Source organism: Populus alba, chromosome 19, assembly GCF_005239225.2.
Source record: "Populus alba chromosome 19, ASM523922v2, whole genome shotgun sequence".
Lineage (NCBI taxonomy): Eukaryota > Viridiplantae > Streptophyta > Magnoliopsida > Malpighiales > Salicaceae > Populus > Populus alba.
The window spans coordinates 16,170,960-16,242,491 of NC_133302.1; the positions used below are offsets into that span (position 1 = coordinate 16,170,960).

Genomic DNA, 71,532 nt, shown 5'->3' on the forward strand with positions numbered 1-71,532 from the left:
CCGATGGAATCCACATCGGCCGATCTACTGGGGTCTACATTATCGATTCAAAAATTGGCACAGGCGATGATTGTATCTCCGTGGGGGATGGCACCCGAGGAACTACACATCACAGGAAGTAACAATGTGGACCTGGCCATGGCATCAGTGTTGGAAGTTTAGGGAAATACCCCCAAATGAGAAACCTGTTTCTGGAATATTTGTCAAGAACTGCACCATCTCAGATACTACAAATGGCGTTAGAATAAAATCTTGGCCAGCTTTATACGGTGGTGCCGCATCTAACATGCATTTTGAGGATATTGTCATGAACAAATGTCAAAAACCCTGTCATCATAGATCAAGTGTATTGCCCATGGAACCAATGCAGTCTAAAGGTATTGCTTTTTTCTGTTACCATAAGGATATTTTCACAGTACTAATAAATTACTGTGACAATATTTTACCAATTCGTGGCTCAAAACACTCCACAATTTATCAAAATCTTTTCTTACATCTTATGAAAAAAAAATGTTTCAACGCAATTCGCAATTCATAGTATTGACTGTGAAAGCAACATGCTGTGCACTGCGTTCCATAATTGGTTGCATCAGGCTAGATCCATAATGCAATTCTGAAGAACGCCTACCCAAGCATACTAATTTTTTTATGTTCATCAGTTCTAGGGAGATTACTAAAAGTCTATTGGGGTCTTAATGTTCTTTCTTGTTTTCTTTTGCAGGCTCCATCAAAAGTGAAGATCAGTGATGTTAGTTTTTAAGAATATAAGGGGAAACTTCCGCAACTCCGGTTGTTGTTCAGATTGCTTGCAGCAGTGGCATCCCATGTGACAAGGTGCAGCTTGCTGACATTAAACTTGCATATAGCGGACCAGACGGCCCTGCAAAATCCCAATGTTCTAACGTTAAGCCCATAATTTCTGGGATAATGAAGCGCATCCGGATGTTGAAGATAGGGACTTCCATCTGAAATTCTTTTGGTTTCGTCATTCGTAGGCTCGTTTTTAGATGGAGAAGTCCATCTTGTAATTTTGATTAAACAGATGAATAAAATTTTAATTATTTTAATTTTAAATACTAGATCGCTTGGTTTCTTTTACAATTTAAATTTCAATAAATCTTCAATCTTATGTATAAAAAAAAGATGCAAAAACAGTGTAAATCATATAGCAACCCTAAAAGATTTTTCCTTTATTTTTTTTAATTTATTACTTACGGTCCATGCCCTTTTTTGGTACAAATTCCTTTTACTCTTATTTTTTTTTAGTTTGAATATTACATTTTTGTTTAATGATTTTTTTAAAAAAATATTAATTAACTTTGTCAAATATGACCTGAAACGAATATTTCTTAACTTTGAATAATTGATTGTTGTTTAATTGAATTTGTTACTCTACACACATTTCTGAACTTTGAAAATTGAAGGCACTCAATTAATAAATCCTTGTAGATATTTAAATAGAAAAACTAAAACTACAATAGTATGCATTTTAAAAAGTATTTTATAAAAAATAGAAAAATAAATTCATATCAAGAGGGCAAAACTTGAAGTAGAATAGAAAATTAACAATTTCACAAGCCAAATATATAATATCTCAAAAAATAAATGATCCTAGTTGAATTAAGTTATGAAACTTATTGTTTTAAGAATGATATTATTTTTTAAAAAATTATATAAACGTCATATTACATAAAATTAATCCTTACAATGTTTTTTGAAATAAGGTTAAATACTAAAAATTAATTAACAGTAGTGATTACCAAATTACAAGTACAAAAAAAAAAATATCTTCTTTGAATTAATAGTAGTGATTTCTTCTTCTTTTTTTTTGTCATTTAGTATTTTATGTTTTGTTCCTTCAATTTCTTTTTTAAAAAAAAAAATCGGTTCTTTGACATTGCAATACTATAGGTTTGGGCTTGGTGCATTGTCTTGTTTACTTATAAAAAATGATGTTGAGAAAAATTTAAATTTATTGATTTACAACAATTAAAGGTTTGTGGACTAACTTTTAAGATTTGAAAAAAATTAAGCCTCGTTAGGGACTTGGTTGCAGGGGCTACCAATCTAGTATGACACTAATAGCCTTGACATAGTAATCTATTCTTATTTACCTTTTCATTTGACATATAGTAAGATATTTTTATACAAGGGTAAAAAAACAAATCACAGTTTCTTTTCTCAAATTAAAAATTCCTTTCAAAATTTTCAATCTTATTACATAAAAAAATTGAATATGAGAATTTGCATCCAATAGTAAAAAACAAAGCATGTTATCGTCAAGGTTTGAAGGAGTGATAAGATTTTTTTTATTATTATTTTATCCTTTTAGATTTGGTATTTTTAGGAATTGGCTTAATAGTTTATTTTGATTGCTTAAATATAGAGACCTTGTAATATCCAAGAAAAGTTTTGGAGATTGGTTTGTCAGAATAAAACTAAGTTCTACTAATTTGAAGTAATTAGGGGTTGAAGAAACAGATTTTACGCTAAATCAAATACAGAGGACTAAAGTTAATATTCGTGTAAAGATTGGTTGGCGCGTGCAATGCATATGTAATAAGTGAAGCAGGTTGCAGTGCTTTGGTGGTGCTTGTAGCTTCCTCTGATTACTAAACATTGCATTCCTCGATTGGTGATATTTTATTCTTCTCTCTCTATTTTATCTCTCATCTCCTTCGGATTAGCGTTGATCTATCAAAGTTGTTGTTGTGCCCTCCTCGTGGGGGCGTGATGTTGCGGCGGCACTTTTCGGGCGGTGTTCTGGAATGCTCTTTGGTTGGTTTAGGGAGACGCAACCTAGAATTATGGTACTAGGAACCCTATCTCGTCTTTTAGATATTCTTATATTAAAGTGAATAATATAAAATTATTATCCCTAATAATATTTTTTATATTAACTCCTTTTATGTTTTTATCCTTATATTAAAAGTGAATAATATATTCTTCTTGCCAAAAATAAATTTTTAATATTTTTAAAAATACAGGCCAAAATCATTTGGGATTTTACAAACTTGCTGTTAAATCCATGAAATATATTCTCTTTTTTTTTTATCTATTTAACACCAAATAAAAAAAGGTAATAGAAATAAAATGCAATACACACATGTCCTTCTTTTTTATTATAGTTTTTACTCACACATCCTACAATTACATGTTTATAGATCATGAAAATTAAAAATAATTTAAACACACAAACATTAAACATTTAGAATCTACAAAATAGGCCTCCCAAAATTCACAAATTAATCTAGAGAATCTGTTGCAAACCTAAGAACAGTGCTAGGAAGCTTCTGGGAGTAGAGGAACAATGCCAACGCGTTGGTCTCACTCTCCATGCCACTAGCAGTGCGTGAACCCACGTGTTTTCGCCCATGAAGCGAGAAAAATGGTGGTTCTCGAACTTTTTTACTCTTCTTATCCTTGTGCTGGCGATGAGTGTCACCACTACCTACAAAAGAACAAAATCACACAAGGTAGTTCATTTTATTTTTTTTCTTTTGTTCCCAAATGATTTCCTTTTATACTAGTTTTCACCTTCACCTGTCATTTCAATGAAAGAAGTAGGTTGTTGGTATTGTGTTCTAATCGTGGATATTATCATGTCATTTTAGGGTCAAATTGGAGCTGGATTGTGTAGGACTCAACATAAATGGAGATGGGTTTTGAGAGAGAGAGAGAGTGATGTCGGGTGGAAAGCTAAAGCGATAGTGAAAAAGCTATCATAAATGACTGGAACATGGACTTCTTTAACTTAGTGGACATGGTGCTAGCTACCATTGGTTTTGGTTTTATAGGGAGTTGGTGGTGGTACTGGAGGTGGAGGCTTCTGGTGTTGATATTGATAGTAGAGAGGTCAAGGAGGCAATTCTAGTGGTGGAAGATTCAACGCCTGTCATTGGATTAAGAAAATTGATTGTGGACCATTTGATTAAAAGTTGGGTTACTGGTGAGAGGGTTTCCTATTTTAAAGTTAGTCTTCTCCATTCCAAAATTACAATTAAATCACTAAAATATAAATGCATTTTTTATTTTTTTTCTTGATTTATTTTTGTGTTTTGACTTGTGAAAAAAAGGCAACATTAATATTGACGCAATGAGCGCATTAAAAACTAAATGCATGGATAGTTTTTTTTTTTTTAATTATTTGGAAAGACGTTGAAAATGATGCAATTATTTCAATATTTTTGAAAAATTGGTCAAAATTGGATAGTAATAGAAGCCCCCTCTTTACAATATTTACACGGTAAAAAACTTATCAAGTGCTTTTCATTGTAAGTTTGTAAAAATAATCAGATTGTTCTTCAAAACTTAATCTTCTCAAAGTTTTAGTTCAGTTGACTTGAAACTCTATCTTCACAACAATCCTCTTTAACCAAAACTATAATTCAAATATTTTTGTCAAGAAATGCATCTCGATAACTTTTGCTCTCAGCTCAGTTGACTTGAAATCTTGCATCTCAGTGATATCCTTTAACTAGAACTTTGGTTTCACAGATCGATTAACTTGAAATTCTAATTTGGTGATTCCATTTAACCATAACCTAAAATCATTGTCTTCTGTTCAACTAACCTAAGATCTCAATTTATCAATCCCTTTTAACTACAACGGAAATCTTTGTTTATAGCTCGGTTAATCTAAAATCTCAATATAGCAATTCTCTTTAACTAGAACTAAATTCTTTGTATAAACCCCAAGATAAATAATAATAATAATAATAATAATAATAAATAAATAATAAAATCATTGTAATTATAGTTTAATGGTATGAAAAAAAATGAAAAGAATAAATCGAGAAACAAAGTGATAAGAAAATGGAAAAAGAAAAAGGTTTTTTTGGCTAAAATATCAAATTTACCAATAGCTAAAATGGTCCAATTATTTTGAAAAACAACAAGACCGATTTGCTGAACCTGTCAGACCCTTTCGCAAAATAGTCAGACCATTTTGATTATTGGCTTTATAAAACTGACAAGAAGTTGTTGCGGGAAAGGAGACACTTTTTATTTTTCTTTTATTCTTGCACCTTTAAAGGCTAAAGAGTGTTTTAAGAGATAAAAACACATCTACTCTTGGAATTGAAAAAAACCAATGAGAGAAAAGATTGAGTTAGAGACAGAATGTTAAGACAAGAGGAAAATAGGGGGAAAACATGGAAGATTTTGACAAGTTAGGATTCGAAGACTCAATTATCTTCGGTTAGGAGTTCTAAACCTAACCTAGCAATTTTATATAAAAAAGATAACAACTAAGGTTGAAATCATGAGATTGATGCTAGGGTTTACAATGAAATTTTAGAGAAATGTAAATTGACTATATATATTATCAATCACCCAGTCCATAGTAGCCTTAATTTCATGGAAAGATTTGTTTAATTTTATAAAAATTCCTCTATTTTTGAAGATTTTGTTATTGGAGATGTTGATTCCATTTTATTTTATTTTCGCCCTTGATATAGTATATAATAAAACTTTAAATAACATTAGACTTTCTAAATTATCTCTCTCTCTCTCTCTCTCTCTCTATATATATATATATATATATATATATATATATATATATATATATATATATAGCTAATAATAGTAATGAAAATGAATGGTAAAGCTACGACCTTACACAAAAATGGACAAAATTCATGAACTTCACCTTTTGTTTTTTTATTAAAAAAAAAAAACAATTCCATGAAAATTTGTGTTATAATTTATTTAAACTACGTTTCCAAAATTCTGAAGCATGAAAGTAGAGAAATAAAATATAGACAATAACTCAAAAACCCCTATCATAGATCAAGCGTGTTGTCCATTTGAATTAGAGTACTAAAAAGGCATTGCAATTTCCTCTCAAAAGAATATTTCACTGTATTAAATTGTGATGTTACTCTATCTTTGGGGCTCAATAGTTTATCCAAAATCATTTTTATAACTTAAAAAAATTGTCTTTTTGAAGTTTTTTTCTTCCTTCTTTCCGTAGGTTCCATCCAAAGTGAAGATTAGCTATGCTTTGTATCAACATATAGAAGCAACTTCTTCAACTCTGATAGTTGTTCGGCTTCTGGTTATCAAACTTAAATCTATATATATATATATATATAGAGAGAGAGAGAGAGAGAGATTTTTCTGATAATATTTTGATATGCTATATTGCAAGAGAAGCTCATAATAGTAATGGAATTGAATGGCAAAGCTACAACCTTGCACAAACATGGACAAAATTCATCAACTGCTTGATAAATTTACGAGTGGTGTTGAAGTCCTCCCTTGCCCTATAAAGGATCAACATGGAAGGTTAAGAAATTTGTCCGTTTACCTAGAGCAGTGAAGAAAGAAAGCAACATGGCTAACAAAAAGATGGGCTTGGAAGTTGTGTCATATGCAATAATATCATTCTCAGTAGTCTTATTGTTAGCATCAACTACTCAAGCCCAGTCAAATGGTGTCTTCGATGTGACTAAATATGGTGCCGGTAAAGATATCACGGAGGTATCTTATATATTTTCTCGCATGCATGCATATGACTTTTAAATAGCAGAATATATAATATTCGAGTCAAAACTTATTTATGTTTCCTTAGATTTTCAGCGTAACACCTGAATTTGATAACTATTGATCCTCTCTAAATATTGCCCTTTTCTTTCCCTTTCTAGGCTTTAACCAATGCTTGGAAATCTGCTTGTGCTTCAACAAAGGCCAGTAAAGTTCTTATTCCAAGTGGAACATACTGGTTACGGAGAGTAACACTAGCAGGTCCTTGCAAGGCTGCGATCAAGCTCCAAGTTGATGGTATATTGCAGGCACCGGTTGACCCAGATAAGCTGTCAGGAGGTCATTGGGTTAATTTCAGATACATAGATCAATTTACATTGTCGGGAAGAGGTACTTTTGATGGGCAGGGAAAGGTTGCATGGAGCAAAAGTACATGTCAGAAATATAAAGATTGTGACAGCCTCCCAATGGTAATCTACTCGCCATTATGAAGCCTAATTTCCTCCTCTTGGGTCACAAATTTAGTGAGTTTTTTATTAATTATATGTTATGGCACTAACAAAGTTTCTTTAATCATTTGCTTTTAATATGGATCAGAATATAAGGTTCGATTTCATCACCAATGCATTAGTCCGAGATATAACTAGTCGAGATAGCAAGAACTTTCATGTTAACGTCTTGGGGTGCAGAAACCTCACCTTCCAGCATTTTACCGTGAGAGCACCTGGTGAGAGTGTAAACACCGATGGAATCCACATCGGCCGATCTACTGGGATCTACATTATCGATTCAAAAATTGGCACAGGCGATGATTGTATCTCCGTGGGGGATGGCACCGAGGAACTACACATCACAGGAGTAACATGTGGACCTGGCCATGGCATCAGTGTTGGAAGTTTAGGGAAATATCCCAATGAGAAACCTGTGTCTGGAATATTTGTCAAGAACTGCACCATCTCGGATACTACAAATGGTGTTAGAATAAAATCTTGGCCAAATTTATACGGTGGTGTCGCATCTAACATGCATTTTGAGGATATTGTCATGAACAATGTCCAAAACCCTGTCATCATAGATCAAGTGTATTGCCCATGGAACCAATGCAGTCTAAAGGTATTGCTTTTTTCTGTTACCATAAGAATATGTTCACAATATTAAATTACTATGACAAATATTTTACCCAATTCGTGGCTCAAACACTCCACAATTTATCGAAATCTTTTTTACATTATGGTAGATCAATAATGCTGCTATTCTGAAGATTGCATGCACATGCATATTAATTTTTTTATGTTCCTTCTAGCCAGGGAGATTACTAGAAGTCTTTTGGGGTCTTAATGTTTTTTTTTTTTTTTTTCTTTTGCAGGCTCCATCAAAAGTGAAGATCAGTGATGTTAGTTTTAAGAGCATAAGGGGAACTTCTGCAACTCCGGTTGCTGTTCGGATTGCTTGCAGTAGTGGCTTCCCATGTCAGAATGTGAAGCTTGCTAACATTAACCTTGCATATAGAGGACCAGGAGGCCCTGCGAAATCCCAATGCTCTAACGTTAAGCCCATAATTTCTGGGATAATGAGCGCATCTGGATGTTGAAGATGAGGACTTCCATCTGAACTTCTTCTGGTTTCTTCATTCATAGACTTGTTTTTAGATGGAGGAGTCCCATCTTGTAATTTTGTTTAAAAAGACAAGGGCGGAGCTAGGAATTTTTCCTGCCCTGGGCCATTAAATAAATATTTAAATGTTTTTTAAGATAAATTATTAACTAATGTACATGAATTTTTAAAGTTAACAGTAAAGTTTTAATTCAAATACACTACCCAAAACATAAAAAAATAAATTTGAAAGTATATAAAATTAAAGTGAAAGTAAAAATAAACTCACTATTAAAGTCACATCCTTCGATGTTTTGTGAAATATAATTCATCTATAATTAAATCTGAATCGATTTTGTAACAACCCCTCAACCGGGATAAAATTACAATCTCATGTCAACTGAAAAACATGGTAATTAAATTTTTTCCCTCTCTCAATTCCTCCTTCCTTCACTTGATTATTTCTTAGATTAGTATTTTATAAGTTGAACTTTGTAAGTTTAAAAGGTTATTCTCTCACTTTCTTTTCTTTTTTTCCTTGGATTTTGTTTATGTTTTTCCCTTACTTTTCTCTTTTACTCTCTCACCTTTTTTTTTTCTATTCTGTTTCTGCCCAGTTGGCAACATATAAAAGGAAGGAAGAACTAGTTTGTTTTTTTTTTTTTTGGCAAATAACCATTTTACCCTTAATAAGTCGTTTTGCGTTTATTTGACTCTTTTTTTTGTTACCACTTCCAAACTCTTTTCATCCTAAAATTTTAACCAGATTTCATTCAATATATTTTAAGATCCCTCGTAAAATTTCAACTCAATCTGATGGTCGGATTGAAAATTACATCGAATAATATAAAACTGGTCAAATTATGATTTTGTATAAAATTTCTGAATTTCTTCAAAAATTCTGAAATTTTAAACCAAGCTAAAATATCATATTAGAAGGCTCAATGTAAATTTTAAGTATTTTTTGATACTTTAATTGAGAATTAAAATTTTTCATTACATAAAACTAGTAAAAAAATATTAATAAAATCTTGACCTCGACTAGAGCCCACTAGAGCCCATACATGCCTCTGCCCTTGTAAACAGATGAATAAAATTTTATTAATTTAATTTTATATACAAGATCACTGGATCACTCTTACAATTTAATTTTATATATGTACTTATTTCTCAATAAATGTTCAATCTTATGTATCAAAAAAAGCAAAAAAAGTATAAATCATCTAGCAACCCTGCAAGTTTTTTCCTTTATTTTTTTTTTAATTTATTACTTTGGGTTCATACGTTTGTTTTTTTTGTACAAATTTCCTTTTGCTCTTATTTTTTAAATTTTAATAATTAATTTTTTTAAATGATTTTTAATAAATATTATTTAACTTGGCCAAATATGACGTGAAACAAACATTTCTTAACTTTGAAAAATTAAATTGTTGTTTAATTGAATATACTTACGCTATGGACAATTCTTAACTTTGAAAATTAGAAGCACTCAACTAATAAATCCTTGTAGATATTTAAATAGAAAAACTAAAACTATATACACTAAAATAAATTTAAAAAATAACTATTAAACCCACTCCATGTCATTATACATGCTGCTAAAGCTTAGTTCTATGATGTTTGGTTAAATTTTGTATGTGAGCTTAAAATTATTTGGTAACCCTATATTGTTTAACGAACATCGAGTTATTTCTGCAATCAAAATACTTTTAATTTTTCATGATTGATTAATCTAAATTTTACATGTTAGAGTTTGATCAAAATATTTTCTTTTATTTTGCCAATATACCTTTTGAAAGACATGTCTCTTTATTTCAAGACAATTGTGAGACAAATAACAAAGCACAATTCATTAAAAGTATGGGATGCAGTCCCCATACACATGAAAAACATGTTGAAGCAAAATACAATGCTTATTCATCTATACCTTCTTAGCATTTTGCAAGCTGCTGGTCAAGGTGATGATGGTTGAGTGACTACGTGGTAGATACCATCATTCTTGCAATTTTCAATCAAATAGCTTAGGACTCCATTATGATATTCACATCTCTCATATGGATTAAACAAAAAATTGCTTTGAACTCAGTTAATCTGAAATCTCAATCTAGCGATTTTTTTAATTTAATTATTTTTTAGTTTTATTTTTCAAGATTAGGTTTATATTATAATTGAGCTTCATGATGTTCTCCACTTTGCCTTCTATTAGCTTCATAATTAATTTTTTTTAGTTCAGCCGATATCTTAGCTGGGGCTACAAATCTAGTATGACACTAATAACCTTGACATAGTAATCTAATCTTATATACCTTTTCATTTGACATAATAAGATATTTTTATACAAGGGTAAAAAAAAATCATATATTTCTTTTCTCAAATTAAAAATCCTTCCATAATTTTCAATCTTATTACATAAAAAAAAAATTTAAGTATGAGAATTTGCATCCAATAGTAAAAAACAAAGCATGTTATCGTCAAGGCTTTAAAGAGTGATAAGAATTTTATCTTTAAAAAATCTATCTTTGTGCTTGTTAGCTTGATATTAATATATATTCTCCTTCATTTGAAATTTTACGAAAGAAAATAAAGAATTTTGTTTGTAAAAAAACCTAAAATTATCCTTCATAAAACAAATCAATAAAAAATTATTATACAAAACACTAGTTCTGTCTTTAATACTCCTATCAATGTTCTTGTATTTTTTTTTCTACAATGCTAATTTCATTAAATATCATACATGTCTATGTCTTTCTTTTTTTCTCCTTGCTCGTGGCTTAATACCTTGATATGGTTCAACGAATTACAAATTGAGGATTATTATAGAATGTACCTATATAGGAATTATTGTAGTCATACTCTTGTGTGGTAACCTCATCATTACTATTGTATGTTGGCCTACACACATATATGGAAAGGGTTACCTAACCAATAGATTAAGCCTCCTAATTATTTTCAACTTGGTATCAGAGCCTTCTACCATCAGAACTCTTTTCTCCTTCTTCCCCTTTGCAGCTAGCCTTCTCTCTGCTTTTTTCCTAAATGGATTCTACCGCTGCCACCTTCTCCCTCACCACTAGTGGTGCAGCACAAACAGCCAGCCATCTACAACCTGTTACCGATGGTGTCTTTCCTCCACAACAACAACCTCCACTTGCAGAGCATGTCTTTGATTCCTTCTCACGAGTCTTTGTCGTTCCTCTGCACCTTATGGGAACACACACTCCAGCTGTCGTTCCTTTATCAAACACTCACCAAGTTGTTTCATTGAAACTTAGGAACACAAATTATCTCTATTGGCGAATGAAAATTGTCGCACATGTGCGGTGTCGCGGCGAAAATATCCACTCTTAAATCCTAGGTGTTGGTATCATGAGAAAAATGAGGAAAAATGGGGAGACAAGGAATTCTTGTCTTTTATCTGTGGAAAAAATATAATTGGAGTCACCACCTAGTATTTTGGTCACTAGGAACCCTAACTGGTCTCAGAGATCGGGTACGGAGATTGGTTGCGTAAAGGGAAGGTATTAGCACCCCAAATACGCCCTACCTAAGGTAAGCTGCATTGTTTTATTGTCTGATAAAATCTAAGGTCTTGTCGTGTTTTCTAGTTGTTGGTCCGTCTATGGTTTAAGAAAAGTTCTCCTCGGTAAAGAGGTCCTTGTCTTATCGAGTAAAACCTAACCGTTATAACGTCAATAAAAAAATTTAATATCCGAAATACATCTTACGTATAAGGTCGTAACCCCAGATATTAATAGAAACAAAATACATTTTTAAATTTTTTTGAAATATTGGCCAGTTCTCGTAACTTTAATAAACTGGTTATTAAAGTCAAACTGCATGTTAAAACCTTTTTTTTAATGAAAGATACAATATGATTTTTTTTAAAGAGACTTGGTCGTATGCATGAAAATAAAACATTTTATTTATTTATTTGTAATGTTTTGACAAAAACTAGGTATTTCAATACCAGATTTATATCTTTACAGTATAAAAATACAAGCCAATATTGATCGAAAATGCAGTAAAATATTTTCGAAAAAGAACCGAATTTTTTGAAATGATTTTTAAAGAATTTGTTTTTAGGCTGGGCTGGACTTAGCAGGCCTGGCCAGGTCATTGGCCCAAACCAGTGACCCGGCTGGATTCATTCCCCGCCAGCGTGCGTGAAAAAGTCACGCACGCTCACCGTGTAATTAAATTCTAAGTGCACAGTGTTTTGTGCATTATCTTGCAAAACTTGGAGTTACTGGAAGCAAGACTCAAGCAGCAGCATGTTTTGGACCTGTATCTTCCCCTTTTCGTTTGCTTTTCCTCCGGATCCTCTGGTTCATCCTTTTCTTTTGTTTTTCCTTGCTGCTGGTATTCGTTTTTTTTTTTTTTCATTTCCTCTGAGCTTGATCACGAATACTGCGGTTTTGAAAAAGGTTCAACAGTCCCACTCCTTTGCAGTTGCAGACGAAGGTGACAGTGTGGAAGGGCTGTTCCAACTCTGCTTCCTCTCCTCGGTATTTTTGTATTCTCTGCCTCCTTCCTTTCTTCACTCTGCCTCCCCGTTTTTATTTCTGCCTCTCTGTTTCTCCCCCGTTCTCCTCTGTTTTCTTCCTCCCTCTGTTGGTGCTGGAGAAGGAGAAGCCGATGGTGATGCTGAGTTTCGTCTGCTGGTTTCTTGTTTCCTTGACCTTCTCTTCGTCTCTTTTCTTGTTACCGATCCCTTGTTCTGTTGCCTCTGGTTCTTACGGATGGTGTTGTAGAAAGGTGAAGCCGATGGTGGTGTTTTTTTTCTCTGTTGGGTGGGCGTTCTCACGCCGGGTTCTTCTTGATTGGTCTGGTTCCTGTGTGATTTTCCAGACTTTATTCCCTCCTGGTTGCCTCAGTCACTGTCTCTGTTTTTCCCACCGCTGTCTCGTTCCTCCCTTCTTCTTCACTGTCTTTCTTTGGCTTTTATAGGCCAAGGAAAGCCCTGCGGGGGTAACGGTCGCCTTGTAATTTTCTGCAAAACTTAATTTGGAGCAATTTGCTGCAAAACGTATCTTCTTTAGTGCTGAAAACAGCTTTTTTTTCAAGGAGACAATGAATAGTGCTCTTAAGGAAACGGCGCCGTTTCAAAATTCAAAAAAATATTTTCGATTCAGTCCTTGGATGTTTTTACAATTTTGTAATCAAGCCCCCCGAATGAATTGTAATTGAATCCCTTGATTTTAGCACCTTTTCCAGTTTGGTCCTTGGTTTCGGATTGTTTCAATCAAGTCCCTAATTGGCTATCAAACTTCAGTAATTATGCAATTAAGCTTCTAATTTGACCAAATCAACTCTTCAAAATTATAATTGGACCCCAGAACTTTAATTTCTTGCGATTTCTTTTTCTTGTGAATATATAAACCTTTTTTTTATTTTATCATTTTTGTGTGGAAACCAAAACATGGGTAAAAACACAAATGAAGCCCTATCTCATTAGTCAAGGTGTTTTTCACTTCGTTGACGGCTTAGTGCCATGTCCTCCATCTTATGTTTCTGATAGTTCTGCTGTTTCTTCCTCCACAATCAACCCTTCTTTTCTTCATTGGAAGCAACAAGATCAACTTATTTTGAGTGCGTTACTCTCCTCTCTCTCCGTGGATGTGTTGTATCTCGTGGTAGATTGTTCCACTACCAGAAAATCAATAAATACAAACGAAAATACCGTGAGAATATTTCCGTCGGTAAATTGGCATATTACCGTGGGAAAAAAAATTAAAACAAAGCAAAAAAAAAATGACGACGTGTCATTTTTTACCAATGGAATTACCGATGGAATTAATCCGTCGGTAAGTCAGGAAATCCGTTGGTAAACTGTGAACACTGTTCATCATGTCAATTACCGAAAGAGAGCTCCAGAACTGTTCATCTTCCACTTGCACTGTTAATTGTTTTACTTTACGGACAAAATCACCGACGGATTGAAAATACGTCGGTTTCAATTGATTTAAAATTTTCATTTAAAAATTACAGACGGAATCACCGACGGATTGAAAAATCATCGATAATTTTTGGCGGTTTCTGAAAACTTTTTACGAAATTGAAAATTTAAATTAAATATTACCGACGGAATTACCGACAGAATAATTAAAAAATATTAATATTCAATTATTCGTCGGTAAATCCGTCGGTAACGCTCAATAAAAAGTCTGAATCCGCTTATTTCACAAGAGACAGACTCATTATTTCTTTTTCTTCTTCTACTACTTTTACTTCTTCTTCTACTCTTCTTCTTCTACTTCTACTTCTTCTTCTTCTTCTTCACTATATGTAAAAAACATCAATATCTATTTCTTTCTCTTCTTTTTCTCTCCTCATCTCCTTGCTCGGTATGTCTTCTTCTCTTTTATCCTCTTAGCTTTACGAATTTTTTTTTCCTTAGCTTCACTTACAAGTATATTAGGGTAAGATTTTTCTTTTTTCTTATTTTTTCATGATTTTTTTCACTATATTTGTTTTTTATTTGATTTTAATTGATTTTGTTCATAATAATTGTATAAATGTTGTTGTGAGATTTTTTTTCATATGAGATCAATTTTTAGTCAATTGCGAATTTTTTCTTTTGTAGCCTCGTGGTGAAGTTCAAAGACTTGGTAACGAGTCTCATAACCAAGGCAGAATCGTTGTCACATGCTGATCTTCATCTTCTTACCCATGAATTTATACACAAGAACTCCTTTCATTCAATGGAAATCGCTCCCTCTCTGCTGTCTTCTTCTCTGTTGCAACAGCTACCACTACTGCCAACACCACAGCCTTCTACTCATCTTGCTATGTCTCATCACAGCTCAAACTTCAGACGCAACAGGGGTCGCTCTCGAGGTAATTGGCATCCCAACATCAACCGCCACACTCACTAGAACAGGGGCCAATCTCCTGCAGACTAGAGGCCAAGCAATTGGCAGCAAACCAGGTGCAACTCAGGGGCTAGTCAGTGGTCTGGACACCAACATGTCCACTGCCAATTATGCTCCATTTTTAGTCACACAACTCCCCATTGTTCCTAGTTTTGCAGTAATACCCAGCAGCCATCTGCTCACCTTGTTGTTGGAAATGTTTATGCTGTGGCATGGTTCCCCGACACCGGCGCAAATCAACATGTCACACCTGATCTTGCAACTCTAACCGATTCTGCACCCTATCATAGTAATGATTATTTGCATGTTGGTGACGGTAAAGGTCTTGGCATATCCCATATCATACTACATGTTGGTGACAGTAAACAAAGAAATATGGACCATTAAATTAAGAAAATGGATTGTAGACCATTTGATTAAAAGTTGGGTTGCTTAGTGAGAGGGTTTCAAATTTTAAAATTGGTCCTCTCGCTTCCACAATAACAATTAGATCACTAAAATATAAATGTATTTTTTTTTTGTTTTGTGTTTTGACTTTTGAAAAAAAGGCAACATCAATGTTGACTTAATAAGAGCATTAAAAACTTAACGCATCGAAAGTAGTTTTTTGTTTTTTGAAAAAATGCTAAAAATGATGCAAATACATCAATAACAAATTTTTTAGGTTTTTATGTTTTTTGGGTTTCGTTTGAAATTTTTTGAAAAATAGGGTAAAAACTAGGTAGCAACCAATGCCTTCTCTTTACAATACTTATAAAGCAAAGACTTATCAAGTGCTTTGCGTAATAAGATTTTAAAGACAAACATATTGTTCTTCAAAACATAATCTTTTAAAATTTTTAGTTCTGTTGACTACAAACTCTGTCTTCACAACAATCCCCTTCTACTAGAACTATGATGCAATTGTTTCTGTTGACAATTGTCATCTTGACACCTTTTTGCTCTCAGCTCAGTTTACTTAAAATCCTACTTCTCAGTGATTCACTTCAAGTTGAACTTTTGTTTCACAACTCGGTTAACCTGAATTCCCAATTTAGCCAGAACTAAAATCTTTGTCTTATAGCACATGGCGATTAAAACTTGGAGTATGATTGACATTCCAATATGATGATCTATTTTAAACAGTTTATAACTTGGTTAACTTGAAATCCTAATTTGACCATTTAACCATAACAAAAAATTTGTCTTCAGCTACTAGGAGAATCGGCACTGGGATGTTCACGGTTTCATTACCACACACACTGGCAGCTCTGTTCCATTTATTTCGCATCCAAAACGGATGGTAATATTTTTTTTTATTACCTCAATTTTTTTTATTTGATATTTTTTATAAGTATATTTAACTAAGATTTTTATCTTGCAAGCAACGTTTCTTAGATGCGAGCCAAGCTCGATAGAGGTTTTTGTTAAAATGCACGTGTGCAGTGATAACCACCAGAAAGAGGGGCAGCAACTTGTAGATAGCTAAGCTCAGCATTTTGTGGTATGCTGGTTTTCAACCATATTTTTTTATTAAGTTATAATTTCCTTCAATTTGATTAATTTAATTTTTCTTTCGAGGATAAATGTAACAACCGTTTGAAAGAGAGATATAGGGATGATCCTTCGACGCATTCAGATATCGATCCAAATTTGTGGTTGGAGGTGCGATCATCTAATGGGCCCAATAGAAATCAGGTGTATGGATTTTCTAACACTACAGTCGAAAACTTGCAGACGACCAGTTATGTTTCGATCGTTGAATGCTCGCAATCAGTTTTGAGCGCTCAAACTCCAGAGTTTGCGGCAATGCTAGACCAACGAGTTCAAGATTAGATGACTCATTTTAATTAACAATATGAACGACTGACTAAGGATTGAGGGAGAGATAAGGGGACGATCCTTCGACCCACCTGGATTTCGAGCCAGATTTGTTGATGGAGGCAGGATCATCTGATGGACCCGATAAAAATCCGGTGTATGGATTCTCCAACACTACGGTCGAGAACATGCGGATGGCCCATAGTGGCTTAACCATTGGGAGCTCGTGATCGATATGGAGCACCCAGTCTTGGGAGTTTGTGGCCTTGCATAAACATACGGCCAATCTCACTGAAAAATATCAACTCTTTGTGAATTATAAAAAACCCTGCCAAATGATCTTCGATATGAGATCACAGATGGGTGACACATGTGTGCCTATTTTTTGGCTATATGGTCCCGGGAACGACCAGCCTCATCCTCCTACGCCACCATTATTTTAGCTTAAATTTATTTGAACACCCAAATTTGTAATGAATATTCGGCTTGTATATTAAGATAATTTATTTTTAGATAATTGAATTTTATACATTTTTTTATTATTATTCTATACAATTTTATATTAATTATTTTATACAATTTTATTTTTTAAAAATACATATTTTTTAATTGTCACGGACGGAGTTACTAACCACATCACTCTGTCAATATATTTTAGAGAGGTGGAAAAACATTACTGCATATGCCTCTATCACCGACGAAATCATTTTGTCGGTGTGTTACCGATGGGAATAAAGATGGACTTAATCCGCCGGTATATTCCAGAGAGTTGGAAAAGCTTTACTACATATGCCACTATCACCGATGAAATTATGCCGATGAAATAATTTCGTCGGCATAATTCGAGCGAGTAACTTTTTTTTGGGCGCGCATTTTTCATCTGTAAAGTCATCAGCTTTTTTTTTTTCTTATTGATAGAATTGGCGACATAAATGGAATTACCGATGTAATATGGATGAATTCCGTCGGTGAATTAGTCGGTAAAATTTCACCGATGAAATGGTAATGTCACGCAGATAGAAAATTCCGTCGGTAAAACTAGTAAATGTAGTAGTGAAATAAATACATATAATGCTTCCGTAATAAAATATTTTGATAGAATTTGTACTTTTTTTTAGCTGTTAAGGCATGAATAATAGTTTTATGAATCTTTTATTATTATAATTTTATGTATCCTTAGTCTCAAGTTTCATTTTTTTTTCATTCTCTTTATATTTATTAATTGACTTATTTTTAAGGATTTAGAATCTTGTTAATGTTTTTTTTTTCATAGATTGATGTTATTTAAAGTTTTATTACATACTATTTCAAGGGCAAAAATAAAACAAAATGGAATCAACATCTTCAATAACAGAATCTTCAAAAATAGAAGCATTTTTATTACATTAAACAAATCTTTACATGAAATTAGAATTGTATGGACAGTGTGATCGATATATATAGATTTTTCTTAGAACATTTTGATATGCTATATTGCAAGAGAAGCTAATAATAGCAATGACATTGAAGGGCAAAGCTACAACCTTGCACAAACATGGACAAAATTCATCAACTGCATGATAAATTTACGAGTGGTGTTGAATTCCCCTCTCGCCCTATAAAGGATCGCAATGGAAGATTAAGAAATTCATTCCTTTTCCTAGAGTATTGAAGAAAGAAAGCAACATAGCTGACAAAAAGATGGGCCTGAAAGTTGTATCCTCAGCAATAATATCATTCTCAGTATTTTTATTGTTAGCATCAGCAGCTAAAGCCCAATCAAAAGGTGTCTTCGATGTGACTAAATATGGTGCCGATAAAGATATCACAGAGGTATCTTATATATTTTCTCGCACGCATGCGTTTGATTTTTAAATAGCTGAATATGTAGTATTCGCGTCAGAACTTATTTACGTTTCCTTAGAATTTGAGACCTGCTGATCCTCTCTAAACATTTCCCTTCTCTTTCCATTTTTAGGCATTAACCAATGCTTGGAAAGATGCTTGTGCTTCAACAAACCCCAGCAAAGTTCTTATTCCAAGTGGGACATACTCGTTACGGAAATTGACTCTAGCAGGTCCTTGCAAGGCTGCGATTGAGCTCCAAGTTGATGGCATATTGAAGGCACCGGTTGACCCAAATCAGTTCTCAGGAGGTCATTGGGTTAATTTCGGATACGTAGATAAATTTACATTGTCGGGAAGCGGCACTTTTGATGGGCAGGGAAAGGCTGCATGGAGCAAAAGTACATGTCAGAAAGATAAAGATTGTGACAGCCTCCCAATGGTAATCTACTCACCATTATGAAGCCTAATTATATGTTATGGCACTACCAAGGTTTCTTTAATCATTTGCCTTTTGTTTGCTTCTAACATGGATCAGAATATAAGGTTCGATTTCATCACCAATGCATTAGTCCGAGATATAACTAGTCGAGATAGCAAGAACTTTCATGTTAACGTCTTGGGGTGCAGAAACCTCACCTTCCAGCATTTTACCGTGAGTGCACCTGGTGAGAGTGTAAACACCGATGGAATCCACATCGGCCGATCTACTGGGATCTACATTATCGATTCAAAAATTGGCACAGGCGATGATTGTATCTCCGTGGGGGATGGCACCGAGGAACTACACATCACAGGAGTAACATGTGGACCTGGCCATGGCATCAGTGTTGGAAGTTTAGGGAAATACCCCAATGAGAAACCTGTTTCTGGAATATTTGTCAAGAACTGCACCATCTCAGATACTACAAATGGCGTTAGAATAAAATCTTGGCCAGCTTTATACGGTGGTGCCGCATCTAACATGCATTTTGAGGATATTGTCATGAACAATGTCCAAAACCCTGTCATCATAGATCAAGTGTATTGCCCATGGAACCAATGCAGTCTAAAGGTATTGCTTTTTTCTGTTACCATAAGGATATTTTCACAGTACTAATAAATTACTGTGACAATATTTTACCCAATTCGTGGCTCAAACACTCCACAATTTATCAAAATCTTTCTTACATCTTATGAAAAAAAAATGTTTCAACGCAATTCGCAATTCATAGTATTGACTGTGAAGCAAACATGCTGTGCACTGCATTCCATAATTGGTTGCATCAGGCTAGATCCATAATGCAATTCTGAAGAACGCCTACACAAGCATACTAATTTTTTTATGTTCATTAGTTCTAGGGAGATTACTAAAAGTCTATTGGGGTCTTAATGTTCTTTCTTGTTTTCTTTTGCAGGCTCCATCAAAAGTGAAGATCAGTGATGTTAGTTTTAAGAATATAAGGGGAACTTCCGCAACTCCGGTTGTTGTTCAGATTGCTTGCAGCAGTGGCATCCCATGTGACAAGGTGCAGCTTGCTGACATTAAACTTGCATATAGCGGACCAGACGGCCCTGCAAAATCCCAATGTTCTAACGTTAAGCCCATAATTTCTGGGATAATGAGCGCATCCGGATGTTGAAGATAGGGACTTCCATCTGAAATTCTTTTGGTTTCGTCATTCGTAGGCTCGTTTTTAGATGGAGAAGTCCATCTTGTAATTTTGATTAAACAGATGAATAAAATTTAATTATTTTAATTTTAAATACAAGATCGCTTGGTTTCTTTTACAATTTAATTTCAATAAATCTTCAATCTTATGTATAAAAAAAAAGATGCAAAAACAGTGTAAATCATATAGCAACCCTAAAAGATTTTTCCTTTATTTTTTTTAATTTATTACTTACGGTCCATGCCCTTTTTTGGTACAAATTCCTTTTACTCTTATTTTTTTTTAGTTTGAATATTACATTTTTGTTTAATGATTTTTTTAAAAAAATATTAATTAACTTTGTCAAATATGACCTGAAACGAATATTTCTTAACTTTGAATAATTGATTGTTGTTTAATTGAATTTGTTACTCTACACACATTTCTGAACTTTGAAAATTGAAGGCACTCAATTAATAAATCCTTGTAGATATTTAAATAGAAAAACTAAAACTACAATAGTATGCATTTTAAAAAGTATTTTATAAAAAATAGAAAAATAAATTCATATCAAGAGGGCAAAACTTGAAGTAGAATAGAAAATTAACAATTTCACAAGCCAAATATATAATATCTCCAAAAATAAATGATCCAAGTTGAATTAAGTTATGAAACTTATTTTTTTAAGAATGATATTATTTTTTTAAAAAAATTATATAAACGTCATATTACATAAAATTAATCCTTACAATGTTTTTTGAAATAAGGTTAAATACTAAAAATTAATTAACAGTAGTGATTACCAAATTACAAGTACAAAAAAACTTAAATTTCTTCTTTGAATTAATAGTAGTGATTTCTTCTTCTTTTTTTTGTCATTTAGTATTTTATGTTTTGTTCCTTCAATTTCTTTTTTTTAAAAAAAAAATCGGTTCTTTGACATTGCAATACTATAGGTTTGGGCTTGGTGCATTGTCTTGTTTACTTATAAAAAATGATGTTGAGAAAAATTTAATTTTATTGATTTACAACAATTAAAGGTTTGTGGACTAACTTTTAAGATTTGAAAAAAATTAAGCCTCGTTAGGGACTTGGTTGCAGGGGCTACCAATCTAGTATGACACTAATAGCCTTGACATAGTAATCTATTTTTATTTACCTTTTCATTTGACATACAGTAAGATATTTTTATACAAGGGTAAAAAAACAAATCACATGTTTCTTTTCTCAAATTAAAAATTCCTTTCAAAATTTTCAATCTTATTACATAAAAAAATTGAATATGAGAATTTGCATCCAATAGTAAAAAACAAAGCATGTTATCGTCAAGGTTTGAAGGAGTGATAAGATTTTTTTTATTATTATTTTATCCTTTTAGATTTGGTATTTTTAGGAATTGGCTTAATAGTTTATTTTGATTGCCTAAATATAGAGACCTTGTAATATCCAAGAAAAGTTTTGGAGATTGGTTTGTCAGAATAAAACTAAGTTCTACTAATTTGAAGTAATTAGGGGTTGAAGAAACAGATTTTACGCTAAATCAAATACAGAGGACTAAAGTTAATATTCGTGTAAAGATTGGTTGGCGCGTGCAATGCATATGTAATAAGTGAAGCAGGTTGCAGTGCTTTGGTGGTGCTTGTAACTTCCTCTGATTACTAAACATTGCATTCCTCGATTGGTGATATTTTATTCTTCTCTCTCTATTTTATCTCTCATCTCCTTCGGATTAGCGTTGATCTATCAAAGTTGTTGTTGTGCCCTCCTCGTGGGGGCGTGATGTTGCGGCGGCACTTTTCGGGCGGCGTTCTGGAATGCTCTTTGGTTGGTTTAGGGAGACGCAACCTAGAATTATGGTACTAGGAACCCTATCTCGTCTTTTAGATATTCTTATATTAAAGTGAATAATATAAAATTATTATCCCTAATAATATTTTTTATATTAACTCCTTTTATGTTTTTTATCCTTATATTAAAAGTGAATAATATATTCTTCTTGCCAAAAATAAATTTTTAATATTTTTAAAAATACAGGCCAAAATCATTTGGGATTTTACAAACTTGCTGTTAAATCCATGAAATATATTCTTCTTTTTTTTTTTATCTATTTAACACCAAATAAAAAAAGGTAATAGAAATAAAATGCAATACACACATGTCCTTCTTTTTTATTATAGTTTTTACTCACACATCCTACAATTACATGTTTATAGATCATGAAAATTAAAAATAATTTAAACACACAAACATTAAACATTTAGAATCTACAAAATAGGCCTCCCAAAATTCACAAATTAATCTAGAGAATCTGTTGCAAACCTAAGAACAGTGCTAGGAAGCTTCTGGGAGTAGAGGAACAATGCCAACGCGTTGGTCTCACTCTCCATGCCACTAGCAGTGCGTGAACCCACGTGTTTTCGCCCATGAAGCGAGAAAAATGGTGGTTCTCGAACTTTTTTACTCTTCTTATCCTTGTGCTGGCGATGAGTGTCACCACTACCTACAAAAGAACAAAATCACACAAGGTAGTTCATTTTATTTTTTTTCTTTTGTTCCCAAATGATTTCCTTTTATACTAGTTTTCACCTTCACCTGTCATTTCAATGAAAGAAGTAGGTTGTTGGTATTGTGTTCTAATCGTGGATATTATCATGTTGTCATTTTGGGGTCAAATTGGAGCTGGATTGTGTAGGACTCAACATAAATGGAGATGGGTTTTGAGAGAGAGAGAGAGAGTGATGTCGGGTGGAAAGCTAAAGCGATAGTGAAAAAGCTATCATAAATGACTGGAACATGGACTTCTTTAACTTAGTGGACATGGTGCTAGCTACCATTGGTTTTGGTTTTATAGGGAGTTGGTGGTGGTACTGGAGGTGGAGGCTTCTGGTGTTGATATTGATAGTAGAGAGGTCAAGGAGGCAATTCTAGTGGTGGAAGATTCAACGCCTGTCATTGGATTAAGAAAATTGATTGCGGACCATTTGATTAAAAGTTGGGTTACTGGTGAGAGGGTTTCCTATTTTAAAGTTAGTCTTCTCCATTCCAAAATTACAATTAAATCACTAAAATATAAATGCATTTTTTTATTTTTTTTCTTTGATTTGTTTTTGTGTTTTGACTTGTGAAAAAAAGGCAACATTAATATTGACGCAATGAGCGCATTAAAAACTAAATGCATGGATAGTTTTTTTTTTTTTAATTATTTGGAAAGACGTTGAAAATGATGCAATTATTTCAATATTTTGAAAAATTGGTCAAAATTGGATAGTAATAGAAGCCCCCTCTTTACAATATTTACACGGTAAAAACTTATCAAGTGCTTTTCATTGTAAGTTTGTAAAAATAATCAGATTGTTCTTCAAAACTTAATCTTCTCAAAGTTTTAGTTCAGTTGACTTGAAACTCTATCTTCACAACAATCCTCTTTAACCAAAAACTATAATTCAAATATTTTTGTCAAGAAATGTCATCTCGATAACTTTTGCTCTCAGCTCAGTTGACTTGAAATCTTGCATCTCAGTGATATCCTTTAACTAGAACTTTGGTTTCACAGATCGATTAACTTGAAATTCTAATTTGGTGATTCCATTTAACCATAACCTAAAATCATTGTCTTCTGTTCAACTAACCTAAGATCTCAATTTATCAATCCCTTTTAACTACAACGGAAATCTTTGTTTATAGCTCGGTTAATCTAAAATCTCAATATAGCAATTCTCTTTAACTAGAACTAAATTCTTTGTATAAACCCCAAGATAAATAATAATAATAATAATAATAATAATAATAAATAAATAATAAAATCATTGTAATTATAGTTTAATGGTATGAAAAAAAATGAAAAGAATAAATCGAGAAACAAAGTGATAAGAAAATGGAAAAAGAAAAAGGTTTTTTTGGCTAAAATATCAAATTTACCAATAGCTAAAATGGTCCAATTATTTTGAAAAACAACAAGACCGATTTGCTGAACCTGTCAGACCCTTTCGCAAAATAGTTAGACCATTTTGATTATTGGCTTTATAAAACTGACAAGAAGTTGTTGCGGGAAAGGAGACCACTTTTTATTTTTCTTTTATTCTTGCACCTTTAAAGGCTAAAGAGTGTTTTAAGAGATAAAAACACATCTACTCTTGGAATTGAAAAAAACAAATGAGAGAAAAGATTGAGTTAGAGACAGAATGTTAAGACAAGAGGAAAATAGGGGGAAAACATGGAAGATCTTGACAAGTTAGGATTCGAAGACTCAATTATCTTCGGTTAGGAGTTCTAAACCTAACCTAGCAATTTTATATAAAAAGATAACAACTAAGGTTGAAATCATGAGATTGATGCTAGGGTTTACAATGAAATTTTAGAGAAATGTAAATTGACTATATATATATCAATCACCCAGTCCATAGTAGCCTTAATTTCATGGAAAGATTTGTTTAATTTTATAAAAATTCCTCTATTTTTGAAGATTTTGTTATTGGAGATGTTGATTCCATTTTATTTTATTTTCGCCCTTGATATAGTATATAATAAAACTTTAAATAACATTAGACTTTCTAAATTATCTCTCTCTCTCTCTCTCTCTATATATATATATATATATAGCTAATAATAGTAATGAAAATGAATGGTAAAGCTACGACCTTACACAAAAATGGACAAAATTCATGAACTTCACCTTTTGTTTTTTTATTAAAAAAAAAAAACAATTCCATGAAAATTTGTGTTATAATTTATTTAAACTACGTTTCCAAAATTCTGAAGCATGAAAGTAGAGAAATAAAATATAGACAATAACTCAAAAACCCCTATCATAGATCAAGCGTGTTGTCCATTTGAATTAGAGTACTAAAAAGGCATTGCAATTTCCTCTCAAAAGAATATTTCACTGTATTAAAATTGTGATGTTACTCTATCTTTGGGGCTCAATAGTTTATCCAAAATCATTTTTATAACTTAAAAAAAATTGTCTTTTTGAAGTTTTTTTCTTCCTTCTTTCCGTAGGTTCCATCCAAAGTGAAGATTAGCTATGCTTTGTATCAACATATAGAAGCAACTTCTTCAACTCTGATAGTTGTTCGGCTTCTGGTTATCAAACTTAAATCTATATATATATATATATATAGAGAGAGAGAGAGAGAGAGAGATTTTTCTGATAATATTTTGATATGCTATATTGCAAGAGAAGCTCATAATAGTAATGGAATTGAATGGCAAAGCTACAACCTTGCACAAACATGGACAAAATTCATCAACTGCTTGATAAATTTACGAGTGGTGTTGAAGTCCTCCCTTGCCCTATAAAGGATCAACATGGAAGGTTAAGAAATTTGTCCGTTTACCTAGAGCAGTGAAGAAAGAAAGCAACATGGCTAACAAAAAGATGGGCTTGGAAGTTGTGTCATATGCAATAATATCATTCTCAGTAGTCTTATTGTTAGCATCAACTACTCAAGCCCAGTCAAATGGTGTCTTCGATGTGACTAAATATGGTGCCGGTAAAGATATCACGGAGGTATCTTATATATTTTCTCGCATGCATGCATATGACTTTTAAATAGCAGAATATATAATATTCGAGTCAAAACTTATTTATGTTTCCTTAGATTTTCAGCGTAACACCTGAATTTGATAACTATTGATCCTCTCTAAATATTGCCCTTTTCTTTCCCTTTCTAGGCTTTAACCAATGCTTGGAAATCTGCTTGTGCTTCAACAAAGGCCAGTAAAGTTCTTATTCCAAGTGGAACATACTGGTTACGGAGAGTAACACTAGCAGGTCCTTGCAAGGCTGCGATCAAGCTCCAAGTTGATGGTATATTGCAGGCACCGGTTGACCCAGATAAGCTGTCAGGAGGTCATTGGGTTAATTTCAGATACATAGATCAATTTACATTGTCGGGAAGAGGTACTTTTGATGGGCAGGGAAAGGTTGCATGGAGCAAAAGTACATGTCAGAAATATAAAGATTGTGACAGCCTCCCAATGGTAATCTACTCGCCATTATGAAGCCTAATTTCCTCCTCTTGGGTCACAAATTTAGTGAGTTTTTTATTAATTATATGTTATGGCACTAACAAAGTTTCTTTAATCATTTGCTTTTAATATGGATCAGAATATAAGGTTCGATTTCATCACCAATGCATTAGTCCGAGATATAACTAGTCGAGATAGCAAGAACTTTCATGTTAACGTCTTGGGGTGCAGAAACCTCACCTTCCAGCATTTTACCGTGAGAGCACCTGGTGAGAGTGTAAACACCGATGGAATCCACATCGGCCGATCTACTGGGATCTACATTATCGATTCAAAAATTGGCACAGGCGATGATTGTATCTCCGTGGTGATTGGGGCGGAATCCGGGACCGGTGATGTACTGATCTTTGCTCATAGGAGGGTTAAGCACACTGAGACACAATATTTAACGTGGTTCGACAAATTGCCTACATCCACGGGAGAGGTTCATTTTATTTAGAGATAGAGAAAGAATACAACACATGGAGGAGGATCACATTCACTCAACTCCCATCTCTCATTGCTACATAGGGCAGCAGCTGCTGGTGGCAGCAGGGCTGCTGATGGCAGCCCTTCTCTTTCTTTCTCTCTTCTTCTCTCTACATGTCTCACAACTCTCACACTTTGCTGGGCAGCTCCTCTTGAAGTTGGCTGCCAACTTCTTCTCTTCTTCAACAATGGTGGCTACCAAAGTCAAGGTTGGTGGTTGCCACCAACAAGCCTCCTTCTTTGACAATGTCAACATAATTGGCAATATTCCAACACGTGGGGGATGGCACCGAGGAACTACACATCACAGGAGTAACATGTGGACCTGGCCATGGCATCAGTGTTGGAAGTTTAGGGAAATATCCCAATGAGAAACCTATGTCTGGAATATTTGTCAAGAACTGCACCATCTCGGATACTACAAATGGTGTTAGAATAAAATCTTGGCCAAATTTATACGGTGGTGTCGCATCTAACATGCATTTTGAGGATATTGTCATGAACAATGTCCAAAACCCTGTCATCATAGATCAAGTGTATTGCCCATGGAACCAATGCAGTCTAAAGGTATTGCTTTTTCTGTTACCATAAGAATATGTTCACAATATTAAATTACTATGACAATATTTTACCCAATTCGTGGCTCAAACACTCCACAATTTATCGAAATCTTTTTTACATTATGGTAGATCAATAATGCTGCTATTCTGAAGATTGCATGCACATGCATATTAATTTTTTTATGTTCCTTCTAGCCAGGGAGATTACTAGAAGTCTTTTGGGGTCTTAATGTTTTTTTTTTTTTTTTTCTTTTGCAGGCTCCATCAAAAGTGAAGATCAGTGATGTTAGTTTTAAGAGCATAAGGGGAACTTCTGCAACTCCGGTTGCTGTTCGGATTGCTTGCAGTAGTGGCTTCCCATGTCAGAATGTGAAGCTTGCTAACATTAACCTTGCATATAGAGGACCAGGAGGCCCTGCGAAATCCCAATGCTCTAACGTTAAGCCCATAATTTCTGGGATAATGAGCGCATCTGGATGTTGAAGATGAGGACTTCCATCTGAACTTCTTCTGGTTTCTTCATTCATAGACTTGTTTTTAGATGGAGGAGTCCCATCTGGTAATTTTGTTTAAAAAGACAAGGGCGGAGCTAGGAATTTTTCCTGCCCTGGGCCATTAAATAAATATTTAAATGTTTTTTAAGATAAATTATTAACTAATGTATATGAATTTTTAAAGTTAACAGTAAAGTTTTAATTCAAATACACTACCCAAAACATAAAAAAATAAATTTGAAAGTATATAAAATTAAAGTGAAAGTAAAAATAAACTCACTATTAAAGTCACATCCTTCGATGTTTTGTGAAATATAATTCATCTATAATTAAATCTGAATCGATTTTGTAACAACCCCTCAACCGGGATAAAATAACAATCTCATGTCAACTGAAAAACATGGTAATTAAATTTTTTCCCTCTCTCAATTCCTCCTTCCTTCACTTGATTATTTCTTAGATTAGTATTTTATAAGTTGAACTTTGTAAGTTTAAAAGGTTATTCTCTCACTTTCTTTTCTTTTTTTCCTTGGATTTTGTTTATGTTTTTCCCTTACTTTTCTCTTTTACTCTCTCACCTTTCTTTTTTCTATTCTGTTTCTGCCCAGTTGGCAACATATAAAAGGAAGGAAGAACTAGTTTGTTTTTTTTTTTTTGGCAAATAACCATTTTACCCTTAATAAGTCGTTATGCGTTTATTTGACTCTTTTTTTTGTTACCACTTCCAAACTCTTTTCATCCTAAAATTTTAACCAGATTTCATTCAATATATTTTAAGATCCCTCGTAAAATTTCAACTCAATCTGATAGTCGGATTGAAAATTACATCGAATAATATAAAACTGGTCAAATTATGATTTTGTATAAAATTTCTGAATTTCTTCAAAAATTCTGAAATTTTAAACCAAGCTAAAATATCATATTAGAAGGCTCAATGTAAATTTTAAGTATTTTTTGATACCTTAATTGAGAATTAAAATTTTTCATTACATAAAACTAGTAAAAAAATATTGATAAAATCTTGACCTCGACTAGAGCCCACTAGAGCCCATACATGCCTCTGCCCTTGTAAACAGATGAATAAAATTTTATTAATTTAATTTTATATACAAGATCACTGGATCACTCTTACAATTTAATTTTATATATGTACTTATTTCTCAATAAATGTTCAATCTTATGTATCAAAAAAAGCAAAAAAAGTATAAATCTTCTAGCAACCCTGCAAGTTTTTTCCTTTATTTTTTTTTAATTTATTACTTTGGGTTCATACGTTTTTTTTTTTTGTACAAATTTCCTTTTGCTCTTATTTTTTAAATTTTAATAATTAATTTTTTAAAATGATTTTTAATAAATATTATTTAACTTGGCCAAATATGACGTGAAACAAACATTTCTTAACTTTGAAAAATTAAATTGTTGTTTAATTGAATATACTTACGCTATGGACAATTCTTAACTTTGAAAATTAGAAGCACTCAACTAATAAATCCTTGTAGATATTTAAATAGAAAAACTAAAACTATATACACTAAAATAAATTTAAAAAATAACTATTAAACCCACTCCATGTCATTATACATGCTGCTAAAGCTTAGTTCTATGAAGTTTGGTTAAATTTTGTATGTGAGCTTAAAATTATTTGGTAACCCTATATTGTTTAACGAACATCGAGTTATTTCTGCAATCAAAATACTTTTAATTTTTCATGATTGATTAATCTAAATTTTACATGTTAGAGTTTGATCAAAATATTTTCTTTTATTTTGCCAATATACCTTTTGAAAGACATGTCTCTTTATTTCAAGACAATTGTGAGACAAATAACAAAGCACAATTCATTAAAAGTATGGGATGCAGTCCCCATACACATGAAAAACATGTTGAAGCAAAATACAATGCTTATTCATCTATACCCTCTTAGCATTTTGCAAGCTGCTGGTCAAGGTGATGATGGTTGAGTGACTACGTTGTAGATACCATCATTCTTGCAATTTTCAATCAAATAGCTTAGGACTCCATTATGATATTCACATCTCTCGTATGGATTAAACAAAAATTTGCTTTGAACTCAGTTAATCTGAAATCTCAATCTAGCGATTTTTTTAATTTAATTATTTTTTAGTTTTATTTTTCAAGATTAGGTTTATATTATAATTGAGCTTCATTATGTTCTCCACTTTGCCTTCTATTAGCTTCATAATTAATTTTTTTTAGTTCAGCCGATATCTTAGTTGGGGCTACAAATCTAGTATGACACTAATAACCTTGACATAGTAATCTAATCTTATATACCTTTTCATTTGACATAATAAGATATTTTTATACAAGGGTAAAAAAAATCATATATTTCTTTTCTCAAATTAAAAATCCTTCCATAATTTTCAATCTTATTACATAAAAAAAAATTTAAGTATGAGAATTTGCATCCAATAGTAAAAAACAAAGCATGTTATCGTCAAGGCTTTAAAGAGTGATAAGAATTCTATCTTTAAAAAAACTATCTTTGTGCTTGTTAGCTTGATATTAATATATATTCTCCTTCATTTGAAATTTTATGAAAGAAAATAAAGAATTTTGTTAGTAAAAAAACCTAAAATTATCCTTCATAAAACAAATCAATAAAAAATTATTATACAAAACACTAGTTCTGTCTTTAATACTCCTATCAATGTTCTTGTATTTTTTTTTCTACAATGCTAATTTCATTAAATATCATACATGTCTATGTCTTTCTTTTTTTCTCCTTGCTCGTGGCTTAATACCTTGATATGGTTCAGCGAATTACAAATTGAGGATTATTATAGAATGTACCTATATAGGAATTATTGTAGTCATACTCTTGTGTGGTAACCTCATCATTACTATTGTTGTAACCCATTTTTGGGTCCCCACATAAAAAATTATCCCACTACCTAAAAATTCAAAAAAATATATTATAAAAAAAAAGGCAAAAACGGTGCCGTTTGGAAACGACACCATCGTCTTCTTCCCCTGGACACGCAGAGAACAGGGGAGAAGAATCGTTTGTTTTCTTCTCTTTTCGCCTACTTTCTTTCCAGTTTATTGCGCAAAAAGACGCCCACCATGGACACCCACTTGCCTGGCGTTGTTATCCGTTGAAGGTAGTGGAGGGGGCGGCCAACAGTAGCCGCCCCAACACGTTCACCCTCCCCTGTTTTCCTATAAATACAGGGGAGGGCTGTTGAAAAAAAAAAGAAGGAGAGAGAACAGAAAAAAGAAAAAAAAAGAGAAGACCAAGAGAGAAGGCAGAGAAGAGAAGGGAGAGCAAAGAGAGGGGAAAAGAGAGAGAAGGGAGAACACAGAAGAAGAAGGAGCAGTAAAGTAGAAAACAGAAAAATACAGAGGAGAGAGAGAGAGAAGGAAAACCGCCGGCCACCGGGAACCGCCAGCACCGACCCTGCCGCATCAGCTGCTGCCAGCATCAACACCGTTCCAGGTAACTTTCTCCACTGTCATTTTTTTTGCTTCGGCTTCGGCTTCATCTTCATGCAGAACGTTTACGTTCTGCAGCAGATGAAGATTAATTAGCTAGTTACTGTGCTGTGCACAGTAACTGGCTAATTAATTCACGGGTTACTGTGTGCACAGTAACTGGCTAATTAATTTGGGCCATGTTCGGCCCAGCCCATGTAAAAGGGCCAGGTGTGGCCCAGCCCATGCAATTGGGCCTGATCCGGCCCATAAAAAAAGAAAAAATATTATTGTTTTAAAAAATATTTATGATGTTCCCATTTTTTATTTATGTTATTTTTATTAATATCGGGTAGTATTTTTATGTCGTAAAAATACAAATCGGGTATTAAAATACCCGGTTTTTTTGTCACAAACTTCCAAAAATACAAACAAATTAAAAAAAAAACATTTTTGTGCATACGGCCAAGTGTCTCAAATCTAAAATATCATATCGTATTTTTCATATGTCAAAGAACAATATTTTAGCATGCATTTTGGCTTTAATAACCAGTTTATTAAAGTCAAGAGAACATTGGCCAAAATCTCAAAAACAACAAAATATTTTATTTTGTTTGATTTTAGTATCAAGGATTATGAATTTATACGTAAATCGTATTCTTGATATTAAAAAGATATTTTCTTTTGACGACTTTGAATAGTTAGTTTTTTACCCGATAAAGATAAGGATCTCCTTACAGAGGAGGACTTTTCTTAAACCGTAAACGAACCAACAATTCAAAAACCACAACACGATTTTAGATTTTATCAGACATTAAAACAATGCAGCCTACCTTAGGTAGGGCGTAGTTGGGGTGCTAATACCTTCCCTTTACGCAACCAGTCTCCGTACCCGATCTCTAAAGACCAGTTAAGGTTCCTAGTAACCAGAATACTAGGTGGCGACTCCCAGTCCATTTTTTTACTTATAGAGACAAGAATTCCTTGTCTCTAACTATTTTCCAGGAATAAATATTTCTGATTTTTCCTTGAGGGTGGACGATCGCCGCGCCGCCGCACACGTGCGACAGAATGGCGACTCCACTGGGGAATTTGTGGACTAAGCTTTGTTTTGTCTGATTTTTTTATATATATATTCTTTTTTCTTGTGGTTTGCATGTTTATTTTTAATATTTTAATATGCATTTTCTTTATTTTTATTGCTTACGCGCTTTAATTCATGTACATATATATGTCAATGCTTTAATTTGTTGAAACGAATACACAAGCCTTTAAGTTAAGTGGGGAATTAACGATCTGCCCTATGACTATTGGTCGGGTTCAGATGCGTGAAACACCCAACTCATATCTGAGTGCCTGCTTGGGAATGGTGGGCATACGTGCTTTAACTGTTCCTTGCAACGCCCCCATTACTGCCTTTACGAAGGCCGTCACTGGGCAGATATGAGACCTTTTTTGAGACTAGGTAGAAAACCTACCTTTTTTTTTTTTTTGTCTCAAAAAAATGATTAGAACGTAACCTTAGGATTTTTATTACTTTACAGTCTTATATATTACTTTCCTGTTATTTGCATTTGCATTTAATCATGTAACAATCATCATTATAGGTTGAACTGAAATCATGACTGAGTATCAATCTTTTCACAAGTTTGGGCAAGAATCTGAGCTGACCCAGGTAGCTGAAGGAAACTGTCCAAGAATCAATATCAGTACATTACCCGAGATTACCAAAATAAATCACACAATCAATGACTTGGAGAAAATATGGCCCATAATGAGATATGTTGACGATACACTTTTCAAAAGGCGATACGGAAGAATTGCTCAATTAATGAGGCTACCCTTACAAACAACAGCAATCAAAGCCCTAGTAACCTTTTGGGATCCTAGTTATCGATGTTTTACTTTTGGGAGCATAGATATGACACCTACCTTGGAGGAATATGAGAGGATCCTGGATTTTCCAAACAAAAGCCACAGAATTTACCTCAGACGAAATTTTGAAGGCACAGCCGCGGAGGTGATAAAGATGTTAGGCCTGGGAATGATCAGTCAATGCAGAATAGCTAATGGGGGTTTTAAATGGAAGGTCATTGAAGCTAGGATGAAGAAAAATTCTGAGGAAGGCAGATTAGGAGACGAACGATACCGATTGGTGGCTTTTGCTATTTTTGGCCTCGTATTGTTTCCGTCTGAAATTGGGGTCATCAGCTTGGAAGCCGCAAACATATTTTTAGAATATGAGTATGATCAGATCAATCCCTCTTCAGCAATTTTGGCCGAAACCATGTTGTCACTCAACCATTGCAGAATAAATGGCAAGGGGGTAATGAGATGTTGTGTCCCTATGTTATACTTATGGATTATCAGTCATATTGAGACACCAAGGGACATCTTCAACAACTTCTGGTGGTTCGACCTTCGACCATTGAAAGTTACAATAGAAGAGACTTGGAGACATTGGGATGAGAAAGCATGGATAAAGAAGTATTCTACACTACCACAAAGCAACTTCAAATGGAAAGCACCATGGATGAACAACACAGTCTGTATAATGAGTTGTGGAAGTAAGGTATGGGTTCCCCTAATTGGTGTAACGGGATACATCAGTTATGCCCCAGCATTGGTAACAAGACAGTTAGGTGGAATGCAGTATGCACCAAGAACTCTGGGTTTAGCAGATTTCATGGGATTATTCAAACATCAACCATACCTCAAAGAAATGGAACTCATTCGACAAGACTGGGAAAGGCCTGTTCTGGTGAAAAGGGAAGAAGGCAGCATGTTTGACTCATCTATCAGTCAGAATTATGCAAGTTGGAGAAATGGAAAGCTTCTTGAGGTAATAGAGTCTTCAACACATGAGCATCTTGAGTCAATAATGGAGCATCCAAAAAGAAAAAGGACTCTTCATGAGGAGGAACTAAGAAGACAGTTGGAGAGTTGTGGCACAGACCTCGGCAAAAGCAAAAGACAACAACAAGTCCTGGAAAAACAAGTAGAAGAAGAAAATATGATGAGGAATTGCTTAAAACAACAACTCGAAGAGAAAGAGGAGCAACTAATATCTTGCAAACAATGGCAGAAAAGAGCAGAGATAGCTGAAGCAATAGCCAAAGGAAGCCAGGAGGAGGTGAAAGATCTCATAAGTGCAAATGACAAACTGAGTCACAAAAATGGGATCACAGAAAAAGAATTGATCAAGATAAAGAAATCAATAAAAAGCAAGATAATTACAGATAAAGAGACATTGGACTCTTTGAAGAAAGAAAGGAGCGGTTTCATAAGAAAGATAAGAATTGAAAAAGAGAAGAATCGACAAGTCCACCCCGACATAGAAGAAGAAAGAAGAGCACGTGCCCAATATATGGTACAATTGGAGGAAGAGAGAAGTATGAGAAAGACTGCCGAGGTGGATAGAAGAGATTACCAGAAAAGGGCTGAGGATTCAAAAGAGAAGATAATGATTCTACAATCTGAGTTGGAAATACAAGAAAAACGGCTAAGAAGACATTATGGTGAAGTAGAAAAAGAGTTACATGAGCTGAAGCAAGTGCGCCAGGAATGTCAAGATATTGACAGCTTTACAATTCAAATGAACTCCAAAATCGCTGAGCTAGACATTGCAAGAGAAGAATTACAAAGAGTCAGGACTACATTAACATTGTTTGAGACAATGGTCCGAACATTGGAAAGGAGCAATGAAGCCTTAAGGGCCAGCAATGAAGTGATAATCACCGATAACGCCTTGTTGCATGCAAAAATAAGACATATGACGAAACAGATTGGGCAAGTGGCTCGTTATGCGGAGAGGATGATGCAACAAGCTACCCAAGTTGGAAATAGTGTTACAAAATATCGAGAATATATGGGGGCTCTCATTTCATTTGTTGAAGACTTAGCTGATAAGGGGGATGCCTTGTAAAATAGTTTTTGTATTAAGTGTTGTTGATTTATACCTTTTTGTACAAGCTTCAGTTTCGTTATAAAAAGGTTATAACCTATCTTTCTTTCCACTTGAATGTTACTAATAAAGAACTTGGCAAATACTCTTTACAGCAATCAGTTCAGCTCAGAAATCTTGCTTAAAGGATTACGAAAGTCATGAATCAGTTCATTAAAATATACATACGCATCCTACTTGCATCATACATTTGTTTATAATATGTCATTTGCATACCCCAGTTGAAACATAGGTCCCCCACATAAGGTCCATTACACCAGATTCAGAACAAGAATGGAACACGAAGAGAGGGCTCACCTAGAATCCCGCTACCAGAGCGAGCTAGAATCAGTGAAAAGTGAAGTGTCACGGATGTCTAATCTGCTTGAACAACTGTTAAAAGCAAAAAGTGGGGAGGGAACATCCGCCCAGCCAGTTACGAGTTCACCCGTATCGCACATTCCCATAGCATCACCAATTCTAGGGGCAGATTCAGTAACAGAACAACATTTTGCGCCAGCCATCCCTATCCGGCCAGCTCACACGCTACCCACCGTGGATTTAACGACGGACGGACCTGTTGATAGTAGGTCAAGCAATTTCATAAGCCAAGATAAAATATCTGCATTAGAGGAACGGTTGAGAGCTGTAGAAGGAAATGATTGGTTTGACCCAACACGAGCAGCTGATGTATGTTTGGTACCAAACATCGTGGTACCAAAAGATTTCAGGATCCCGGAATTTACCAAATATACAGGCTTAGAGTGCCCAAACACGCACCTACGATCTTACTGCAACAAGATGGCTGAAGTGATCCATAATGATAAAATGCTGATATATTTTTTTCAGGATAGTCTATCAGGCTCTGCTTTAAATTGGTATATGAGGTTGGAAACTGTTAAAATTAAGACATGGAAAGATTTGGTGGAGGCTTTCCTCAAACAGTATAAATTTAACCTGGAAATAGCCCCAGACCGAACAAGCTTGATGTCCATGGAAAAGAGAAGCCAAGAGACAGTCAGGGTGTATGCACAAAGATGGCGAGATGAGGCGACACATGTCCAACCTCCTTTAATCGAAACAGAGATGGTGACTTTATTTGCTAATACTTTTAAAGCACCTTACTATGAGCATTTAATGGGCAGCTCATCTCAGCATTTTTATGATGTTGTACGAGTAGCAGAGAGAATAGAGCAAGGCATTAAAGCCGGGCGCATACCGGAGCCTCTAGAGAAAAAGGGATTTGCTGGAAGAAGAAGAGAAGGAGATGTTAACAACTTAGAGGGAGGGTATAAAGGCAAAAGGGTAAATTACCCAAACCCAGGAACATCTACCCCCCAATTCACCAACATGAACTTTACCAAACCCTTGTCCCCAAATCCAACCAACCGAATAAATCCCCCACCTAATATCCAAAACAACTATCAAAAGCCATATACCAGATATACTTCTGAGCAATTACCTCCATTACCAATGCCTTTAAAAGATTTATACGCTAAATTGCTAAGCATTGGGCAAATAACCCCAATCCATCTACCGCAAATCCAACCGCCTTTTCCTATGTGGTACAAACCAGAACTCTCTTGCGAATACCATGCCGGTAATTCTGGGCATGCAATTGAAACTTGCTACGCTTTTAAAAGGAAGTTGTTAGAACTCATCAAAATGGGGTGGGTATCATTCGAAGATCCACCTAATGTCATTTCAAATCCATTGCCTAAACATACTGCTAGTAGTTCTGGAGTGGGCATGATAGAGATTGGCAATCAAGGCTGAATGTTGAAGGTATCCATGAAGAGGATATACGATATGTTGTTACAATCAGGATTCCTAAACATAAGCACTACATGTCAGTTGGGAAGTGATAACTATTGTGAGTTCCACAGGATGGAGGGACATCATATCGAAGATTGTGTCAAGTTTCGCCAGAAGGTTGCAAAGATGCTACTCATGGGAGAATTGAGACTCGAAACCCTAGGGGGCAACCAGGAGGTGAGTATGATGGAAGGCCAAGACAAATTGTCAGAGGTCTGTAGAGTTCAACTTATGGCTAATGGGTTCTCAAAGCTGATCTTGACTAAACCTTCCTTTACAAAAAGAGATCACAGTGCAATGCCATATAACTATGTTTGTACCTCGAGCATGCAAGCCCCTCTCCCTTTATTTCATTCTGAGGTTAGTGGGCTAACAAGGAGTGGCCGATGTTTTACACCTGAGGAGTTGAAGAAGGCCAAAGGCAAAGAAATGGTGGATCTTGATAAAGAAGTAGAGGTGAATGAGCCAGTAACAGAGAAGGAGTCGAATGAATTTCTCAGGTTGATCAAGCATAGTGAGTATTCCATAGTGGATCAACTCAAAAAAACTCCAGCAAGGATATCTCTCATGTCCTTGATACTAAGCTCGGAGCCTCATCGAAATGCCTTACAAAAGGTACTGAACGAGGCATATGTCCCCTAGGACATTGAACAAAACACCATGGAGCATTTGGTAGGGAGGATCCACGCTTCAAATTACCTAATATTTCACGGCTGACGAACTCAGTGCTGAAGGAACTGGGCATAACAAGCCATTGTATATCACCGTGAAATGCAAAGATTTCCTTATTGGAAAGGTGCTTGTTGATAATGGCTCGGCTCTTAATGTATTGCCCAAATATATACTGAAAGAAATGCTAGTTGATGAGTCTCATATGAAGCCTAGCACTATAACGGCAAGAGCATATGATGGCTCACCTAGACCAGTCCTTGGGAATTTAGAGGTCGAGCTGTATGTGGGTCCACAAATGTTCCTAACCACATTCCAAGTTATGGATATCCACCCTTCTTATAGTATGTTACTCGGAAGGCCTTGGATTCATACAGCTGGAGCAGTACCTTCCTCATTACACCAGTGTTTGAAATATATCATGAACGGGATGTTGGTAACCGTCAAAGCAGAGGAAACAATCTCCATGGTAAAAAATGTGACCATACCCTTTCTGGAGGCAGAGGATTGCACGGATGAGAATCTTCATGCCTTTGAGATTGTAAACACTGAGTGGGTACCTGAAAGCACAGTGCTAAGAAAGCCGAAGATATCAGCAGCAGTAAAGATGGCCGTTCGATGTTTCTTGGAACATGGAATCCCATTCCAATATGACCCTATCACGGGAATACCAAAAAGGATTAAGCCAATCACAATGAGAGCTGTTGACCAAAGATTTGGGCTGGGATATAAGCCTAAGAAGGAGGATCATCGTTGGGCTGCCAATAAACGAAGAGAACGAAGAATGGCTAGAATCGAGGGAAGGGACCCTGAAGAAGAAGAAGAAATGGAAATCCCTCCACTGATGGTTTCTTTCCCAAAGGCAGCATATGTGATGCAACCAGATAACCGAGCAGAAGATGATATTCAAAGGATGGCAACTATGAGCATCAACACTTTGGAAGATGATAAGGAGGAAGGAAGTGGCACAAAAACAGTAGTTGAAATGGAAGATGAAGTGCTACCACAATTGACTGTGGAAATGGAAGATGACATGCTACCACAACTGACTGTGCATACTCTAGAAGAACTCCCCACCAAGACTTTTGTGCGAAGGTTGGCTGAAGGTGAAAAGTTTCAAAACTGGGTGACCCAAGAAGCTCCGCTAGTATTTAAAATGTAAACCTCTTTGTGCTTGCTTTCATATGCTTTTGTTTGTTTATTTGCTTTTGTCATTCTAGTTGATAATCAAGGCTCATGATGTCAACTAGATTTTGTCTTTATCAGTGATCCCACTTTTATCGTAATCAATGAGATCATACTTTTTCTACATTCATCTGTCATTTTTTTTTCTCTCTCTTCTCGCTTTTACATCAAACATTTTCCGCTTTCAGGAATCCTGAAAGCGAATCTTCCACAACATCACATACATTTAATATCAAGAATGAATGGCCAAACTTTAACGAACATGTGACCATGATGGAAGAAGAAGAAGGGGACGAAAACAATATCAAAGAATTCACAAAACTAGTAGAGCAACATGAAAAAACATGGGAACCTGCTGCTGAAGAACTTAAAATCATAAATGTAGGCTGTGATCAGTCTAAAAAAGAATTGAAAATAGGGACACTGATTACGCCTAAGCAAACGGCTGAGTTAAGTGCTTTACTACATGAGTACTCAGATGTTTTTGCTTGGTCTTACAAGGATATGCCTGGTTTGAACACAAATATCGTGGTACATAAGATCCCATTAGAGGAAGGGTGTAAACCAGTCAAGCAGAAGTTGAGAAGAGCACACCCGGAGACATGGATCAAAGTGAAAGCGGAACTTGAGAAACAATGGAATGCTGGATTCCTAGAAGTTGTTACATACCCGCAGTGGGTATCCAACATTGTTGTCGTACCAAAAAAGGAAGGGAAAATTAGAGTTTGTGTGGACTTCCGGGATTTGAACAAAGCTAGCCCTAAAGATGATTTTCCACTACCTCACATAGATATTTTAGTGGACAATGCTGCCCGTAGTTCCACTTATTCCTTTATGGATGGTTTCTCAGGATACAACCAGATAAAGATGGCTACAGAAGACAGGGCAAAAACGACTTTTGTCACCCCTTGGGGAACCTACTGCTATAAGGTTATGCTGTTCGGTTTAAAGAATGCAGGTGCCACCTACCAAAGAGCTATGGTGACTTTATTCCATGATATGATGCATAAAGAAATCGAGGTGTATGTGGATGATATGATTGCCAAGTCAAAAGAGGGAGAAGATCATGTCAAGGTGTTGAGGAAGTTATTTGAGAGATTGAGAAAGTATGAATTAAGACTCAATCCTGCAAAATGTTCATTTGGGGTTAAGTCCGGCATGCTGCTGGGATTTGTAGTCAGTGAGAAAGGTATAGAGGTGGATCCTGATAAAGCAAAAGCCATCCAATCCATGCCAACCCCAAAGTCAGAGAAAGAGGTGAGGGATTTTTGGCAGGCTGAAACTATATTGCCCGATTCATAGCCCAGCTAACTACCACATGTGAACCTATCTTTCGATTGCTGAGGAAAAAGAATCCTGGGACTTGGAATGAGGAGTGTGAAGAGGCATTCAATAAAATCAAGTGTTATTTGCAAAATCCGCCTTTGCTTGTACCTCCTACGTTAGGAAGGCCTTTACTATTGTATCTCACAGTAACAGAAACAACTATGGGATGTGTACTTGGACAGCATGATGAAACCGGGAGGAAAGAAAGGGCTATCTATTATCTAAGTAAAAAGTTCACTGAATGTGAGTCTAGATACACGGTAATAGAAAAACTATGTTGTGCATTGGGATGGGCAGCAAAACGATTACGACATTATATGTTATATCACACCACTTGGTTGATTTCACAAGTGGATCCATTGAGGTACATATGTAACAAGCCCTATCTCTCCAGCCGCATTGCAAGGTGGCAGGTTTTGCTATCAGAATATGATATCATATATATGACACGAAAAGCTGTGAAGGGGAGCGTGATTGCTGACCACTTAGCTGATAATGCTATTGAAGAGTACGAGCCACTGGATTTTGATTTTCCAGATGAAAATTTATTATCAATAGAGAGAGAAGAAGAGATGACAGATTGGTGGACTATGTTTTTTGACGGAGCAGTGAATGTATATGGTAATGGGGCCGGTGCAGTGATAGTCTCTCCTGATCGCAAAAGTTGTATCCAGTTTCAGTGAAATTTGCATTTTGAAATGCACCAACAATACAGCTGAGTATGAAGCTTGCATTCTTGGTTTAGAAGATGCATTAGAGATGAAGATTAAAAAGCTGGATGTATAATGGTGACTCAATGTTGATATCTGTCAGGTGAAGGGAGAATGGCAAACCAAGGAAGAAAAGTTAAAGCCTTACCAGGAATACTTGTCCTCACTATTAGGCAGCTTCGAAAAGATAAAGTTCACTCACTTGGGAAGAGAAGGGAACCATTTTGCAGATGCTTTGGCTACCTTAGCTGCTATGGCCACCATTGATCTCGGGCATAGGGTACAACCAGTACACATTGACATTAGAAATAATCCAGCTTATTGTTACTCCATTGAAGAAGAAATAGATGGGAAGCCTTGGTATTACGATATCAAGAACTTCGTGCAAAAGCAAGAATATCCAGAGGAAGCTTCGAAGACGGATAGAAAAACCATAAGGAGATTGGCTATGAGTTTTTATCTAGATGGAGAGATTCTGTATAAAAGATCATTTGATGGAACCTTGCTAAGGTGTTTAAGTGCAACAGATGCTAAAAAGGCTTTGCAAGAGGTTCATGAAGGGATTTGCTCAACTCATGCTAGCGGACATATGATGGCAAGGAAAATACAAAGGGCTGGTTATTTCTGAGATGACATTAGAGAAAGACTGCAAGACTACGTTAAAAACATGTCACAAGTGCCAGGTGTATAGTGATAGAGTCAATGCACCTCCAACCCCTTTGTTTAATATGGTATCTCCCTGGCCGTTTGCAATGTGGGGACTTGATGTGATCGGGCCTGTTAACCCAAAAGCCAGCAATGGGCATAGATTCATCCTTGTAGCCATTGATTATTTCACGAAGTGGGTAGAAGCCTGTTCCTACGCTCATGTGACTCAGAAGGTGGTAAAGAGGTTCATAAGAGAAAGACCTGATTTGTCGTTATGAGACCCGTGCCAGAAAAGATAGTACTGATAAATGCCTCAGAATTTCAACGGCAAAATGATAGCAGAGCTTTGTACTAAATGGAAGATCAAACATTCAAATTCCTCACCATATAGGCCAAAGATGAATGGAGCCGTAGAAGCAGCCAATAAGAACATCAAGAAAATCGTTCAAAAATAGGTAGTCACCCTATAAAGATTGGCATGAATGTTATCATTTGCTCTCCACGCAATCGTACTACAATAAGAACCTCGACTGGAAGCAACCCCATATTCGTTGGTATATGGAATGGAGGCAAGTATGCCATTGGAGTTGACATCCCATCGTTAAGGGTGTTGATAGATTCTGAGATATTTACAAGAGGCTGATGGGGCCAAAGTGAGATATGAGCAGTTAACTTGATCAGTGAAAGGAGGATAGCCGCAATCTGTCATCACCAGCTTTACCAGAAAAGGATGGCCAAGGCATATGACAAGAAAGTTAGACCTCGTGTGTTCCTAAGAAGGAAGATCTAGTGCATTTGAAGAAATTAATGTCTCTGCCGGAGAAAGATCGCAGCAAATGGGCTCCAAATTATGAGGGGGGGGGGCGCCCCTATGTAAGTAAGGAAGGCTTTCTCAGGAGGAGCTCTGAAATTGTCTAGAATGGATGGAGAAGATCTAGCTAGACCTGTGAATTCTGACTCTGTAAAGAGATATTATGTCTAAATATGTTCAGTTTTCCCTTGAAATCAATAAAGTAAAGTTTGGCCATGATTTCTTTGTATAAAGAACCCTGTCATTGCATTAATCTCACCATACTCAGATTGTGCATCTTAAACGAACTGATTTTGTGCATGATTATAAGAAATGCATCATATAGTGCTCAAAGATGAAATTTAAGCAGTTCCTATTAAAGAAGTGACCAAACCGAAATAAACACTCAAAGCTAACCCTGAGATAAAACTTTGTCTTTACTACTTTATTTGGTTTTTACATGATGACATGGTTAGTTAACCATCTATGAATCATACATATATATTCCTGGGATAAGAACAAGGTTTATCAAACTTAACAATGTGCGTTTTGAGATGAGGAAAGGCCATCTTTGTCATCCCTTCACGTTTCTAAATAATTTCAATCCTTCGCTAATCCCTTTTTAGCTGGAATACGTTTTTTTTTATTATCACAAACCCTGACTAGAATCACACCCACACTGGGGGCAAATAAAGTTATTGAAGAGGATACATAACAGAATCAATAGGAAAGGAAAGTTTCAAGAACAAGATTAACGATGATAAAAAAAAAAGACCGCACTAAGAGTATATAAATTTGATACTAATAATCAGAACTTAAACTATACCAAACAAAGCAGTGAAAAGGGATATGCTAGAATTGCCCAAATTTATATTTGGTCTCTTATTATCATCCAGACAAGCGTGAAGATAGATGAGGAGATTTTTATTCTCAGGTTAGTTTACACAACAAAGCATAAAGCAACATTCTAAAAAAAAAAAGAGAAGAATTACAAACTGTGGATGTTGCGTATCCAAGACGGAATCGTCAAAATAACTTTCAAAGATGATGAATGAAATATTGATCCTAAATCATTAAACCCATTAAAATTTTCGAGGACCTGAATCGATTTTTATTATGCCCACTTATAGCCTACATTTACAAGCCCGTTAAAAGTCCTTTTCTACATCTAAGCGCGATGATTTGTTTATAAAACTTTGATTCTCAATGACCACATGTTATATAGTAGAAATTGCTGTGCTCTGTGCAAAACAAACCTAATGCTTTAGTATGAACAATTGCTTTATATATATACAGCTTTTTTCAAGTCTATGCATTAATCCCTTTTATAAAGATTAAGCAGAAAGTGTCACTTTTGAAAAAAAAAAAAAAACAAAGAGCTTAACTAAAGACAACAACATCCTAACCCGAGAAAACTAGTATTGGCAATTGCTTAAACAAGTTCTTTAGTGTGTATGTTTGACAGTACTTGTAGTCATGAACAAGTTCAAAGTTTGTTTCGTGTTGGTTAAAAGATTCTTTTCTTTAGGCAACCCATCCTTTTCTATTATTTCAAAAAAAAAAAAAAACAAAAAAAAAAACAAAAAAACAAAAAACAACAAAAAAAAAAACAAACACAAAAAAAAAACAACAGCCCTTTATTTTGAGAAAAAGAAAATAAAACATTGGCAAAAAGAAGGTGATAGTGCGCCTAGTGAAAGAAGTGGAGATTTGCTTCTTCTTTGAATGTAATGGGTAAGAAAAAAGACAGTGCAAGAAACAACTAACCAAACAAAACAGGATTGCAAACAACACAAGACAAGCTCAATTAAGAAAAGGGTTTGTTTCAAGACGAAACCTTCAGGACTATGTTTCAATTCAGGTAAGGTGCATGCATTAAGCATTACATTTTAGACCATTTTGCATGCACAATTTGTTTGTTTACTTTGCTTAAGGAAAATATCTGAGTGAAGTCCAACGAGTTTGTGGACACTTGACCACACTTCATTTTCTTTCCACCTGGTTAGGTCACTCATTATAATGAGACAGTTTTGATTAAAGGAATCAAACATCAATCGGTTGACTGAGCTACACATAGATTATGGTTCTGGTTAGAGGGATTACACGAAAGAAATCTCAGTCTATCCAACCACACACAGGTGGTATTATGGAATTATGGTTCTGGTTAAGGTGATCGCCGAAAGAATCTTCAGTCTATCCAACCACACACAGGATTTTGGTTCTGGTTAGAGGGGATTACCGAATGGAATCTCAGTCTATTCCCAACCACACACAGGATTTTGGTTCTGTTAGAGGGGATTGCCGAATGGAATCTCAGTCTATCCCAACCACACACAGGATTTTGGTTCTGGTTAGAGGGGTTTGCCGAAAGGAATCTCAGTCTATCCCAACCACACACAGGATTTTGGTTCTGGTTAGAGGGGATTGCCGAAAGGAATCTCAGTCTATTTCAACCACACACAGGATTTTGGTTTTGGTTAGAGGGATTGGCAAAAGGAATCTCAGTCTATCTAACTCACGCACAATAATATTTTAGGTTCTGGTTAAAGGGGATTGACGAAAGGGAATCTTAGTTTAGCCCAACCACACCAGACTTTGGGTACGGTTGAAGTTTTAGGTCAATTAAAATTTTGAGAGAACGACCAGCTTTTGTTCGCTCAAGCGAAGACCAATGTTATTTTTTTATCTTTACATCACTTACTATGCATAAATTTTGCTCCGTAAGCATTGTAAAGAGGGCGGCAACTGTTGTAACCCATTTTTGGGGTCCCCACATAAAAAATTATCCCACTACCTAAAAATTCAAAAAAATATTTATAAAAAAAAGGGCAAAAACGGTGCCGTTTGGAAACGACACCAACTCGTCTTCTTCCCCTGGAACGCAGAGAACAGGGGAGAAGAATCTTTGTTTTCTTCTATCTTTTTCGCCTCTTTCTTTCCAGTTTATTTGCGGCAAAAAGACGCCCACCATGGACACCCACTTGCCTGGCGTTGTTATCCGTTGAAGTAGTGCAGGGGGCGGCCAACAGTAGCCTTCACCCCCATCAACGTTCACCCTCCCCTGTTTTCCTATAAATACAGGGGAGGGCTGTTGAAAATAAAAAAAAAAGGAGAGAGAAACAGAAAAAAGAAAAAAAAAAGAGAAGACCAAGAAGAGAAGGCAGAGAAGAGAAGGGAGAGCAAAAGAGGGGAAAAGAGAGAGAAGGGAGAACACAGAAGAAGAAGGAGCAGTAAAGTAGAAAACAGAAAACTATACAGAGGAGAATGAGAGAGAAGGGAAAACCGCCGTTGCCACCGGGAACCGCCAGCACCGACCCTGCCGCATCAGCTGCTGCCAGCATCAACACCGTTCCAGGAACTTTCCTCCACTGTCATTTTTTTTTTGCTTCGGCTTCGGCTTCATCTGCATGCAGAACGTTTACGTTCTGCAGCAGTATGAAGATTAATTAGCTAGTTACTGTGCTGTGCACAGTAACTGGCTAAATTAAATTCACGGGTACTGTGTGCACAGTAACCCCGGTTACTATGCATGCAATCTAATTATTCTCTGGTCACTGTGCACACAGTAACCCGGTTACTATGTGCACAGTAACCAGGCCCATGCATTTGGGCCATTTCGGCCCAGCCATGTGAAAAGGGCCAGGTGTGGCCCAGCCCATGCAATTGGGCCCTGATCCGGCCCATAAAAAAGAGAAGAAAAAATATTATTGGTTTTAAAAAATATTGATGATGTTCCCATTTTTTTATTTATGTTATTTTTATTAATAATCGGGTAGTATTTTTATGACTCGTAAAAATATCAAATCGGGAGTATTAAAATACCCGGTTTTTTTTGTCACAAAACTTCCAAAATACAAAAAAATTAAAAAAAAACATTTTTTGTGCATACGGCCAAGTGTCTCAAATCTAAAAATATGCATTATCGTATTTTTTCATATGTCAAAAAACAATATTTAGCATGCATTTTGGTTTTTAATACCAGTTTATTAAAGTCAAGAGAACATTGGCCAAAATCTCAAAAACAACAAAATATTTTATTTTGTTTGATTTTAGTATCAAGGATTATGAATTTATACGTAAATCGTATTCTTGATATTAAAAAGATATTTTCTTTTGACGACTTTGAATAGTTAGTTTTTTACCCGATAAAGATAAGGATCTCCTTACAGAGGAGGACTTTTCTTAAACCGTAAACGAACCAACAATTCAAAAACCACAACACGATTTTAGATTTTATCAGACATTAAAACAATGCAGCCTACCTTAGGTAGGGCGTAGTTGGGGTGCTAATACCTTCCCTTTACGCAACCAGTCTCCGTACCCGATCTCTAAAGACCAGTTAAGGTTCCTAGTAACCAGAATACTAGGTGGCGACTCCCAGTCCATATTTTCACATTGTAGAGACAAGAATTCCTTGTCTCTCCCTATTTTTGCCAGGAATGAATATTCCGATTTTTCCTTGAGGGTGGACGATCGCCGCGCCGCCGCACACGTGCGACAACTATTGTATGTTGGCCTACACACATATATGAAAGGGTTACCTAACCAATAGATTAAGCCTCCTAATTATTCTCAACTTGGTATCAGAGCCTTCTACCATCAGAACTCTTTTCTCCTTCTTCCCCTTTGCAGCTAGCCTTCTCTCTGCTTTTTTTCTAAATGGATTCTACCGCTGCCACCTTCTCCCTCACCACTAGTGGTGCAGCACAAACAGCCAGCCATCTACAACCTGTTACCGATGGTGTCTTTCCTCCACAACAACAACCTCCACTTGCAGAGCATGTCTTTGATTCATTCTCACGAGTCTTTGTCGTTCCTCTGCACCTTATGGGAACACACACTCCAGCTGTCGTTCCTTTATCAAACACTCACCAAGTTGTTTCATTGAAACTTAGGAACACAAATTATCTCTATTGGCGAATGCAAATTGTCGCACATGTGTGGTGTCGCGGCGAAAATATCCACTCTTAAATCCTAGGTGTTGGTATCATGAGAAAAATGAGGAAAAATGGGGAGACAAGGAATTCTTGTCTTTTATCTGTGGAAAAAATATAATTGGAGTCACCACCTAGTATTTTGGTCACTAGGAACCCTAACTGGTCTCAGAGATCGGGTACGGAGATTGGTTGCGTAAAGGGAAGGTATTAGCACCCCAAATACGCCCTACCTAAGGTAAGCTGCATTGTTTTATTGTCTAATAAAATCTAAGGTCTTGTCGTGTTTTCTAGTTGTTGGTCTGTCTATGGTTTAAGAAAAGTTCTCCTCGGTAAAGAGGTCCTTGTCTTATCGAGTAAAACCTAACCGTTATAACGTCAATAAAAAAATTTAATATCCGAAATACATCTTACGTATAAGGTCGTAACCCCGGATGTTAATAGAAACAAAATACATTTTTAAATTTTTTTGAAATATTGGCCAGTTCTCGTAACTTTAATAAACTGGTTATTAAAGTCAAACTGCATGTTAAAACCTTTTTTTTAATGAAAGATACAATATGAGTTTTTTTAAAGAGACTTGGTCGTATGCATGAAAATAAAACATTTTATTTATTTATTTGTAATGTTTTGACAAAAACTAGGTATTTCAATACCAGATTTATATCTTTACAGTATAAAAATACAAGCCAATATTGATCGAAAATGCAGTAAAATATTTTTGAAAAAGAACCGATTTTTTTGAAATGATTTTTAAAGAATTTGTTTTTAGGCTGGGTTGGACTTAGCAGGCCTGGCCAGGTCATTGGTCAAAACCAGTGACCCGGCTGGATTCATTCCCCGCCAGCGTGCGTGAAAAAGTCACGCACGCTCACCGTGTAATTAAATTCTAAGTGCACAGTGTTTTGTGCATTATCTTGCAAAACTTGGAGTTACTGGAAGCAAGACTCAAGCAGCAGCATGTTTTGGACCTGTATCTTCCCCTTTTCGTTTGCTTTTCCTCCGGATCCTCTTGTTCATCCTTTTCTTTTGTTTTTCCTTGCTGCTGGTATTCGTTTTTTTTTTTTTCATTTCCTCTGAGCTTGATCACGAATACTGCGGTTTTGAAAAAGGTTCAACAGTCCCTCTCCTTTGCAGTTGCAGACGAAGGTGACAGTGTGGAAGGGCTGTTCCAACTCTGCTTCCTCTCCTCGGTATTTTTGTATTCTCTCCTTCCTTTCTTCACTCTGCCTCCCCGTTTTTATTTCTGCCTCTCTGTTTCTCCCCCGTTCTCCTCTGTTTTCTTCCTCCCTCTGTTGGTGCTGGAGAAGGAGAAGCCGATGGTGATGCTGAGTTTCGTCTGCTGGTTTCTTGTTTCCTTGACCTTCTCTTCGTCTCTTTTCTTGTTACCGATCCCTTGTTCTGTTGCCTCTGGTTCTTACGGATGGTGTTGTAGAAAGGTGAAGCCGATGGTGGTGTTTTTTTTCTCTGTTGGGTGGGCGTTCTCACGCCGGGTTCTTCTTGATTGGTCTGGTTCCTGTGTGATTTTCCAGACTTTATTCCCTCCTGGTTGCCTCAGTCACTGTCTCTGTTTTTCCCACCGCTGTCTCGTTCCTCCCTTCTTCTTCACTGTCTTTCTTTGGCTTTTATAGGCCAAGGAAAGCCCTGCGGGGGTAACGGTCGCCTTGTAATTTTCTGCAAAACTTAATTTGGAGCAATTTGCTGCAAAACGTATCTTCTTTAGTGCTGAAAACAGCTTTTTTTTCAAGGAGACAATGAATAGTGCTCTTAAGGAAACAGCGCCGTTTCAAAATTCAAAAAAATATTTTCGATTCAGTCCTTGGATGTTTTTACAATTTTGTAATCAAGCCCCCCGAATGAATTGTAATTGAATCCCTTGATTTTAGCACCTTTTCCAGTTTGGTCCTTGGTTTCGGATTGTTTCAATCAAGTCCCTAATTGGCTATCAAACTTCAGTAATTATGCAATTAAGCTTCTAATTTGACCAAATCAACTCTTCAAAATTATAATTGGACCCCAGAACTTTAATTTCTTGCGATTTCTTGTGAATATATATTTTTTTATTTTATCATTTTTGTGTGGAAACCAAAACATGGGTAAAAACACAAATCAAGCCCTATCTCATTAGTCAAGGTGTTTTTCACTTCGTTGACGGCTTAGTGCCATGTCCTCCATCTTATGTTTCTGATAGTTCTGCTGTTTCTTCCTCCACAATCAACCCTTCTTTTCTTCATTGGAAGCAACAAGATCAACTTATTTTGAGTGCGTTACTCTCCTCTCTCTCCGTGGATGTGTTGTATCTCGTGGTAGATTGTTCCACTACCAGAAAATCAATAAATACAAACGAAAATACCGTGAGAATATTTTCGTCGGTAAATTTCCGAGGGATTTTACCGACGGAAATATTCCCTCGGCATATACCGAGGGAATTACCGTGGGAAAAAAAATTAAAACAAAGCAAAAAAAATGACGACGTGTCATTTTTTACCAATGGAATTACCGATGGAATTAATCCGTCGGTAATTCCGTCAGGAAATCCGTTGGTAAACTGTGAACACTGTTCATCATGTCAATTACAAAGGGAATTACCGATGGAATTTTCCGTCGGAATTTTCTAGAGAGCTCCAGAACTGTTCATCTTCCACTTGCACTGTTAATTGTTTTACTTTACGGACAAAATCACCGACGGATTGAAAATACGTCGGTGTGTTTTGGCGGTTTTCTGAAAAAATTCAATTGATTTAAAATTTTCATTTAAAAATTACAGACGAAATCATCGACGGATTGAAAAATCATCGGTAATTTTTGGCGGTTTCTGAAAACTTTTTACGAAATTGAAAATTTAAATTAAATATTACCGACGGAATTACCGACAGAATAATTAAAAAATATTAATATTCAATTATTCGTCGGTAAATCCGTCGGTAACGCGCCTCAATAAAAAGTCTGAATCCGCTTATTTCACAAGAGACAGACTCATTATTTCTTTTTCTTCTTCTACTACTTTTACTTCTTCTTCTACTTTTACTTCTTCTTCTTCTTCTTCTACTTCTACTTCTTCTTCTTCTTCTTCACTATATGTAAAAAACATCAATATCTATTTCTTTCTCTTCTTTTCTCTCCTCATCTCCTTCTCTTTTCCTCCATGCTCGGGTATGTCTTCTTCTTCTTTCTTCTTTTATCCTCTTAGTTTTCTTTTTAATTAATATGCTTTACGAATTTTTTTTTCCTTAGCTTCACTTACAAGTATATTAGGGTAAGATTTTTCTTTTTTCTTATTTTTTCATGATTTTTTTCACTATATTTGTTTTTTATTTGATTTTAATTGATTTTGTTCATAATAATTGTATAAATGTTGTTGTGAGATTTTTTTTTTCATATGAGATCAATTTTTAGTTGATTTTTAAATTTTTAGCAATTGCAACTTCATTTTTTTCATATGAATTTTTTTAGTTGAATTAATTTTTTTGTTTTATTTATTTGTTGCAAATTTGTTTGAGTTGATTTTCTTATTCTTTTTTCCAAGCATTTTGAGTATATATTACACAATGTTGATTTATGTTAATTTAATTATTTTATAATTTTCTAAAATGAATTTTTTTTTAAAATGTTTTTAAATAATTACCGACGGATTTACCGTCGGTAAATCCGTTGGTAAATCCGTCGGTAATGAAAAAATTTTTACCGACGCATCTGTTCCGCCAGTAAATCCATCGGTAATATTATTACCGGCGGATTTACCGACGGATAAAAAATTACCGACAAAAGATTCACCGGCGGTAATTTTCCATCGGTGATTTCGTCGGTAAATTAATTACCGATGGAATATGTGTCTTACACCGACGGAAAAATTCTGTCGGTAAAACTGTTAAATCTTGTAGTGTTCTACCTCGCATTGTGTTTGGCGCACTCTTGAGAAAGCACTTGCATCTCCGTCTAATTCTCGTATCATGCAACTCCATAGCTCCTTTCAAGACCTTCGGCAAGGAGACTCATTTATTAGTATATACATGCAGGAAGCCTAATTGTTATTTGACGAATTGGCTGCTGCTAGTCGCCCCATGTCTCTTGAAGACTTAATCTCTATGTGTTTCGTAGCCTTCGTGGTGAGTTCAAAGACTTGGTAACGAGTCTCATAACCAAGGCAGAATCGTTGTCACATGCTGATCTTCACAGCCATCTTCTTACCCATGAATTTATGCACAAGAACTCCTTTCATTCAATGGAAATCGCTCCCTCTCTGCTGTCTTCTTCTCTGTCGCAACAGCTACCACTACTGCCAACACCACAGCCTTCTACTCATCTTGCTATGTCTCATCACAGCTCAAACTTCAGACGCAACAGGGGTCGCTCTCGAGGTAATTGGCATCCCAACATCAACCGCCACACTCACTAGAACAGGGGCCAATCTCCTGCAGACTAGAGGCCAAGCAATTGGCAGCAAACCAGGTGCAACTCAGGGGCTAGTCAGTGGTCTGGACACCAACATGTCCACTGCCAATTATGCTCCATTTTTAGTCACACAACTCCCCATTGTTCCTAGTTTTGCAGTAATACCCAACAACCATCTGCTCACCTTGTTGTTGGAAATGTTTATACTGTGGCATGGTTCCCCGACACCGGCGCAAATCAACATGTCACACCTGATCATGCAACTCTAACCGATTCTGCACCCTATCATAGTAATGATTATTTGCATGTTGATGACGGTAAAGGTCTTGGCATATCCCATATCATACTACATGTTGGTGACAGTAAACAAAGAAATATGGACCATTAAATTAAGAAAATGGATTGTAGACCATTTGATTAAAAGTTGGGTTGCTTAGTGAGAGGGTTTCAAATTTTAAAATTGGTCCTCTCGCTTCCACAATAACAATTAGATCACTAAAATATAAATGTATTTCTTTTTTGTTTTGTGTTTTGACTTTTGAAAAAAAGGCAACATCAATGTTGACTTAATAAGAGCATTAAAAACTTAACGCATCGAAAGTAGTTTTTGTTTTTTGAAAAAATGCTAAAAATGATGCAAATACATCAATAACAAATTTTTTAGGTTTTTATGTTTTTTGGGTTTCGTTTGAAATTTTTTGAAAAATAGGGTAAAAACTAGGTAGCAACCAATGCCTTCTCTTTACAATACTTATAAAGCAAAGACTTATCAAGTGCTTTGCGTAATAAGATTTTAAAGACAAACATATTGTTCTTCAAAACATAATCTTTTAAAATTTTTAGTTCTGTTGACTACAAACTCTGTCTTCACAACAATCCCCTTCTACTAGAACTATGATGCAATTGTTTTTGTTGACAATTGTCATCTTGACACCTTTTTGCTCTCAGCTCAGTTTACTTAAAATCCTACTTCTCAGTGATTCACTTCAAGTTGAACTTTTGTTTCACAACTCGGTTAACCTGAATTCCCAATTTAGCCAGAACTAAAATCTTTGTCTTATAGCACATTAACCTTAAATCCCAACCTGGCGATTCTCTAAACCAAAACCAAAATCTATGTCTTTAACTCGGTCAACTTGAAATCCCATCTACCAATCCCCTTTAACAAGAACTAAAATCTTTGTCTATAGTTCAGTCAACTTGAGATCCTAATCTGGTGATCCCTTTTAACTACAACCAAAATCTCTATGTATTATTTGGTCAACCCGAGATCTTAATCTGCCGATCCACTTTAACTAGAACCAAAATATTTATCTTCATCTCGATTAACCCGACATTCCAATATGATGATCTATTTTAAACAAACTCAAAATATTTGTTTATAACTTGGTTAACTTGAAATCCTAATTTGACGATCCATTTAACCATAACAAAAAATTTGTCTTCAGCTACTAGGAGAATCGGCACTGGGATGTTCACGGTTTCATTACCACACACACTGGCAGCTCTGTTCCATTTATTTCGCATCCAAAACGGATGGTAATATTTTTTTTTATTACCTCAATTTTTTTTTATTTGATATTTTTTATAAGTATATTTAACTAAGATTTTTATCTTGCAAGCAACGTTTCTTAGATGTGAGCCAAGCTCGATAGAGGTTTTTGTTAAAATGCACGTGTGCAGTGATAACCACCAGAAAGAGGGGCAGCAACTTGTAGATAGCTAAGCTCAGCATTTTGTGGTATGCTGGTTTTCAACCATATTTTTTTATTAAGTTATAATTTCCTTCAATTTGATTAATTTAATTTTTCTTTCGAGGATAAATGTAACAACCGTTTGAAAGAGAGATATAGGGATGATCCTTCGACGCATTCAGATATCGATCCAAATTTGTGGTTGGAGGTGCAATCATCTAATGGGCCCAATAGAAATCAGGTGTATGGATTTTCTAACACTACAGTCGAAAACTTGCAGACGACCAGTTATGTTTCGATCGTTGAATGCTCGCAATCAGTTTTGAGCGCTCAAACTCCAGAGTTTGCGGCAATGCTAGACCAACGAGTTCAAGATTAGATGACTCATTTTAATTAACAATATGAACGACTGACTAAGGATTGAGGGAGAGATAAGGGGACGATCCTTCGACCCACCTGGATTTCGAGCCAGATTTGTTGATGGAGGCAGGATCATCTGATGGACCCGATAAAAATCCGGTGTATGGATTCTCCAACACTACGGTCAAGAACATGCGGATGGCCCATAGTGGCTCAACCATTGGGAGCTCGTGATCGATATGGAGCACCCAGTCTTGGGAGTTTGTGGCCTTGCATAAACATACGGCCAATCTCACTGAAAAATATCAACTCTTTGTGAATTATAAAAAACCCTGCCAAATGATCTTCGATATGAGATCACAGATGGGTGACACATGTGTGCCTATTTTTTGGCTATATGGTCCCGGGAACGACCAGCCTCATCCTCCTACGCCACCATTATTTTAGCTTAAATTTATTTGAACACCCAAATTTGTAATGAATATTCGGCTTGTATATTAAGATAATTTATTTTTAGATAATTGAATTTTATACATTTTTTTATTATTATTCTATACAATTTTATATTAATTATTTTATACAATTTTATTTTTAAAAAATACATATTTTTTAATTGTCACGGACGGAGTTACTAACCACATCACTCTGTCAATATATTTTAGAGAGGTGGAAAAACATTACTGCATATGCCTCTATCACCGACGAAATCATTTTGTCGGTGTGTTACCGATGGGAATAAAGATGGACTTAATCCGCCGGTATATTCCAGAGAGTTGGAAAAGCTTTACTACATATGCCACTATCACCGATGAAATTATGCCGATGAAATAATTTCGTCGGCATAATTCGAGCGAGTAACTTTTTTTTGGGCGCGCATTTTTCATCTGTAAAGTCATCAGCTTTTTTTTTTTCTTATTGATAGAATTGGCGACATAAATGGAATTACCGATGTAATATGGATGAATTCCGTCGGTGAATTAGTCGGTAAAATTTCACCGATGAAATGGTAATGTCACGCAGATAGAAAATTCCGTCGGTAAAACTAGTAAATGTAGTAGTGAAATAAATACATATAATGCTTCCGTAATAAAATATTTTGATAGAATTTGTACTTTTTTTTAGCTGTTAAGGCATGAATAATAGTTTTATGAATCTTTTATTATTATAATTTTATGTATCCTTAGTCTCAAGTTTCATTTTTTTTTTCATTCTCTTTATATTTATTAATTGACTTATTTTTAAGGATTTAGAATCTTGTTAATGTTTTTTTTTCATAGATTGATGTTATTTAAAGTTTTATTACATACTATTTCAAGGGCAAAAATAAAACAAAATGGAATCAACATCTTCAATAACAGAATCTTCAAAAATAGAAGCATTTTTATTACATTAAACAAATCTTTACATGAAATTAGAATTGTATGGACAGTGTGATCGATATATATATAGATTTTTCTTAGAACATTTTGATATGCTATATTGCAAGAGAAGCTAATAATAGCAATGACATTGAAGGGCAAAGCTACAACCTTGCACAAACATGGACAAAATTCATCAACTGCATGATAAATTTACGAGTGGTGTTGAATTCCCCTCTCGCCCTATAAAGGATCGCAATGGAAGATTAAGAAATTCATTCCTTTTCCTAGAGTATTGAAGAAAGAAAGCAACATAGCTGACAAAAAGATGGGCCTGAAAGTTGTATCCTCAGCAATAATATCATTCTCAGTATTTTTATTGTTAGCATCAGCAGCTAAAGCCCAATCAAAAGGTGTCTTCGATGTGACTAAATATGGTGCCGATAAAGATATCACAGAGGTATCTTATATATTTTCTCGCACGCATGCGTTTGATTTTTAAATAGCTGAATATGTAGTATTCGCGTCAGAACTTATTTACGTTTCCTTAGAATTTGAGACCTGCTGATCCTCTCTAAACATTTCCCTTCTCTTTCCATTTTTAGGCATTAACCAATGCTTGGAAAGATGCTTGTGCTTCAACAAACCCCAGCAAAGTTCTTATTCCAAGTGGGACATACTCGTTACGGAAATTGACTCTAGCAGGTCCTTGCAAGGCTGCGATTGAGCTCCAAGTTGATGGCATATTGAAGGCACCGGTTGACCCAAATCAGTTCTCAGGAGGTCATTGGGTTAATTTCGGATACGTAGATAAATTTACATTGTCGGGAAGCGGCACTTTTGATGGGCAGGGAAAGGCTGCATGGAGCAAAAGTACATGTCAGAAAGATAAAGATTGTGACAGCCTCCCAATGGTAATCTACTCACCATTATGAAGCCTAATTATATGTTATGGCACTACCAAGGTTTCTTTAATCATTTGCCTTTTGTTTGCTTCTAACATGGATCAGAATATAAGGTTCGATTTCATCACCAATGCATTAGTCCGAGATATAACTAGTCGAGATAGCAAGAACTTTCATGTTAACGTCTTGGGGTGCAGAAACCTCACCTTCCAGCATTTTACCGTGAGTGCACCTGGTGAGAGTGTAAACACCGATGGAATCCACATCGGCCGATCTACTGGGATCTACATTATCGATTCAAAAATTGGCACAGGCGATGATTGTATCTCCGTGGGGGATGGCACCGAGGAACTACACATCACAGGAGTAACATGTGGACCTGGCCATGGCATCAGTGTTGGAAGTTTAGGGAAATACCCCAATGAGAAACCTGTTTCTGGAATATTTGTCAAGAACTGCACCATCTCAGATACTACAAATGGCGTTAGAATAAAATCTTGGCCAGCTTTATACGGTGGTGCCGCATCTAACATGCATTTTGAGGATATTGTCATGAACAATGTCCAAAAACCCTGTCATCATAGATCAAGTGTATTGCCCATGGAACCAATGCAGTCTAAAGGTATTGCTTTTTTCTGTTACCATAAGGATATTTTCACAGTACTAATAAATTACTGTGACAATATTTTACCCAATTCGTGGCTCAAACACTCCACAATTTATCAAAATCTTTCTTACATCTTATGAAAAAAAAATGTTTCAACGCAATTCGCAATTCATAGTATTGACTGTGAAGCAAACATGCTGTGCACTGCATTCCATAATTGGTTGCATCAGGCTAGATCCATAATGCAATTCTGAAGAACGCCTACACAAGCATACTAATTTTTTTATGTTCATTAGTTCTAGGGAGATTACTAAAAGTCTATTGGGGTCTTAATGTTCTTTCTTGTTTTCTTTTGCAGGCTCCATCAAAAGTGAAGATCAGTGATGTTAGTTTTAAGAATATAAGGGGAACTTCCGCAACTCCGGTTGTTGTTCAGATTGCTTGCAGCAGTGGCATCCCATGTGACAAGGTGCAGCTTGCTGACATTAAACTTGCATATAGCGGACCAGACGGCCCTGCAAAATCCCAATGTTCTAACGTTAAGCCCATAATTTCTGGGATAATGAGCGCATCCGGATGTTGAAGATAGGGACTTCCATCTGAAATTCTTTTGGTTTCGTCATTCGTAGGCTCGTTTTTAGATGGAGAAGTCCATCTTGTAATTTTGATTAAACAGATGAATAAAATTTAATTATTTTAATTTTAAATACAAGATCGCTTGGTTTCTTTTACAATTTAATTTCAATAAATCTTCAATCTTATGTATAAAAAAAAGATGCAAAAACAGTGTAAATCATATAGCAACCCTAAAAGATTTTTCCTTTATTTTTTTTAATTTATTACTTACGGTCCATGCCCTTTTTTGGTACAAATTCCTTTTACTCTTATTTTTTTTTTAGTTTGAATATTACATTTTTGTTTAATGATTTTTTTAAAAAAATATTAATTAACTTTGTCAAATATGACCTGAAACGAATATTTCTTAACTTTGAATAATTGATTGTTGTTTAATTGAATTTGTTACTCTACACACATTTCTGAACTTTGAAAATTGAAGGCACTCAATTAATAAATCCTTGTAGATATTTAAATAGAAAAACTAAAACTACAATAGTATGCATTTTAAAAAGTATTTTATAAAAAATAGAAAAATAAATTCATATCAAGAGGGCAAAACTTGAAGTAGAATAGAAAATTAACAATTTCACAAGCCAAATATATAATATCTCAAAAAATAAATGATCCTAAGTTGAATTAAGTTATGAAACTTATTTTTTTAAGAATGATATTATTTTTTTAAAAAAAATTATATAAACGTCATATTACATAAAATTAATCCTTACAATGTTTTTTGAAATAAGGTTAAATACTAAAAATTAATTAACAGTAGTGATTACCAAATTACAAGTACAAAAAAACTTAAATATCTTCTTTGAATTAATAGTAGTGATTTCTTCTTCTTTTTTTTGTCATTTAGTATTTTATGTTTTGTTCCTTCAATTTCTTTTTTTTTTTTTAAAAAAAAAATCGGTTCTTTGACATTGCAATACTATAGGTTTGGGCTTGGTGCATTGTCTTGTTTACTTATAAAAAATGATGTTGAGAAAAATTTAAATTTATTGATTTACAACAATTAAAGGTTTGTGGACTAACTTTTAAGATTTGAAAAAAATTAAGCCTCGTTAGGGACTTGGTTGCAGGGGCTACCAATCTAGTATGACACTAATAGCCTTGACATAGTAATCTATTCTTATTTACCTTTTCATTTGACATATAGTAAGATATTTTTATACAAGGGTAAAAAAACAAATCACATGTTTCTTTTCTCAAATTAAAAATTCCTTTCAAAATTTTCAATCTTATTACATAAAAAAATTGAATATGAGAATTTGCATCCAATAGTAAAAAACAAAGCATGTTATCGTCAAGGTTTGAAGGAGTGATAAGATTTTTTTTTTTATTATTTTATCCTTTTAGATTTGGTATTTTTAGGAATTGGCTTAATAGTTTATTTTGATTGCTTAAATATAGAGACCTTGTAATATCCAAGAAAAGTTTTGGAGATTGGTTTGTCAGAATAAAACTAAGTTCTACTAATTTGAAGTAATTAGGGGTTGAAGAAACAGATTTTACGCTAAATCAAATACAGAGGACTAAAGTTAATATTCGTGTAAAGATTGGTTGGCGCGTGCAATGCATATGTAATAAGTGAAGCAGGTTGCAGTGCTTTGGTGGTGCTTGTAGCTTCCTCTGATTACTAAACATTGCATTCCTCGATTGGTGATATTTTATTCTTCTCTCTCTATTTTATCTCTCATCTCCTTCGGATTAGCGTTGATCTATCAAAGTTGTTGTTGTGCCCTCCTCGTGGGGGCGTGATGTTGCGGCGGCACTTTTCGGGCGGTGTTCTGGAATGCTCTTTGGTTGGTTTAGGGAGACGCAACCTAGAATTATGGTACTAGGAACCCTATCTCGTCTTTTAGATATTCTTATATTAAAGTGAATAATATAAAATTATTATCCCTAATAATATTTTTTATATTAACTCCTTTTATGTTTTTTATCCTTATATTAAAAGTGAATAATATATTCTTCTTGCCAAAAATAAATTTTTAATATTTTTAAAAATACAGGCCAAAATCATTTGGGATTTTACAAACTTGCTGTTAAATCCATGAAATATATTCTTCTTTTTTTTTTATCTATTTAACACCAAATAAAAAAAGGTAATAGAAATAAAATGCAATACACACATGTCCTTCTTTTTTATTATAGTTTTTACTCACACATCCTACAATTACATGTTTATAGATCATGAAAATTAAAAATAATTTAAACACACAAACATTAAACATTTAGAATCTACAAAATAGGCCTCCCAAAATTCACAAATTAATCTAGAGAATCTGTTGCAAACCTAAGAACAGTGCTAGGAAGCTTCTGGGAGTAGAGGAACAATGCCAACGCGTTGGTCTCACTCTCCATGCCACTAGCAGTGCGTGAACCCACGTGTTTTCGCCCATGAAGCGAGAAAAAATGGTGGTTCTCGAACTTTTTTACTCTTCTTATCCTTGTGCTGGCGATGAGTGTCACCACTACCTACAAAAGAACAAAATCACACAAGGTAGTTCATTTTATTTTTTTTCTTTTGTTCCCAAATGATTTCCTTTTATACTAGTTTTCACCTTCACCTGTCATTTCAATGAAAGAAGTAGGTTGTTGGTATTGTGTTCTAATCGTGGATATTATCATGTTGTCATTTTGGGGTCAAATTGGAGCTGGATTGTGTAGGACTCAACATAAATGGAGATGGGTTTTGAGAGAGAGAGAGAGTGATGTCGGGTGGAAAGCTAAAGCGATAGTGAAAAAGCTATCATAAATGACTGGAACATGGACTTCTTTAACTTAGTGGACATGGTGCTAGCTACCATTGGTTTTGGTTTTATAGGGAGTTGGTGGTGGTACTGGAGGTGGAGGCTTCTGGTGTTGATATTGATAGTAGAGAGGTCAAGGAGGCAATTCTAGTGGTGGAAGATTCAACGCCTGTCATTGGATTAAGAAAATTGATTGTGGACCATTTGATTAAAAGTTGGGTTACTGGTGAGAGGGTTTCCTATTTTAAAGTTAGTCTTCTCCATTCCAAAATTACAATTAAATCACTAAAATATAAATGCATTTTTTATTTTTTTTCTTGATTTATTTTTGTGTTTTGACTTGTGAAAAAAAGGCAACATTAATATTGACGCAATGAGCGCATTAAAAACTAAATGCATGGATAGTTTTTTTTTTTTTAATTATTTGGAAAGACGTTGAAAATGATGCAATTATTTCAATATTTTGAAAAATTGGTCAAAATTGGATAGTAATAGAAGCCCCCTCTTTACAATATTTACACGGTAAAAACTTATCAAGTGCTTTTCATTGTAAGTTTGTAAAAATAATCAGATTGTTCTTCAAAACTTAATCTTCTCAAAGTTTTAGTTCAGTTGACTTGAAACTCTATCTTCACAACAATCCTCTTTAACCAAAACTATAATTCAAATATTTTTGTCAAGAAATGTCATCTCGATAACTTTTGCTCTCAGCTCAGTTGACTTGAAATCTTGCATCTCAGTGATATCCTTTAACTAGAACTTTGGTTTCACAGATCGATTAACTTGAAATTCTAATTTGGTGATTCCATTTAACCATAACCTAAAATCATTGTCTTCTGTTCAACTAACCTAAGATCTCAATTTATCAATCCCTTTTAACTACAACGGAAATCTTTGTTTATAGCTCGGTTAATCTAAAATCTCAATATAGCAATTCTCTTTAACTAGAACTAAATTCTTTGTATAAACCCCAAGATAAATAATAATAATAATAATAATAATAATAATAATAAATAATAATAAAATCATTGTAATTATAGTTTAATGGTATGAAAAAAAATGAAAAGAATAAATCGAGAAACAAAGTGATAAGAAAATGGAAAAAGAAAAAGGTTTTTTTGGCTAAAATATCAAATTTACCAATAGCTAAAATGGTCCAATTATTTTGAAAAACAACAAGACCGATTTGCTGAACCTGTCAGACCCTTTCGCAAAATAGTTAGACCATTTTGATTATTGGCTTTATAAAACTGACAAGAAGTTGTTGCGGGAAAGGAGACCACTTTTTATTTTTCTTTTATTCTTGCACCTTTAAAGGCTAAAGAGTGTTTTAAGAGATAAAAACACATCTACTCTTGGAATTGAAAAAAAACCAATGAGAGAAAAGATTGAGTTAGAGACAGAATGTTAAGACAAGAGGAAAATAGGGGGAAAACATGGAAGATTTTGACAAGTTAGGATTCGAAGACTCAATTATCTTCGGTTAGGAGTTCTAAACCTAACCTAGCAATTTTATATAAAAAGATAACAACTAAGGTTGAAATCATGAGATTGATGCTAGGGTTTACAATGAAATTTTAGAGAAATGTAAATTGACTATATATATATCAATCACCCAGTCCATAGTAGCCTTAATTTCATGGAAAGATTTGTTTAATTTTATAAAAATTCCTCTATTTTTGAAGATTTTGTTATTGGAGATGTTGATTCCATTTTATTTTATTTTCGCCCTTGATATAGTATATAATAAAACTTTAAATAACATTAGACTTTCTAAATTATCTCTCTCTCTCTCTCTCTATATATATATATATATATATAGCTAATAATAGTAATGAAAATGAATGGTAAAGCTACGACCTTACACAAAAATGGACAAAATTCATGAACTTCACCTTTTGTTTTTTTATTAAAAAAAAAAAACAATTCCATGAAAATTTGTGTTATAATTTATTTAAACTACGTTTCCAAAATTCTGAAGCATGAAAGTAGAGAAATAAAATATAGACAATAACTCAAAAACCCCTATCATAGATCAAGCGTGTTGTCCATTTGAATTAGAGTACTAAAAAGGCATTGCAATTTCCTCTCAAAAGAATATTTCACTGTATTAAATTGTGATGTTACTCTATCTTTGGGGCTCAATAGTTTATCCAAAATCATTTTTATAACTTAAAAAAATTGTCTTTTTGAAGTTTTTTTTCTTCCTTCTTTCCGTAGGTTCCATCCAAAGTGAAGATTAGCTATGCTTTGTATCAACATATAGAAGCAACTTCTTCAACTCTGATAGTTGTTCGGCTTCTGGTTATCAAACTTAAATCTATATATATATATATATATAGAGAGAGAGAGAGAGAGAGAGATTTTTCTGATAATATTTTGATATGCTATATTGCAAGAGAAGCTCATAATAGTAATGGAATTGAATGGCAAAGCTACAACCTTGCACAAACATGGACAAAATTCATCAACTGCTTGATAAATTTACGAGTGGTGTTGAAGTCCTCCCTTGCCCTATAAAGGATCAACATGGAAGGTTAAGAAATTTGTCCGTTTACCTAGAGCAGTGAAGAAAGAAAGCAACATGGCTAACAAAAAGATGGGCTTGGAAGTTGTGTCATATGCAATAATATCATTCTCAGTAGTCTTATTGTTAGCATCAACTACTCAAGCCCAGTCAAATGGTGTCTTCGATGTGACTAAATATGGTGCCGGTAAAGATATCACGGAGGTATCTTATATATTTTCTCGCATGCATGCATATGACTTTTAAATAGCAGAATATATAATATTCGAGTCAAAACTTATTTATGTTTCCTTAGATTTTCAGCGTAACACCTGAATTTGATAACTATTGATCCTCTCTAAATATTGCCCTTTTCTTTCCCTTTCTAGGCTTTAACCAATGCTTGGAAATCTGCTTGTGCTTCAACAAAGGCCAGTAAAGTTCTTATTCCAAGTGGAACATACTGGTTACGGAGAGTAACACTAGCAGGTCCTTGCAAGGCTGCGATCAAGCTCCAAGTTGATGGTATATTGCAGGCACCGGTTGACCCAGATAAGCTGTCAGGAGGTCATTGGGTTAATTTCAGATACATAGATCAATTTACATTGTCGGGAAGAGGTACTTTTGATGGGCAGGGAAAGGTTGCATGGAGCAAAAGTACATGTCAGAAATATAAAGATTGTGACAGCCTCCCAATGGTAATCTACTCGCCATTATGAAGCCTAATTTCCTCCTCTTGGGTCACAAATTTAGTGAGTTTTTTATTAATTATATGTTATGGCACTAACAAAGTTTCTTTAATCATTTGCTTTTAATATGGATCAGAATATAAGGTTCGATTTCATCACCAATGCATTAGTCCGAGATATAACTAGTCGAGATAGCAAGAACTTTCATGTTAACGTCTTGGGGTGCAGAAACCTCACCTTCCAGCATTTTACCGTGAGAGCACCTGGTGAGAGTGTAAACACCGATGGAATCCACATCGGCCGATCTACTGGGATCTACATTATCGATTCAAAAATTGGCACAGGCGATGATTGTATCTCCGTGGGGGATGGCACCGAGGAACTACACATCACAGGAGTAACATGTGGACCTGGCCATGGCATCAGTGTTGGAAGTTTAGGGAAATATCCCAATGAGAAACCTGTGTCTGGAATATTTGTCAAGAACTGCACCATCTCGGATACTACAAATGGTGTTAGAATAAAATCTTGGCCAAATTTATACGGTGGTGTCGCATCTAACATGCATTTTGAGGATATTGTCATGAACAATGTCCAAAACCCTGTCATCATAGATCAAGTGTATTGCCCATGGAACCAATGCAGTCTAAAGGTATTGCTTTTTCTGTTACCATAAGAATATGTTCACAATATTAAATTACTATGACAATATTTTACCCAATTCGTGGCTCAAACACTCCACAATTTATCGAAATCTTTTTTACATTATGGTAGATCAATAATGCTGCTATTCTGAAGATTGCATGCACATGCATATTAATTTTTTTATGTTCCTTCTAGCCAGGGAGATTACTAGAAGTCTTTTGGGGTCTTAATGTTTTTTTTTTTTTTTTTCTTTTGCAGGCTCCATCAAAAGTGAAGATCAGTGATGTTAGTTTTAAGAGCATAAGGGGAACTTCTGCAACTCCGGTTGCTGTTCGGATTGCTTGCAGTAGTGGCTTCCCATGTCAGAATGTGAAGCTTGCTAACATTAACCTTGCATATAGAGGACCAGGAGGCCCTGCGAAATCCCAATGCTCTAACGTTAAGCCCATAATTTCTGGGATAATGAGCGCATCTGGATGTTGAAGATGAGGACTTCCATCTGAACTTCTTTTGGTTTCTTCATTCATAGACTTGTTTTTAGATGGAGGAGTCCCATCTTGTAATTTTGTTTAAAAAGACAAGGGCGGAGCTAGGAATTTTTCCTGCCCTGGGCCATTAAATAAATATTTAAATGTTTTTTAAGATAAATTATTAACTAATGTACATGAATTTTTAAAGTTAACAGTAAAGTTTTAATTCAAATACACTACCCAAAACATAAAAAAATAAATTTGAAAGTATATAAAATTAAAGTGAAAGTAAAAATAAACTCACTATTAAAGTCACATCCTTCGATGTTTTGTGAAATATAATTCATCTATAATTAAATCTGAATCGATTTTGTAACAACCCCTCAACCGGGATAAAATAACAATCTCATGTCAACTGAAAAACATGGTAATTAAATTTTTTCCCTCTCTCAATTCCTCCTTCCTTCACTTGATTATTTCTTAGATTAGTATTTTATAAGTTGAACTTTGTAAGTTTAAAAGGTTATTCTCTCACTTTCTTTTCTTTTTTTCCTTGGATTTTGTTTATGTTTTTCCCTTACTTTTCTCTTTTACTCTCTCACCTTTTCTTTTTCTATTCTGTTTCTGCCCAGTTGGCAACATATAAAAGGAAGGAAGAACTAGTTTGTTTTTTTTTTTTTTTTGGCAAATAACCATTTTACCCTTAATAAGTCGTTTTGCGTTTATTTGACTCTTTTTTTTGTTACCACTTCCAAACTCTTTTCATCCTAAAATTTTAACCAGATTTCATTCAATATATTTTAAGATCCCTCGTAAAATTTCAACTCAATCTGATGGTCGGATTGAAAATTACATCGAATAATATAAAACTGGTCAAATTATGATTTTGTATAAAATTTCTGAATTTCTTCAAAAATTCTGAAATTTTAAACCAAGCTAAAATATCATATTAGAAGGCTCAATGTAAATTTTAAGTATTTTTTGATACTTAATTGAGAATTAAAATTTTTCATTACATAAAACTAGTAAAAAAATATTGATAAAAATCTTGACCTCGACTAGAGCCCACTAGAGCCCATACATGCCTCTGCCCTTGTAAACAGATGAATAAAATTTTATTAATTTAATTTTATATACAAGATCACTGGATCACTCTTACAATTTAATTTTATATATGTACTTATTTCTCAATAAATGTTCAATCTTATGTATCAAAAAAAGCAAAAAAAAGTATAAATCATCTAGCAACCCTGCAAGTTTTTTCCTTTATTTTTTTTTTAATTTATTACTTTGGGTTCATACGTTTGTTTTTTTGTACAAATTTCCTTTTGCTCTTATTTTTTAAATTTTAATAATTAATTTTTTTAAATGATTTTTAATAAATATTATTTAACTTGGCCAAATATGACGTGAAACAAACATTTCTTAACTTTGAAAAATTAAATTGTTGTTTAATTGAATATACTTACGCTATGGACAATTCTTAACTTTGAAAATTAGAAGCACTCAACTAATAAATCCTTGTAGATATTTAAATAGAAAAACTAAAACTATATACACTAAAATAAATTTAAAAAATAACTATTAAACCCACTCCATGTCATTATACATGCTGCTAAAGCTTAGTTCTATGATGTTTGGTTAAATTTTGTATGTGAGCTTAAAATTATTTGGTAACCCTATATTGTTTAACGAACATCGAGTTATTTCTGCAATCAAAATACTTTTAATTTTTCATGATTGATTAATCTAAATTTTACATGTTAGAGTTTGATCAAAATATTTTCTTTTATTTTGCCAATATACCTTTTGAAAGACATGTCTCTTTATTTCAAGACAATTGTGAGACAAATAACAAAGCACAATTCATTAAAAGTATGGGATGCAGTCCCCATACACATGAAAAACATGTTGAAGCAAAATACAATGCTTATTCATCTATACCCTCTTAGCATTTTGCAAGCTGCTGGTCAAGGTGATGATGGTTGAGTGACTACGTTGTAGATACCATCATTCTTGCAATTTTCAATCAAATAGCTTAGGACTCCATTATGATATTCACATCTCTCATATGGATTAAACAAAAATTTGCTTTGAACTCAGTTAATCTGAAATCTCAATCTAGCGATTTTTTTTAATTTAATTATTTTTTAGTTTTATTTTTCAAGATTAGGTTTATATTATAATTGAGCTTCATGATGTTCTCCACTTTGCCTTCTATTAGCTTCATAATTAATTTTTTTTAGTTCAGCCGATATCTTAGCTGGGGCTACAAATCTAGTATGACACTAATAACCTTGACATAGTAATCTAATCTTATATACCTTTTCATTTGACATAATAAGATATTTTTATACAAGGGTAAAAAAAAATCATATATTTCTTTTCTCAAATTAAAAATCCTTCCATAATTTTCAATCTTATTACATAAAAAAAAAATTTAAGTATGAGAATTTGCATCCAATAGTAAAAAACAAAGCATGTTATCGTCAAGGCTTTAAAGAGTGATAAGAATTTTATCTTTAAAAAATCTATCTTTGTGCTTGTTAGCTTGATATTAATATATATTCTCCTTCGTTTGAAATTTTATGAAAGAAAATAAAGAATTTTGTTTGTAAAAAAACCTAAAATTATCCTTCATAAAACAAATCAATAAAAAATTATTATACAAAACACTAGTTCTGTCTTTAATACTCCTATCAATGTTCTTGTATTTTTTTTTTCTACAATGCTAATTTCATTAAATATCATACATGTCTATGTCTTTCTTTTTTTCTCCTTGCTCGTGGCTTAATACCTTGATATGGTTCAACGAATTACAAATTGAGGATTATTATAGAATGTACCTATATAGGAATTATTGTAGTCATACTCTTGTGTGGTAACCTCATCATTACTATTGTATGTTGGCCTACACACATATATGGAAAGGGTTACCTAACCAATAGATTAAGCCTCCTAATTATTCTCAACTTGGTATCAGAGCCTTCTACCATCAGAACTCTTTTCTCCTTCTTCCCCTTTGCAGCTAGCCTTCTCTCTGCTTTTTTTCCTAAATGGATTCTACCGCTGCCACCTTCTCCCTCACCACTAGTGGTGCAGCACAAACAGCCAGCCATCTACAACCTGTTACCGATGGTGTCTTTCCTCCACAACAACAACCTCCACTTGCAGAGCATGTCTTTGATTCCTTCTCACGAGTCTTTGTCGTTCCTCTGCACCTTATGGGAACACACACTCCAGCTGTCGTTCCTTTATCAAACACTCACCAAGTTGTTTCATTGAAACTTAGGAACACAAATTATCTCTATTGGCGAATGCAAATTGTCGCACATGTGCGGTGTCGCGGCGAAAATATCCACTCTTAAATCCTAGGTGTTGGTATCATGAGAAAAATGAGGAAAAATGGGGAGACAAGGAATTCTTGTCTTTTATCTGTGGAAAAAATATAATTGGAGTCACCACCTAGTATTTTGGTCACTAGGAACCCTAACTGGTCTCAGAGATCGGGTACGGAGATTGGTTGCGTAAAGGGAAGGTATTAGCACCCCAAATACGCCCTACCTAAGGTAAGCTGCATTGTTTTATTGTCTGATAAAATCTAAGGTCTTGTCGTGTTTTCTAGTTGTTGGTCCGTCTATGGTTTAAGAAAAGTTCTCCTCGGTAAAGAGGTCCTTGTCTTATCGAGTAAAACCTAACCGTTATAACGTCAATAAAAAAATTTAATATCCGAAATACATCTTACGTATAAGGTCGTAACCCCAGATATTAATAGAAACAAAATACATTTTTAAATTTTTTTGAAATATTGGCCAGTTCTCGTAACTTTAATAAACTGGTTATTAAAATCAAACTGCATGTTAAAACCTTTTTTTTAATGAAAGATACAATATGAGTTTTTTTAAAGAGACTTGGTCGTATGCATGAAAATAAAACATTTTATTTATTTATTTGTAATGTTTTGACAAAAACTAGGTATTTCAATACCAGATTTATATCTTTACAGTATAAAAATACAAGCCAATATTGATCGAAAATGCAGTAAAATATTTTCGAAAAAGAACCGATTTTTTTGAAATGATTTTTAAAGAATTTGTTTTTAGGCTGGGTAGGACTTAGCAGGCCTGGCCAGGTCATTGGCCCAAACCAGTGACCCGGCTGGATTCATTCCCCGCCAGCGTGCGTGAAAAAGTCACGCACGCTCACCGTGTAATTAAATTCTAAGTGCACAGTGTTTTGTGCATTATCTTGCAAAACTTGGAGTTACTGGAAGCAAGACTCAAGCAGCAGCATGTTTTGGACCTGTATCTTCCCCTTTTCGTTTGCTTTTCCTCCGGATCCTCTGGTTCATCCTTTTCTTTTGTTTTTCCTTGCTGCTGGTATTCGTTTTTTTTTTTTCATTTCTTCTGAGCTTGATCACGAATACTGCGGTTTTGAAAAAGGTTCAACAGTCCCTCTCCTTTGCAGTTGCAGACGAAGGTGACAGTGTGGAAGGGCTGTTCCAACTCTGCTTCCTCTCCTCGGTATTTTTGTATTCTCTGCCTCCTTCCTTTCTTCACTCTGCCTCCCCGTTTTTATTTCTGCCTCTCTGTTTCTCCCCCGTTCTCCTCTGTTTTCTTCCTCCCTCTGTTGGTGCTGGAGAAGGAGAAGCCGATGGTGATGCTGAGTTTCGTCTGCTGGTTTCTTGTTTCCTTGACCTTCTCTTCGTCTCTTTTCTTGTTACCGATCCCTTGTTCTGTTGCCTCTGGTTCTTACGGATGGTGTTGTAGAAAGGTGAAGCCGATGGTGGTGTTTTTTTTCTCTGTTGGGTGGGCGTTCTCACGCCGGGTTCTTCTTGATTGGTCTGGTTCCTGTGTGATTTTCCAGACTTTATTCCCTCCTGGTTGCCTCAGTCACTGTCTCTGTTTTTCCCACCGCTGTCTCGTTCCTCCCTTCTTCTTCACTGTCTTTCTTTGGCTTTTATAGGCCAAGGAAAGCCCTGCGGGGGTAACGGTCGCCTTGTAATTTGCTGCAAAACTTAATTTGGAGCAATTTGCTGCAAAACGTATCTTCTTTAGTGCTGAAAACAGCTTTTTTTTCAAGGAGACAATGAATAGTGCTCTTAAGGAAACGGCGCCGTTTCAAAATTCAAAAAAATATTTTCGATTCAGTCCTTGGATGTTTTTACAATTTTGTAATCAAGCCCCCCGAATGAATTGTAATTGAATCCCTTGATTTTAGCACCTTTTCCAGTTTGGTCCTTGGTTTCGGATTGTTTCAATCAAGTCCCTAATTGGCTATCAAACTTCAGTAATTATGCAATTAAGCTTCTAATTTGACCAAATCAACTCTTCAAAATTATAATTGGACCCCAGAACTTTAATTTCTTCCAATAAAAGCCTAAATTGACTTTAAAATCAATTTTTCTTGCGATCGAACACTCCAAAAATTGAATTAAACCTTAGATAAAATTTAATTGAGTTTATAAACATCTGATTTTGAATATATTTTTTTTCAAAATTAAATTACCTCAACCAATTGTGGGCATTTTTCGGCATTCCAGGATCCTTTTCTTGCTCTTATTATTTTTTGGATTTCTTGTGAATATTTTTATTTTATTTTATCATTTTTGTGTGGAAACCAAAACATGGGTAAAAACACAAATGAAGCCCTATCTCATTAGTCAAGGTGTTTTTCACTTCGTTGACGGCTCAGTGCCATGTCCTCCATCTTATGTTTCTGATAGTTCTGCTGATTCTTCCTCCACAATCAACCCTTTTTTTCTTCTTTGGAAGCAACAAGATCAACTTCTTTTGAGTGCGTTACTCTCCTCTCTCTCCGTGGATGTGTTGTATCTCGTGGTAGATTGTTCTAGCTCGCATTGTGTTTGGTGCACTCTTGAGAAAGCACTTGCATCTTCGTCTAATTCTCGCATCATGCAACTCCATAGCTCCTTTCAAGACCTTCGGCAAGGAGACTCATCTATTAGTATATACATGCAGCAAGCCTAATCGTTATTTGACAAATTGGCTGCTGCTAGTCGCCCCATGTCTCTTGAAGACTTCAATCTCTATGTGTTTCGTAGCCTTCGTGGTGAGTTCAAAGACTTGGTAACGAGTCTCATAACCAAGGCAGAATCGTTGTCACATGCTGATCTTCACAGCCATCTTCTTACCCATGAATTTATGCACAAGAACTCCTTTCATTCAATGGAAATCGCTCCCTCTCTGCTGTCTTCTTCTCTGTTGCAACAGCTACCACTACTGCCAACACCATCGCCTTCTACTCATCTTGATATGTCTCATCACAGCTCAAACTTCAGAACGCAACAGGGGTCGCTCTCGAGGTAATTGGCATCCCAACATCAACTGCCACACTCACTAGAACAGGGGCCAATCTCCTGCAGACTAGAGGCCAAGCAATTGGCAGCAAACCAGGTGCAACTCAGGGGCTAGTCAGTGGTCTGGACACCAACATGTCCACTGCCAATTATGCTCCATTTTTAGTCACATAGCTCCCCATTGTTCCTAGTTTTGCAGTAATACCCAGCAGCCATCTGCTCACCTTGTTGTTGGAAATGTTTATGCTGTGGCATGGTTCCCCGACACCGGAGTAAATCAACATGTCACACCTGATCTTCCAACTCTAACAGATTATGCACCCTATCATAGTAATGATTATTTGCATGTTGGTGACGGTAAAGGTCTTGGCATATCCCATATCATACTACATGTTGGTGACAGTAAACAAAGAAATATGGACCATTAAATTAAGAAAATGGATTGTAGACCATTTGATTAAATGTTGGGTTGCTTAGTGAGAGGGTTTCAAATTTTAAAATTGGTCCTCTCGCTTCCACAATAACAATTAGATCACTAAAATATAAATGCATTTTTTTTTGTTTTGTGTTTTGACTTTTGGAAAAAAGGCAACATCAATGTTGACTTAATAAGAGCATTAAAAACTTAACACATCGAAAGTAGTTTTTTGTTTTTTGAAAAAATGCTAAAAAAGATGCAAATACATCAATAACCACCAGAAAGAGGGGTAGCAACTTGTAGATAGTTAAGCTCAGCATTTTGCGGTATGCTGGTTTTCAACCATATTTTTTTATTAAGTTATAATTTCCTTCAATTTGATTAATTTAATTTTTCTTTCAAGGATAAATGTAACAACCGTTTGAAAGAGAGATATAGGGATGATCCTTCGACGCATTCAGATATCGATCCAAATTTGTGGTTGGAGGTGCGATCATCTAATGGGCCCAATAGAAATCAGGTGTATGGATTTTCTAACACTACAGTCGAAACTTGCAGACGACCAGTTATGTTTCGATCATT

General features: G+C 34.9%; 6 protein-coding genes and 2 pseudogenes across 6 annotated transcripts; all 8 read left to right on the forward strand.

The window, feature by feature from the left end:
* LOC118055941 (polygalacturonase-like) overlaps positions 1-969 on the forward strand; it is a 1,125-nt pseudogene extending 156 nt beyond the window's left edge.
* A 5,367-nt stretch (positions 970-6,336) lies between these two features.
* Positions 6,337-8,081, forward strand: LOC118055947 (exopolygalacturonase-like). Its single transcript, XM_035067977.2, has 4 exons — positions 6,337-6,483; positions 6,648-6,956; positions 7,084-7,599; positions 7,853-8,081. Exons 1-4 carry the CDS (start codon positions 6,337-6,339, stop codon positions 8,075-8,077), a joined length of 1,197 nt encoding a protein of 398 aa, XP_034923868.2. The 3' UTR covers positions 8,078-8,081.
* Positions 8,082-18,431: 10,350 nt separating this feature from the next.
* On the forward strand, positions 18,432-20,201 carry LOC118055945 (exopolygalacturonase-like). Its single transcript, XM_035067976.2, has 4 exons — positions 18,432-18,563; positions 18,709-19,017; positions 19,114-19,629; positions 19,973-20,201. The coding sequence occupies exons 1-4, from the start codon at positions 18,432-18,434 to the stop codon at positions 20,195-20,197; spliced, it is 1,182 nt and encodes a 393-aa protein (XP_034923867.1). The 3' UTR covers positions 20,198-20,201.
* A 5,367-nt stretch (positions 20,202-25,568) lies between these two features.
* Positions 25,569-27,751, forward strand: LOC118055948 (exopolygalacturonase-like). Its single transcript, XM_035067978.2, has 5 exons — positions 25,569-25,715; positions 25,880-26,188; positions 26,316-26,539; positions 26,980-27,271; positions 27,523-27,751. Exons 1-5 carry the CDS (start codon positions 25,569-25,571, stop codon positions 27,745-27,747), a joined length of 1,197 nt encoding a protein of 398 aa, XP_034923869.2. The 3' UTR covers positions 27,748-27,751.
* Positions 27,752-35,430: 7,679 nt separating this feature from the next.
* Positions 35,431-36,912, forward strand: LOC118055942 (uncharacterized). Its single transcript, XM_035067973.1, has one exon. The coding sequence runs from the start codon at positions 35,431-35,433 to the stop codon at positions 36,910-36,912; it is 1,482 nt and encodes a 493-aa protein (XP_034923864.1).
* A 111-nt stretch (positions 36,913-37,023) lies between these two features.
* LOC140955066 (uncharacterized) lies at positions 37,024-41,469 on the forward strand. Its single transcript, XM_073406594.1, has 7 exons — positions 37,024-37,465; positions 37,686-38,726; positions 39,191-39,879; positions 39,958-40,062; positions 40,314-40,374; positions 40,483-40,775; positions 40,945-41,469. Exons 1-7 carry the CDS (start codon positions 37,024-37,026, stop codon positions 41,467-41,469), a joined length of 3,156 nt encoding a protein of 1,051 aa, XP_073262695.1.
* A 13,876-nt stretch (positions 41,470-55,345) lies between these two features.
* LOC118055946 (exopolygalacturonase-like) lies at positions 55,346-57,116 on the forward strand (annotated as a pseudogene).
* A 5,371-nt stretch (positions 57,117-62,487) lies between these two features.
* On the forward strand, positions 62,488-64,404 carry LOC118055944 (exopolygalacturonase). The gene is made up of 4 exons (XM_035067975.2): positions 62,488-62,634; positions 62,799-63,107; positions 63,235-63,750; positions 64,002-64,404. The coding sequence occupies exons 1-4, from the start codon at positions 62,488-62,490 to the stop codon at positions 64,224-64,226; spliced, it is 1,197 nt and encodes a 398-aa protein (XP_034923866.2). The 3' UTR covers positions 64,227-64,404.
* The last annotated feature ends 7,128 nt before the right edge of the window (positions 64,405-71,532 follow it).

What these genes read in the sequence shown, in the direction of transcription:
- LOC118055944 (XM_035067975.2), top strand. Translation starts at nt 62,488, where the DNA reads ATGGCTAACAAAAAGATGGGCTTGGAAGTTGTGTCATATGCAATAATA. An exon ending in CCGGTAAAGATATCACGGAG is followed by an intron (nt 62,635 to 62,798) that starts GTATCTTATATA and finishes TTCCCTTTCTAG; the next exon opens with GCTTTAACCAATGCTTGGAA. An exon ending in GGAACCAATGCAGTCTAAAG is followed by an intron (nt 63,751 to 64,001) that starts GTATTGCTTTTT and finishes TTTCTTTTGCAG; the next exon opens with GCTCCATCAAAAGTGAAGAT.
- LOC118055945 (XM_035067976.2), top strand. Translation starts at nt 18,432, where the DNA reads ATGGGCCTGAAAGTTGTATCCTCAGCAATAATATCATTCTCAGTATTT. An exon ending in CCGATAAAGATATCACAGAG is followed by an intron (nt 18,564 to 18,708) that starts GTATCTTATATA and finishes TTCCATTTTTAG; the next exon opens with GCATTAACCAATGCTTGGAA. An exon ending in GGAACCAATGCAGTCTAAAG is followed by an intron (nt 19,630 to 19,972) that starts GTATTGCTTTTT and finishes TTTCTTTTGCAG; the next exon opens with GCTCCATCAAAAGTGAAGAT.
- LOC118055942 (XM_035067973.1), top strand. Translation starts at nt 35,431, where the DNA reads ATGGAACACGAAGAGAGGGCTCACCTAGAATCCCGCTACCAGAGCGAG.
- LOC118055948 (XM_035067978.2), top strand. Translation starts at nt 25,569, where the DNA reads ATGGCTAACAAAAAGATGGGCTTGGAAGTTGTGTCATATGCAATAATA. An exon ending in CCGGTAAAGATATCACGGAG is followed by an intron (nt 25,716 to 25,879) that starts GTATCTTATATA and finishes TTCCCTTTCTAG; the next exon opens with GCTTTAACCAATGCTTGGAA. An exon ending in GGAACCAATGCAGTCTAAAG is followed by an intron (nt 27,272 to 27,522) that starts GTATTGCTTTTT and finishes TTTCTTTTGCAG; the next exon opens with GCTCCATCAAAAGTGAAGAT.
- LOC140955066 (XM_073406594.1), top strand. Translation starts at nt 37,024, where the DNA reads ATGGAGGGACATCATATCGAAGATTGTGTCAAGTTTCGCCAGAAGGTT. An exon ending in TCTCAGGTTGATCAAGCATA is followed by an intron (nt 37,466 to 37,685) that starts GTGAGTATTCCA and finishes TCAGTGCTGAAG; the next exon opens with GAACTGGGCATAACAAGCCA. An exon ending in ATGGGGCCGGTGCAGTGATA is followed by an intron (nt 40,776 to 40,944) that starts GTCTCTCCTGAT and finishes GATATCTGTCAG; the next exon opens with GTGAAGGGAGAATGGCAAAC.
- LOC118055947 (XM_035067977.2), top strand. Translation starts at nt 6,337, where the DNA reads ATGGCTAACAAAAAGATGGGCTTGGAAGTTGTGTCATATGCAATAATA. An exon ending in ATTGTGACAGCCTCCCAATG is followed by an intron (nt 6,957 to 7,083) that starts GTAATCTACTCG and finishes AATATGGATCAG; the next exon opens with AATATAAGGTTCGATTTCAT. An exon ending in GGAACCAATGCAGTCTAAAG is followed by an intron (nt 7,600 to 7,852) that starts GTATTGCTTTTT and finishes TTTCTTTTGCAG; the next exon opens with GCTCCATCAAAAGTGAAGAT.